Source organism: Sminthopsis crassicaudata, chromosome 2 (genome assembly GCF_048593235.1).
Source record: "Sminthopsis crassicaudata isolate SCR6 chromosome 2, ASM4859323v1, whole genome shotgun sequence".
NCBI lineage: Eukaryota > Metazoa > Chordata > Mammalia > Dasyuromorphia > Dasyuridae > Sminthopsis > Sminthopsis crassicaudata.
The window spans coordinates 156,771,550-156,843,638 of record NC_133618.1 but is presented as its reverse complement, the minus strand read 5'-3'; the positions used below and the strand labels follow the sequence as shown (position 1 = coordinate 156,843,638).

At 37.0% G+C, this 72,089-nt stretch overlaps 1 protein-coding gene and 1 pseudogene across 1 annotated transcript; one reads left to right on the top strand and one right to left on the bottom strand.

The window, feature by feature from the left end:
- The first annotated feature begins 25,052 nt into the window (after positions 1–25,052).
- Positions 25,053–38,109, top strand: PAX1 (paired box 1). Its single transcript, XM_074287737.1, has 5 exons — positions 25,053–25,475; positions 26,203–26,832; positions 28,612–28,754; positions 29,384–29,603; positions 36,848–38,109. Exons 1-5 carry the CDS (start codon positions 25,193–25,195, stop codon positions 36,937–36,939), a joined length of 1,368 nt encoding a protein of 455 aa, XP_074143838.1. The 5' UTR covers positions 25,053–25,192; the 3' UTR covers positions 36,940–38,109.
- A 28,564-nt stretch (positions 38,110–66,673) lies between these two features.
- LOC141553295 (cell death regulator Aven pseudogene) lies at positions 66,674–68,067 on the bottom strand (annotated as a pseudogene).
- Positions 68,068–72,089: the final 4,022 nt, after the last annotated feature.

Sequence of the window (72,089 nt, the reverse complement as noted above, 5' to 3'; positions counted from 1 at the left end):
CTGCCCATTTTCTACCATAGTCCCCTTAACTTTGCCTCTGAGAAGCTGCAATTTTTAAAGGTCCAGTAGTATTTCAAGGGTTCCTCTTCACTTATATGGTTTTACTATCTGGTTGTAAACCTCTCCTCACCTCTATAGCTCAGCCTTGAAATGGTTTCTATTTGTACAGATGTTAGGAATGTTTCCTCTGAGCAATTTTTAAATTAAAAACACCCAATGTACATTTTATTTTGTTAAAATTATAGGGCTCCCTTTTAAACTTCTGAAATGCAGAACACAAATATGTTATTTTTCGTAGATTTAAGTGCTGATATATTATAATACAGATTGCTCCCATTTGAAAATATTAAGTGTATATTAATTTTTCTTCATAACAAAACTTCTTTGCCATATAACTCTGTTTTACAACGTTAGATTGTCTCCCCCTCCTTAGCCAATGATTTTGCGATGAGTACTGTTTTTCACACAGGGAACAGGCTTGGAGTAGTCCATCACCACCAGAGTTTGTGAATTGCTTCACAAACTCTTCCTGCTGATTGTGGAAAGGTTCTTAAGTTACTGGCAGCAAAGCAAAGAACTCATTATTAGTGATTTGCTGTTTTTCATGACCCAAGCCAGAGAGCTTCCTAGAAGCTTGTGTTGGAGCATGCACTTGGATCAAGTTAAGGATTCTAAGTGTAAACAGGAGTGGATTACTAAGATTGAGGAGCTTCAGGATCAGGATGACTCCCATACTGCCTCTGTCCTCTTACTTCCTTAAACAGTATGTAAGTCATGCATCCCCATATTCATATTATACTTCACCCCACCCTAATAATTGCCTATAACTTATATTTACCTAGAATGTTATGGTTTCAAAGCACTTTATATAACCCAATCATATTTTATCCTTACTGAAATCCTACTAGGTTGGGAGTACAAATATTATTATTATGATCCTTTATTTTACAAATCCTTTTCTGAGATATAAAAGATTGTCACAAGTCCAAGGTCATAGAGCTTTTGGGCCCCATGACACTAAATCTTTCTTCCAAGCATAGCACTCTACAAAACATTGGAAGACCTGAAATGCTAACCACATTTCAATGGTTTTCTCCATTTTTCCTTCCACTATTGGGGCAGCCCTATGAAACAAGGAGAAACTTCAAAGATTGCACATGACTTGCAATGATGTCCTTGAAGATATTAGCACTGATTACAGAGTTTCTAGACCAATCTGATCATTTCATAGATGAAGGATTGAGGACCCAAAAGGTGAAGCAGTTTGCATATGATCACCTAGATGACTAAGTGACATAGTCAGGAATTGAATTGTTTTCTCTGACTCAAAGCCTGATGTCCTTTCCATTGGGCTATGCTGAATTTCTCCAGGTTCCCTGAAAAACCTATTGAGATCACTCACATCTTGATTAATTCCCCAGACATCCCTCTCCCCAATTCCCTTACCATCCTAGAGGAACCCCTATCCTGAATTCTTACTTTCTTGATTAGTGACTCCCTCCATTTCAGAAAAGCCCACAGGCATTAATTTACTTCACTTGTCACTGGACTCCTGGCTTTCCCCCCTCATTGCCACCCCTTCAAAAACTTCTTTGTGCCTTGAGGTAGCTAAGTAGTATGAAGTGTAGAGCTCTGAATCTAGACTTAGCAATCTCTAAGATCAAATTTGAACTCAGATACTTACTTGCTGGACAAGTTACTTAACCTCTATCTGACTCATTTTCCTCAACCATAAAATGGAGACATTAATAGCATTTTACTCCCAGGGTTGTTGTGATGATCAAATGGAGATATAATATCTGTAAAGGGGTTAGTATGGTGTCATATAGTAGGCATTTAATAAATTCTTGTTTCCTTTTTCCCTTGTGCCTAGGCAGTTACCTTTTCCCCATATTCTCTTCCTTTTCCTATTCTAATTCCTTCTTCCTTCTATGAATTCTCTTTTATGTTTTATTTTTCCTATTAAAATGTATATTGAGAATAGGGAGTCTCTCATTTGGATATATTGTATCTCCAAGGAATTAGTATGCCTGCCACATAGTAAATGCTTAATTGCTCTATAAATCTCTGTCTCTGTTTCTCTCTGTCTCTCTGTCTCTATCTCTCTGTTTTTCTGTCTCTATCTCACTCTCTTTCTCTCTTCTTACTATTTAACCAAGAGAGGAATATAAGATATCTGAAGATACAAAGCTTTCCTCAACATATCAAACATTAAAGAAATGCCATAAGTTTTTAGTATCCTCATTACCATTTTCCATAAGAACAGTGTACAACCTGCCTTTGAGGATCAGATATATCTTTCTCAACTTCATTATTAGCAAATTCTTGACATTGAATTCCTCTGGATGAACTTTGAACAAATATCATTGATTTTTGAAGAATTGAGATTTGTAATGAAACTTTTAAGTTCTAGGGTCATACAACAGTTCTTATCTTTACTGTATATGTTAGGTAGGAAAAACATAAAGAATAAATAATGATTTTTTGATATATTCAATCAACTCAAAAAACATTTGTGATTCTTGAAATGGGAGACCAATGGGATACTTATGTATCATGTATGTTAGACAAACAAAGAAGCAGGATAATATTATCATAGATATAGATAATCCTTCTAGACAAGACTATCTCAAGTCCCTAAAAATGGCAATTCTCATATCCCTTAATCCAAGATTGCATCATTTTTACTATCCTTTTTTGTTAGTAAATACTTTATTTATTGTGCTGTATTTCCAAAGAAGATAGACAATGTATCCCAAGTGTAAAGAATAAAAATGTGCTCTCCTCCAGGGTTGTTGTATTGTTGTTCTTTAATGGCAGCGAATATAAATTCTTCAGTGAGTATTTTATGGCAAATTGAACACAGAATGAAAGCTCCAGACTAGATTCCACAGTTGTCTCTTCCTGTCTTCTAATGCATTTGGTTTCTTAAGTGAGTCAGGAGTGAAGAGTTCTTATTTGGTAGGGAAACATTGCAAAAATTTAGTTATAGGACTTATCTTACCACCATAATAAAAAATATTCACTTTGCATCAGAATTATTCCTTTCATATCACACTAATTTTTTGGAAAGGAATGAATACAGTTTTTCTTCCTCAGCATTATCATCAGAAATATCTTTGTTATTGCTGAATCATTTCAATCATGTCTGATTCTTTATCTCATTTGGGCTTTTCTTGGCAAAGATACTGAAGTTCTTTGCCATTTTTTTCTCCAGCACATTTTATAGATGAGGAACTGAGAGAAATAGGGTTAAGTTACTTGTCCAAGGTCACATAGCTAGTAAGTATCTGAGGTCAGATTTAAATTCAGGTCATCTTTATTCAAGAACTAGTACTCTATATCTACTCTACCACTTAGCTGTCCCTTAGAAATACCTTTAGCCCTGCAATTATGGCTTACTGATATTTAAAGAAGTTTAACTCAAGCCCCTAGTTTATCATCACTTAAAATACAGATAAATCTTGCAATCTGAGGAATAATTAAATTGATGAAAATTTTGTTTGATATTATGAATGTTTAGTGAGCTTTATTCTCTTTATTTCTCTCAGATGTTCTTAGGCAGCTTAACTGAGAAATCCCCTAGAGAAATAATGCCATCTGATTTCATGAGAATCACCAAAGCAAGAATCTGATAAATTGACTAGTCAGGCAAGGCTACTCAGGGAAGAATGCTTACATCTTATATGGATCATACATAATAGCATCACCGGTTTTCTTGGCGTTAGATTCTGAATTCACATATAGAAATCAGAACATAGCAGTCTCAATGAATAGTTCTAAAACTATTTTCCCTCTCATTATGCTTGTTTGATCGTCTGGAACTTTGATAATCCTGAAGCAGAATCTATCCTCTGTAAGAGCACTTATCCCCAAGGCCCTTTGGTCCATTATAAGGAAGGGCTCTCAATCTCACCAAAATTTGACTTTTGGTTATGATTCATTTTAATATTGGGAGCAAATATAGGAGAAATTCACCTTCAAACTATCAAATTCTACAAGAGTTTTTTTAAACTTTTTTGGTAAAAACAAAATAAAACAACCTTCCCCACAAGTTTTAAATACATCCCATCCTTCCTGAAGTTACTGAAGTTAAAAGTTTACATTATCCTTGAATGAGCAACCATCTCTATGCTATGTATATTAGTAAATAGAAGTATAGTGCTGGGGGAAAAGTTTAAGATTTAAAATCAGAGGACGTGAATTTAAATGTTCAGGTCTGGCATTTATTAATTGTGTGATGTTGAGAAAATCATGTCATTATTTGAGTCTCATAACCTATAAATTGAGACATATTTGACATGTCCTTTAAAGTCCTTTCTAGATCTCTGAGCTTACTTCTGACAATTACAAAGCATGTTTGATCACTAAACTATTAATTAGCACAAAGTACATCACCTGAGTCAATCAATCTTCATAATGAAGGTAGGCAGGAACTTACAAGCTTTGCTTTCCTAATGTATACAATGGGAGCAAGGGGTACAGAAACACCTATGTGTATTGGCCTGGGTGGTGGGGAAAAAAGTGTATGAATTCTCTCCTTTAGCTTCATGTCTCTGAAACAGAGATTTTTAACTTGGCATCCAGAGTGCCCTCTTACCCTTACACCAGGGTGTTGTCAATGGATAGGTTTTGAGGGATGGAATCTGTAAATGAGTATGTATGGGAAATATACATCTTTATTTTAAAATAATTATTTTACATTATAATCACATGTATTTTATTTTATTCATTTAAAATACAATTCTGAGATGGGATCTGTGGGCTTTCTTTTACTGCCAAAGGGATGCATGATATATATAAAAAAATAACAGGGAAAGTTATTAGGTCTAGTAATATTCAAATTATTAAATCCATTAATACTTTCCAGGGTAGCAGAAAAAGTATTTTCAGTTATTCAAATCTCTTTTCTAATTCAATAAAGTCAATTCCAAGTCCTTAGAAAATAGTTCTCAGGCATATTCTTAGCTAAAATTTCTTGGAAGATGGCATTTTTATGCCATGAGGCTGTGTCAACATTAAGGTGGGTCTTGCAGAAAAATCCACCAACCTGTATTACAAGGCGTTCTCTTTGCCCTGCTGTGTATTGGGCACAAAGGCAAAAAAGTTGTCTAGGAGTGGCAGTTCTTTTTGTATTTCCAGAAAGTCCAACAAGAAAGACAGATCACCATGTTTCTAGCCTGTCTTCCAACCAAGTGAGCTTCCCAATAGGCCAACGCCCATGGGATGGAGCTCCTGAAGATTAAGTATGGATGAGTTTTTCATTTTTCTAACATGAACAATGGATGATTGCCTAATACTGGTATTCAGTCTGGTAAGTGGAAAGAGCCAATGTTCACCTTGTTTAAAAGGAAAAAATATGGGAAAAATAATTCTATTTTTGACCCTGCTAACTCTCCTTGGTAAAGTCACTTAGATTCAATCTACAATAACAGTAACTATGTTTGCACTTTAGCACTTTATATATGTAAAACACTTTGCATTTGTCCAGCACTTTATACTTCTCAAAGCACTTTCATATTCATTAGGGTAGGAAACTCCTGGATTATTGTCCCTGTTTTGCAGATGAAAAACAAAAGCATAGATAGAGATTGGGCGACTTACCTTAGGCTGAACCCTAAAAGGTAACAGAGCTGAGACCACAAGCAATGGTTCTTGATTCCTTTTTAGTTGATTTTCTCCTATAATGCTCCAATGCAACATTTGAGTGAACTGACTTTGTGAAAAACAAAGTGGATTATCTGACTATATCATAGACTCTCTTTCATATACATAGAATTTATAAGCTTTGGTTTCCTAATTTATACAGCGAGAGCAAGGGTGCAGAAGCATATATGTGTATTGGTAAGGTAGAGCTGAGAATTTAGAAAAAGACAATGGTAGAAAAGAAATTATAAGGATTCTCTCCTCTAGTTTCATGTCTCTGAAACAGATTTTTAATTTGGCATTCAGAGTGCCCTCTTACTTAACTTATTGTTAATGGATAGATTTTGAGGGATGGAGTCTATAAACTTGGGGGGATGTACATCTTTACTTTAATATAATTATTTTACTTTATAATCATAAGTATTTTATTCATTTAAAAACATGATTCTGAGAAGGGATCTGTGGGCTTCCCTTAACTGATTTCTAAAGGGGTGCATGATACATAAAACAAATAAAAAACCCAATCCCCAAACCAAAACAAACAAAAAAACAACCAAAACAAACAAAAAAACAACCTAAGAAATCTTGGAGTAAACAAACTAGGTTTGACCATGTAACACAAGGCCATATCTGAGTTGGTCTAAGGGGGGGAGGGGGAAAGAAGAGGGAGAGGGGGAAGGGGTTCTTAATCTGGAGTCCACAGACTTCAAAGGGGATCAATTTTAGGAAGTCCATAAAATTTTTTGGGAAAAATTCATCTTTATTTTCTCTGACCTCTACCTGAAATACAGCATTTTCCTCTTTTAAAAATATTATGAGAAGGGCCCCATAGACTTCAATAAAACTTCCAAAAGAGTTCATGAAACAAAGTTCAAAAACCATAAATGTAAGGCTTAAATTGGACAGGATCTCAAAATATCTCATATTTTGCTAAATGGCATTTTCAGTACTCACTATTCTATTCTCTCAGGTAAACTTCAGCCCAGGCAAAAGGAGCCAGGAAAAGTCACCACTGACTAACAGAGCAACAACACATTCCAGTATCATTCCTTTTCCTTATTCCTAAGACCCCCATGGATAATCATCTGTGTTGCCAAATTTTAAGTTCAAATTCTTGCTTGTTCAGACCCAAATGTTTGTATTTCAGATGGAGTTGGACTGAAGTCCTAACCTGCTGTCTGAACATTGCATGGAAGAGACCCTTAATTCCTGAGGAGTATGCCAGCAGAGGGCATGCTTTGGCAGGTTCTATCCAAATTTGAAAGGTTTAAAGTACTGGCGTCAGGACAAAGGCCATTCCTGTCATCTAAGACTCAATCTAGGTACATTCTGAGAGATTTTTCAGTGGTTGGCCACATAGTGATGAATATCTCAGCAGCAGGAATTCTCAAAACCCATTTCCTAAGTTAGAGGTTGTGATCTAAACTGGTAGAAGAAGTATGGATATTAGTAAAATTGAATATTTTTAAAGTAACAGAATATTAAAATAAAATAAAGCAGGACAAAAGATCCCTATTAGATTAATGACAATAAAAAAATCAGTTCTGTTTGAGACAACTCCCTAACATAGTAAAATGATTCAAACTTACCCACACATTCAGCCAGTCAATAGCATTTATTAAGTATCTGCTAAATTCCAGGTTCTGTACTAAGCACCAAGAAAAAGACAAATTGCTCTCTAGAAGCTAGAGAAGGCAGAGAAATATTACACATAAAACATATGGTATAAAAAAGCATAAAAAAAATGTGAAGGATATCAAAGGAACGACAAATGGACCAGTCAGGATAAAGTAGAAAATTTATGTAAAAGAGTCTTAGAAGATTTGACTTAAAAAACTGATAATAGTAGTGTAGATTTCACTAATAACGTAAGGTTTGTGAGTCTCTTTAAGTATGTTGTTGCTGTTTGCCCTTCATTCTCCAAGACGACTATGACATCAGGGAGGTGATGTCATGACATGTAAGTAAATTGGATTTAAGTGAGAGAGGACTGAGCAAGGTCTTCTGCCTCACTTTCCCTTCCAGAGGGAAACAGGTTCAGGGAAATAAAGAGATTTACTCAGGTTCACCCAACTAATGAGTTTGAGGCAAATTTTGACCATAGGTTTTTCTGAGAACAAATTCAGCACTCTGTCTGCTATGCAATACTTCCTTTCAAATGTAGAGGTAAGATTAAAAAAAAATCTTTTTGTGCCAGACTAAAGAGTTTGGAATTAACTATGGAAGTTTGTTTGTTTGTTTTTTAATCTAGAGGGAAGTGTATACTTAAATAACTGCTGGAAGATTAATTGGGTTGTGCTGAGAAGGACAGATTTCAGGAAATCTGATTCAGAAATCAAAGGCAGAGGATCTGTTAGGAGGATAAAGCAGTAGTATAGATGTTAATTGTAGTCCTGGGAGATGTCTCTCTGTAAAAAAGACTACAGCTCTGAATTTATGTGGACCAACAAGAATCCTGGGGTACTTGACCCCAAAAGAAGAGATTTATACTTTCTGTTACAAGGCATAGGCCATTATATCCCAAACTCAGAGCAGAACTCTGGGGAAGATATATTTCAGAAAGCTTAGATATGGCTCATATCTGGTGACCCCCAAAAGGTATTAAAAGATTCCCTTCTACAAAAGTAATAAATATCAAATATGGAACAGCTATTTATATTACTACAAAAGAAAATTTGAAAACACCCAGAAAGTCGTAAGCGTACTTTCATACTACTTGACACATAATATATTATTGATAACTTGTATTATCATCTCCCCAAAAGTAAAAACCTTCACTTTCTGTTCTATTTGAGCATCAACTCAAGTTCCCTATGTTCCATAGAACTAAATAGCCATGGCTTATCCTTCTGGAGATGATTTTTTTAAAAGGTTCATTGTAGAGACCCAGATCGTAGGGACATGTACCTTACACCTGATTTAATTACTAGAGTCCTTTCCAGTTCATGAGGAAGCTGACAGCTAAAAACATCCATCTCTTAAGATTTCTGTTCAGACCAATGAAGCATTTATTAAATAGTTATTAAGTGCCAGGCATAATTCTAAGTACTGGCAACATAAATATAAGCAAGCAAGACATTCTTTGCCCTCAAGAAGGTTATATTCTAATAAGATAAGACAATATGTAAAAGGGGAATGAGAAAGAAGTGAGTATAATATGGTATAGGTCAGGAAGTGTCATGGAGACCTGTGGTCCAGCAAGGTAAGTGAAGAGCTCACTTATTAGATTTGTGGAATCCAGAACCATAATGTAGGTTACTGATAATAAGGAGATGACGGTGATGGTCCCAATAGAGAAGGCATCTATAGCATAATAAAGAGAGGAAGTATTCAGATTCCATCTCTATTCTTGACTCCTATCCCACAGTGAGATAGTTTAAGTTTTTAGATATTAAGATACCCAAAAGATGGAGCACAAGGAATGCACAAAAAAGGATGGAAAACTGCAACAGAAAGATGTTTGTATGCAGATAAGATTGCATGATCCTACTCACTAGGATATAGATGAGTCATTTTCTTATTTAAGAAGTGGAAGATATAGTAAGTGTATACTATGCAACAATACCAGGAACATGTGAGGGTTAGGGAAAGAAGGTAAACAAGAAGTTTGGTCTTGGCTCTATTTGAGTAATAATAGCTCATTATTTTTGAAGATAGGAGGACAGACAGGTATAGAAGATCAAACTTCTAATTCTATACATGAAGGGAACTCCTAATGTGGGAAGCTCTCTTCCTTCACCAAAGCAAATTAGCAATTATTAAATTTTGTATAGTCTTATAGAGTTTTCTGAGACTCTAAGAACTTAAGTGTTTTGTCTGTGATCACATAAATAAAATGTCAGAAGTAGGATCAAAAATCCAGGTTTTTCTGCTTCTAAGCTCAGAACTCTGTCTACTAAGTCATATCATCTCAACTCATATTTATATGTATTTAAAAGTTTTATAATTACATAGCAAATCAACCAGCTAAAGCTTGTCTTTGTATTATAATGCGTTAGTTGGGGAAGAAGAAATGGTGAGCAGATGACTTCAGCTTGGTTTTTAAAATCCTTACTAAAGACTTGAAGTTTGAAATTGTATCTGATCAGAAAAGTATAGACATCAACAAATCAATAGGGGTAACTTTGGAGGACAGTCGAATAAGGAGAGAGGCATTATGAAAGAGAATCTTGATTTCAGGATTTAGGAAGTTCTTATGAAATATTGATAATCTGCCTTAAGAAGTCATATTGTATGAGTGACTCAAGAGATGCAACCACAGTATTGAGAAGAGATTTGCAGATTACACTTAGTATTGATTTTTAAATATATATACTGTGATTTTTAAAATATCCATTTAGAGTTGTATGTGTTTTCTCCAGACAGACTATAAGTTTCTTGAGGGCAGAACTATTTAATTTTTGTCTTTTTATCCCTAATGACGGCTACCGGCTATATAATAAGTATTTTTATTTACCGATGATGGATTGATGGTAAAACATACACACAGATGTGACTTCATATAATGCTTTAGAACAGGTGATTTTTACCATTTTGTGTTATAGACAAATTTGGCTGTGTGATAAAACTTTTGGATCCCTTCTCAGAATAATGTTTATATACATTCCTAATTGCAGAAAATGCTAAATTTCAATCAAAAGTTAGTGAAAATAAAGATGTAATTTTTTCCCCATTCTATTTCATGGATCCTTTAAAATCATTCCATGATTTTTTGGAATTCTGTGGATTCCAGTTAAGAAATCCTGCTTTAGTATAATGGTAAAGTTGAAATTTAAAATTAAATACATACATATATGCATAAATTTAATTGGTAACTATTACATATCAACTATTTAAATTTTTTCTGCACAGTGGTTCAATTCTAAGGAAGTTGTTCATCCTTCTGGAAGGGTATGAAAGTACCAAAGTCATCAATCTCACACTCTCCTCCAGAGTCCAGGTGTCAGACATAAGTTAGGGTGATTAGCAATGTCCCTGGATTCAGTGGAAGACCCAGGTCTCAGTTTGTCTGAGGCAATACCCCTCAATAATGAGAGACAAGGTAAGAGGTAAGAAATGTTGGCCTAATTTTTATTTTTTGGCTGAGGCAATTGGTATTAAGTGACTTGCCCAGGGTCACACAGCTAGAAAGTGTTGAGTGTCTGAGGTAAAATTTGAAGTCAGGTCCTCCTGACTTCAGGGCTGGTGCTCTATCCACTGCACCACTGAGCTGCCCCATGTTGGTCTAATTTACCTTTCCAAAGAATCAATCTGGGAGAGGAAGGCTCTCAAAACAATTGTTATTTATTCAGATTCTGACCCATCAAGACCCAAACAATGTGTAAAGCTTAGGCCAAACACAGTGACAAACAGAGTGATTGGAGTTTAAGGACATAGTCAAGGGACTATTTCAATCACAATGGGCTTTATCAAAGTCTATTTTTCTAGAACTATATTTCAAGAAATTATAAATGAGAAACTACAAAAGATAGCTGCCAAAGTGGTTTTCCCCAAGTTTAGGTCTAACCATATCACTTTCCTACTCAATAAACTCTAATGGTTCCCTATTACCTGTAGAATTCAAATACAAGCTCTTTTGTAGTTAAACCTTTTACAACCTGGTTCCTAACTAGCTTTTCTAACCTTATCCTACATTATTCTCCTCTTGGTATTCTACACAACCTAGCCAAATTGGTTCTCTAACCCCCAGCTATTCCTCATACATGCTACTCTTTCACCTACATTCATTTTTTTTTCCTATTAGCAATATCTCTCATGTCTAGAATGTAACCTTGCCTCATACTCACTTTTTAGAATACTTAGTTTTTGTCAAAAGTCTACTCAGGTAATGCCTTCTACAGAAAGCATTTCTCAATTTCCTCTGGTTCTTTCCCTAATAAATATATTTCTCCCCCTCCTAACAAATATATTGATTATATGTTATCAGACTACACATACAGTGATGTAAAAATATATTTAAAAGAAGGAGGCATCTAGATCCCTTCTCTCACCTGCATAAAAAAACTCACAGTCCCCTTAGGAAATGCTAAATTCAAAAAGATTATTAAAGAAACATATCTAATTAAACTAATTCAAACTAAGGTATAATAATAATAACTGACATTTGTATACACTTTAAATTTTTTACAGTGTTTTAAATATATTATCTCATTTGGAATACTACTAAAAACCCCATGATATGGATAATATAAATGTTTACAGGGGAGGAAAATTGAGGTCTGAGAAGTTGTGATTTGCTTTTGGTCACACAGCTAGTAAGTATTAGGCACTGGATTTGAATCCAGCCTTTCCTGATTCTAATGCCATAAAGCCTAATCATCTTAAATATTTTGTATGTTCAATTTCCTCTTGCCTTCTTCTCCTCCTTCTGGTCCCTGAGCTATCACAAAACTCATCTGGTATGACTGGGTCTTGGGGAGATTGTTCATCTTCAGGAATATATCCCTCCTTGATGCTTGATTGGTCACATAGTTTGGATGAGGTGACTCTTTGGCCTTGCTATCTACCCCAATGATGTACCCTTAGAATTTCCAAGGCCTTTTTAACCCTATGGTTAAATTTTTAAAAATGTGTTTGATGAATTAAAGTATAAGCTCCTTGAGAGCAGAAATTTTCTATTTGTATCTATTAGCATTTAATAAATGCTTTTTAATTTATCTATACAATTTCAGATTTGGGTGTAATGCAGCTTTTCTTTTCTTTTTTACCAATGGGAAAATTTTTTAAATTATTTTTTTAATTTTTAAAGCTTTTTATTTTCAAAACATATGCATAGATAATTTTTCAGTATTGACCCTTACATAGTCTTATGTTTTAGATTTTCCCCTCTTTTCCCCCATTCTCTCCCCTAGATGGCAAGCAAGTAATGTAGCTTTTCAGGATCTGTTGAGAAACCTTTTAAATCTTACATTTCAGCTGTAATTTAAAATCATAGACTCAGACAAATATTAGCAGGTACCATCTACTCCAAAATCAGTCTCAGTCCTCTGTAATACTTCTCTTGACAGCTTCTCTAGGCCTCCATTCTCCAGGTGATGTGACTATTCCTTCAAAGAAATGAAAGGTCTTGTTCTCCCAAGAAAAATGAGTAAGAAACACAAACAAGTAGGGGGTGGGGAAGCACAAAGGAGATGTGGGTAGGAAGCAAACACATAGAGGAAGGATCTTCTTACTTGCTACAGAGGAACTGCCCAACCCTTCTTTGGAGAAAGGACAAACATTGAAGTTCTCTATTTTCCTGTTTGCCACTGACATCTGAAGAAGTTGCCTCATTAAGAATGGGACTACTCATGTATCATCTTTAAAAGCCATTGTAACAGCCCATTTCTGGGTCTGTATTTCTTTCTTTCTTCCCATATCAGTCTTTTCTTGACTTAGAAAATTTTTCAGATGTCATTTGACACTCTTCTCTGCTCACTGTATCAATGTCAGGAACTCTGTCCTCAGTTCCCGAATTTAGGACATGTGTCCCTTTAATAAGGACTTGTTTCTCTTTCAAACTTCAGTCACACAATGATCATCCTCACTCTACCCTGCCATGGCTGTGTTTCTTACCTGTGAATTAAGGTCTTCCATGTAGAGCTCTGGAAAGAATATCGCAAAACAAACAGTTTATAAGTCTTGAAAATACAGCTTCCCCACGAGACTATTTCATAGAATTTGATGTCTGCCTGGAATATTTATTATGACATTTAGTAAAAATATTCGTATTAGCAAATCACCCCTAACAGGCCTAACAGATGACAATTCAAAAAATAAACATACAAAAGGAAAAAATATATATTCATAGAATTTTGAGCAGAGAAAAACTTTAGAGATCATTAAGTTTATCCACCTTTCTTTTACAGAAAGAAAACTGAGGATCCAAGAAGTGTACTGATGTGAAGCAGTATAGTGTGATAGAAAAAGTTTCAGATTTGGAGTCATAATAGGCACAAATTCACATCATATTTCTTACATCTATTAATTGTGTGATCTTGGACAAGTCACTTTTATTAATTAATTTCTGTTTCTTTTTATGCAAAATGGAAAAGAGTTTACAGCAAGAACAGTTTTGTTCTTTTCTCACAGGATTGTGATGAGGAAATGAGATAAAGCATGTAAAGTACTTTTTAAACCTCAAAGTACTATCTTTTATCACCATCATTATTAGTCATCCAGATGACCCACTAGTGAGTAGGCCTAGAACTGAAAGTGGATCTTTTAACTCCGACTCCAATGCTTCCTCCTCTACATCACTGCTTTACCTTACACAGATAACTGTTCTGACCACACATAACTAATTTGTTGTTGTTCAGTCATATCCAACTCTTCATGATCCTATTTGAGGTTTTCTTTGCAAAAATACTGGAATGGTTTGACATTTCCTTTTCAAGCTCTTTTTCATTTTTTAGTTTTATTTATAGTTTTACAAATGAAGAAACTAAGCCAAATAGGATTAAGTGATTTTCCCAGGGTGATATGGTTAGTATGTTTCTGAGGCTGGATTTGAACTTTCATCCTGACTCCAGGAATGGTGCTGTATTGAGTGTGCCACCTAGATACCCATAACTAATCACTTAGAGCTTATTTATCTAAGTAAAACAATCTATTTTTTTTTATTTCATTTTTTTTTGCTGAGGCAGTTCGAGTTAAGTGACTTAACCAGGGTCACATAGCCAGGAAGTGTTAAGTATCTGAGGTCACATTTGAACTCAGGTCCTCCTGACTTCAGGGCTGGTGCTCTATCTACCATAACAGCAATCTACTTTTTATGAGAATTGTTTATTAAACAAGAGTTGTATGCCATAGATAATGATGTAAATGCTAATAGGTACTCTTTAAACAATGAATGTGCTCAGATCTATATACATCGTTGTCTAGCCATATCATATGTGCACAATGGGTGGAATAGTTCTAAACTTATTTGTTCATAAATATATCTTCATTCTTCCCAAATATTAAAAATTTGGAGATTGAAAGAAGAGGTCAGAACTCATAATTAAAACCAAAATTACTCTGACCTATTCACTCTAATTGAGGCAGTGAAGGGCCAAAATTAGTTGAGTCTGAAATGGTAAAAGTAGCTTAAATCCTAAATCCAGTCAATCACCAAATTTCAGGGACTGTATGCATTTGAATTAAAGTTCCACTGGCTCTATGAGGTTCCCATTAATTCCAGTGTGATTCTACAGAAGTTACCTATCCCCTTATTTAAAGAAAAATGAATACTATATCCTCAGGTTTGATTTGATCCCATTCCGATGGCTAATCTAGAATATGGGAACATGTGAGCTGCATGTTGCAGCCACCAGCTCAGTTAAAAAGACCCAACTTACATTTTGTGTAACAATTACAGAAGAAAAATTAAACCAAGCAGACTAAGTGGTTGCTGCATTTACTTTTACCTAAACCAGAAGTATTATTAAGAAAAATGAAATGGACAGCATCTCCAGTGGTATTAGATTTTAGGGAAGTGAGCCTTTGGCTTCTTGGTCTGTTGAGAGGTAATCTTCAGAATGAGTATTTTCCAGCTTGACAGGATATTAATTCAGTTATCCACTTTGCCAATTTCTAAATGCTTGGGAAAACTGTCAAAACTAATTTCTCCAGCATATCCTCTCATGAAGTATGTAGTTCCATAGCAGTGTGGGCATCTGCTGCTCACTTGAGTTACAGCTCCCTCACTCTTGGGCTTCTGGTTACTTCTAAGGAATATTACCTTGTTTTGCTGGCTAGAAAGGCAATTTCTCCTATGATTGCTTATGACTTTTTTTTGCCTTTTAGTTATTATTGCAAAAGTTAAAGGATCTAACTTTCTGGGCTCATATTAAATTAATTAAATGCTATCTGAATTTGCATGGTACATAGGCATGCATTTATGCACAATCGCATACGCACACGCGCACACACACACACCTTTTAGAATTCATATAAATTTACAAAAGAATAAAAAAATCTGGAGTGCAAAGACATGTACACATATGATGGACTCTGCTTTAAGGCTCAAGTAAAAAAGAAATCCAAGTAATGTTAAAATACACTAAAAGGGACAAGTTTAAAAAAATTGTTCATGAAATACTCAGACATGATTTTTAAAATTAAAAACAATTAAATTCATAAGCATAATTAGTCAGCCTGTCTTATTTTTATTTTTTAATAAGAATGGTTGATGTCTTTTTTATATACCAAAAAGCTTTGTTTCCTGCATAATGTCCTCCCTCATTGAACCCTTCTTAAGCAAAATTAACCAAAAAAACTGATAGCTTATAACTTGTTCTTTATCTTTAGTCCCCCCATATCTCTATCCCCAGTGAGGAAGTAGGCATCATCATCTGTTCTCTGGGTTCAAGAATGTAATCAGTGACCTTTTAGTACTGTTTTCCTTTATGGCTTACCTGATTTTAACAGACTTATACAATTTTAGAGACAAAAAGGTATCATAGACATCTACTTCACCCCTCTCATTTCTCATTTTCAGAAATGAAATGAAGTGATTTTAGTACATTTTTGGAGTATACATAAAGTTATAATAAATAAAAAAAATCTTGAGTTCAATATATACAAACATGATGTACTCTGCTTTGATACTTTCTAATTAATGGTTAAAACTTTAGGGAAACCAAATGAAGGAAAATTTTCTCCTTGCTCTCAAAATATTGTTTTTTCATTGGCTCCAGTTCTAATATTGCTACAGACAATTTTGGAAGTTTTCATTTTGATATGTAGGTTTAGATCAATGAGTTGTACAACAACCCTCAGAATTAAAATAGAATACTAAAACATCTCATTCGAGACACTTTATGACCTGGGCTATCTTTTTGCTAAGGTACAGGGAAGTTTCTGAATAATGCTTATCTTAGCATGTCTAGGAGAACTGGTTTAAAACTGTAAAATAAGTATGAACATCCATTTTTAGACAAGTTATTGATACTTCCTTCTAGTCTGGGAGCTTTTTATGATTCATACTAAATGGTCCTTAAGCTGATCTTATGTCAGCTCAAGGAACGTTGTCCAATTTTAACTCCATCAGAGTTCCCAACCTCCTCTACAGATTGCTCTCATTCCTACACATGTTTGCACTTAACCATTCAACTCTGATCACCTGTGTGATTGAAGGGAGACAGAGCTTTCTTGTTTTTAATGGACAGTGGAAAATAGGGGATATATTATTCTTTTGTCTCATTCTTATTTTCTGCTTTACTTTTTGAAAAAGGAAAATATTGATCCACTAGAAATTCATGCAAAGACTGAATTCATGCTCAAAGGCCATATAATCTAGCACATCTCTCCCCCATTTAACAGATAAGGAAACAGATTCTAAGAAGTTAATTGTTCAAATTAACACAATAAAGCACAGTGGCATTATTTGAACTCAGGTCTTCTGACTTCAAACCCAGAAATCATTCCACTACAGTGTTTCTGCTCTTAAGCTTAGCCATCACTCTAGTATTGTAATACTGTTATATGAGGCAAACCAGTCATGCAAACTACTAATTCAGAATCTCTTTAGCAAAACAAAAAGTATTCCTTTGCAGCTTTTCTTCCATACTTTGTTTCCTCTAAGAAGCTCATTGCTTAAGAAAGACCCACTTAACAGTTTTCTAAGCAGCAATAGGAACCTAATTTGATACAAAAGTGCAGATTGGTACTGTGTGTCTACACAATCAATATTATTACAGTTTTTAGAATGTTTGCTCACTCTGAAATACTTATACAAGCTCTTTCAATGCTTACAATCTACAGACCCTGTCTAATATTTTCCATACTGGGCAATGAGATCACAAACTCCAAAACATTAAATCAAAACCTTAGGCATAACGGGTCTTCAATAAAACTCCATGGCTCATAGAGAAGGGGTGGGGGGAAGAAAATTAAAACCATCTCAAGGTAGAAAACACATATAAGAATAAGGCATTTAGACATCGACAACTTCAGACAAAAAAAGAAATGCTATGTCTAAATACACCTGGAGTGATTACCAATTCTCATTAGGTTGCAGGGACAAAAACTGGTTAACAATAAAATATAACTTGATAAGAAAAAGAATCCAGTTGGTTTCATGAAGAAAATTGACCATAGGAATTATTTTGCAGAATCTCTTTCAAAATGATTTCAGTAACAACTTTAAAGATAGATAATACAGGTGGATATGGTATGTGCTATATAGGAAAAAAGTGACAAAGATGTAGGATTAAAGAGAAAACATCCAAACTGATCCTGAATAATCACTTCTTTTAATTAAAGTATATCAAAAATAGTTATGTTTCTGGAAGATCCCTGGATAAAATTATAGGAGATAGAAAATTGTAAAAAGCAAAATGATATTAAGATTACAATTTCTGTGTAAAACTGGATGAAACTGTGATTTTAGGGAAAAAATACAGAACGAGGTTCATTGTCCATTTGAAGTTCAGGGAATCTGGAAACCATCGGTTTGCAGGTTTCAGTATTCTTCTATGGCGGAAGTTTTATTAAACAATCATTCATGCAACGTCACTAACTTCATGCCATTTTTAGGACTTGAAGTATACATTATGTGCTAAAGATTTTAGAAAGTGAGTTTTAATAAGAGATCATAGATATCCAGGTAAGTGAAAGACTAGTCTGAAAACTCTCTTTAATCAAGGGAAAGGTTCTATTATGTTTTCTTTTTGGTTAATTCATTCTTCATTTACTGTTTGTCAGTGCAGACTAAGAAGCTTCTAAAAACAGCAACCCTAAGATCCTAGAGCAGCTCATTTCAAGATGGTTCCAATTAGATTCTGCTCATGTAGATGTCTCACATGTGTAAATATTTGCAATAGAGCAAACATAATCCACAAGGGCATCCTCTAGTCAGCGGCACCATCGCCACACTTCTCTGTCTTTGCAAGTAATCGAGTCCTTAGGCTCTCTCTCTCTCTCTCTCTCTCTCTCTCTCTCTCTCTCTCTCTCTCTCTCTCTCTCTCTCTCTCTCTCTCTCTCTCTCTCTCTCTCTCTCCTCAACAAATGCCACTACTCGTTGTGTTCCCACTTCTGATCCTTTTTATTCATTCTAGTACCTTTAAACCATTACCTTTTCTCTGTTAAAAATTCTTAATTTTCTGCAAGCTAGAAGCTATTTGGTAATATTTTAAGTCTTCCCTTAATACTATTTAAAAATATTGCTACTTGATTAATTAGCATAAACCATTAAAAAAAAAGGGAAGAGTTTAAGCAAAATCCAATGCCTGACACTTTCCAACAATTTATAAATGAAAAGTGAATATATCAAGAAGTGACCACACACACACACACACACACACACACACATCTCAAAAGACATTCCTTCCCCTTTTTAAGGGAGTTTAATAATGATAAAATCCAAAGGAATGAAATGTAATTAATTTTTTCTGTCCCTATTACATTTTATATATGGTGGCAATAGCACATTTCCCCAGAAAATCATGAAAGCGCCTCAAAGTAAGGAGAATTAGTTCTTTGCATATTTACACAGATCTACATCTGGAAATACATGAACACAAAAGAGTCTTATCTTGCTGGCTATTTACTGTATCATCTATCCATATATATGTATACATATACTACAATGCACTTTACTCATAGACAAACTACTGGTTTTGTCTTTTTGTATGTTTCCTACTTTATTTCGGAAGCCCCAAATACAAGCTCCTTTCCCTTCTACTCAAAATAAAACAGTGTAGTTTACATCTAGTATCCACATTCCTGCATCTTTATAGTAGAACTTTTCAGCTTTTGTTTGTACACAGCCTAGTTTAGCCCAATAAAGTTAGGGTTAGGGTTATATAATAAAATAAAAGTTAGGAGGGTAGGATTCTATAACGAAATATTTTGATTACTTCTTTGTTTCCCTTTCCACTAAAATGGATTTTAAAACTGGTCTCCAAACATTTATCTCACACCTTCCAACTTTGCTATACACATCTTGACTGGTCAATTTCTTTGTTCTTTTCAAGTGATACTTCTGACATTCGGTTTTCCTTATCTCAGTAACCATTTCTCGAGCATACTCCTGGAATGTCAGCAGCCAATATAGAAGGAAAAGACACTCCATCATCCTTCTAGCTGCTGACTTTTACCACTTTCGATAATAAACATTTTGAGCCTAGCAAATAAAATGAGATGCTTGTCAAAGATCAGACTTAGTCCCTGCCTATATAACATTAGGTCGAGTTAAAATAAGCTACATGGATGGGTCTACGGTAAAGAGAGAATGACTGTTTATTGATCTTAGAAATATTATTTAATACTAATTGGCACGATCTTCAGCACCTTCCACTTACAATATGATGTGTTTGTGTGTTCAACTTTTCAGCGGCAGGTGCTGTATGGAACATCCACAGCCAGGATATAAACACGGTGGTAGAGAAGGAGGTAGTAATGTCTGCGGGGCACCACGGGCGGTCTGCTCTAGCACACAGAGTCCGATTCAGCGGCCCTAGCTCACTAGCCCTTGTGAGTGTGCACATGCCCTGTAAGAAAGCAGCGCCAACTAGGCGGAGGATTGAGCAGCAGCCTTTCGTTAAGGCGAATTCCCTTCCTTTTCATACTTTTCGTTTGTTGCCAAATCGCCCTCGGTTCACGCTATTCCGGGTTGTTGAAAGGCCTGGGTTTGGAGAGGACCTCTTCTTCTTCATTCTTAATCTCCTCTTTTCTAATATTTCTTCAGGCACTCACTTTTAAACGAAAAGTTTCTTTTGTACACTGAGGGCGAGACGCAGCAAACCTTAGTCTCGGACTTGTCTCAGCAGCATTGCGTCTCCACTCTCCTCCCCCTTCTAAAGGACAGGTTTATAAGAGGTCCAGAAATTTTTTTTTTAATTTAGATTTTTTGGACTCTGTACATAATATCAGTCTCAATGAAATGTCTTAAAATTAGATTAGAGTTTTGCCATATTGCCACTTTCCAATCTGAGCGGAAAAAGACATGGTTAAATTTGCTGGAGATCTCAATATTGATGACCAGGTAAAGGGCCCTGCCTGAGGTCCCACCCAATCTGCCAAGGAGGACAGGTTACTGCCTAGAGCCAAGTGTCTATCTAACAGTACAACTTGCCACTGAAGGCAGAATTGGCAGTACGTTTTGGAGGGTTGGATGGTACTTCGTAGTTTGAAAATTTTCATTTGATCCCATTCCTTGAGATGAACTGAAGTTTAGGGACTATTCAGGAACAGGAGAGAGCCATTAAAATTCTCTTGGGTCTCAGTTTTCTCATTTGTAAAATGAGGAGGTCGGATTACATGAATCCCAAGGTATGCTGACATTCTAAATTTCTAGAATTATGTAACCCAGTCACAGAACCAATTCACTCATTTTCCATTTTCTTCCCTCAAAGCTCATTGATAAGCGCATTTAATTTGCATTTCACAGTGGAATCAGAAGACCTTGTTTCTTCTGTGTTCGTCCAAAAATCTTTCAGGGTTTTGGGGCACTAAGATATCTCTCCAGATAAAGGCACTTCAAACCGAAATAGGGCCAGGGTTAACTCGAAAGTTCTGCAAGCAGTCGAAGATACTACGCAAATACATCATGCCTTTTTGTTTCCTTTTACTTAGAGCCATCAAAAATTCGTGCTTTGTTAGATCAAAACATTAGCTCACAAACACTTTGCATTCGTTCCGGCCAGTGTGTATTGGAGCGGAGGGCGAGTTTGCGGAAAAGCCCTAGGAATGACGGCGGTGCCAGAGGCCAAACGTAATAGCTAGGGCCCAGTGATGACTGGCAGAGGAGTTAGCTCTTTGGAGTATTATTGAGCCTCTTTTCTTTCAAATTCTGACATCCTTCCCGTTCCCGCTCCGCTTTGCTCTCCTTTACTTTTAAGTCGGCCATCCACAGTGGCTATTCCTATTCTCTAAGATCATTGGAATTAACTGAAATGCCAAGAGAAGTAATTATCGATTTACAGGGACTGCTTTTACATCCTCGAATTTGTGTTCCTTCTTCCCTGTCGGGCCATATGCGACTGCGGGCTGTGAATTACTCCTGAGACCACAGAGCCGCATCTGGTTAGACATTCCCAGCAGCCTGAGGCCAAAGCGGGTTCTTCACATCAGTGGCTCCCGCAACGGCCCAGTCCTTCCAAGTACTAGCTGCTTCTTTAACCAGACTTTGAGCTGCAGCAAGATCAAAGGCGTTCCCGGACTGTGGCGATCTTTATTAGCTCAACAATCGGGGTAAAATCCTTAAAAGTGAAAATTAAAAAAAAAACAAAAAAATCAAAAAACTCCAAAAAAACAAAAAAAAAGTCAGTTACCTGCGGCGCTCGCACCCTGGGGGCACCTTGGAGATCTACATCCTTTGGGAGAAATTCGGGGAAGGACAGGACAGCGGGCTGGACAAGAGGAGAAATTAATCTGGCCTTTTTACGTTTTGGTGCTTAAAATTACCCTCCAGGTAAATCCCTTAACAAAAGCAGAGGCGCAATACAGCAAGTAACCTGTTTACCGACAGGGGGCGACAGACTGTTAGCTTTTCCTGCAGCCGCGGCCGCGAGCAAGTTTTTGTGTGGTCCAAACTTCGCTAAACCGGCTGCTGCGGCACTAGCTGTGGCTGATGCACAGCAGCCTCCTCTACCCCAGCAGCAGCCGCAGCAGGAGCCGCCTCAAGCCAGACCCCATAAGAGTTTCTATTGTCCTTATTGCTATTAATGTTTTTTCTTTTACACCTTTGCTCCAATAATTTGAGGGTTGCTTTCAAAGGGGTCTTCCTTAAATGGATTGCCTTCTAGCCAAAGGGAGAAGTTAAAGTTAAACATTTTACCTGTCAAAACTATTAGGGGGTAAAAATAACTCCTTAAGCCAACTGCTAGATCTGGCGAGTTTTTGTACATGTATATTAAATAAACATCAATGCATACTAATAAGAATAGTGTTTATTACTGCCAGTTAGGTTTACAAAGCTCTTTCTTCACAAATGAACTCAAAATCTCTTGGGGATCCCGTGAAAAGACTGATTGTGACGTTTAAATGACTGGCTGGTGTTCTATTAAGAGAGTGTCTTGGAATTCTCCTGGGAGCTCCATGAAAGCTCCTACAAGGACAAACAGGAGATCAACCTATGTGACCAACTAGCCCTAGTAACCGTACAAGGTTATTAGACAAGGTGATTAGAAGGTTGGGTCTAGAGCTCCTCATACTCAATCTCAAGATGCCAAATTCTAAAATTCATGAACGAAAACCGGGAAAAGGGTAGTATGGCAGGGAGAGTAACAGAGGTGTCCCATTCTCTGGCAAAATTAATTGAGCTTCAATCAGTCTTTTTGTTCTGTTGCCCCCCTTCCTTTTGTGTGTGTGTGTTCTTTTGAAAACATTGTCTTTAGAGTTTTTAAAGCAACACCCACCTCCTACCTCCTCAACAATCTTTCTACAGGATTTGCTGGCTCAAACTTCCCTGTAGATACCCGGTTGATGCAGATCAAAGCTAATCCAAAACCAGCGTTCCCTCTAATTGTTAACTGGCCCCTAAATTCTATCGTATGTCCCGCAGGAAGAAAGGCTTTCTTTAAAGGAAAAGAAAACCCGAATCTTTCTCCCCGCTTCCCCATTCCCGTCTGCGGCCTTGCTTTATATTTTCTCTTTGCATCCTCTCCATACTCAACCACCGCCATCCCTGGTACTTTCGAAAGGCTCCCCAAAGCTAGTGTTTAGGCTCTTTCTTTGTCCATCACACAACAGAGTTTGCTCTCCATCATCCCAAGCGACAGTTCTAGCCACTCATTTAAAATCGTCATTCTTAGAAAAAAGTAAAATATTGTCCTTGACTTTTCTCCTAGAGACTTTCCCACTCCATTCCCGCCTTCTTAACTCCGGATCAATACGGAGATTTCCTTCCCCCAGCTTCTGTCCTCCCGGCTCTTTGAAAAGCTCCAGCCCGAGCAGAGCGGGGGATTTATGGCCCTACTCCTTTTAATTGACATATTCATATATGCTGTTTAGGAGCTAACGATTCTCTTTGGTCAAGCAGTCAAAGTAAAAGGGTCAGGGCTAGTCTGTTATCTGGGCCCACGCTGATCTTTTCCATCTGTGAGTCTTTGCGGGAGAAATTACTGCGGCTCAGATTGGCAACCAGTATGCGGTCCTGACAAATTACACACAGGCGAGCTCTTGGGTTTCTCGGCCTAAGTATTGGTCTTTGGGTCTGACTTTCTTGAGAGTCGGAAACACAGAAGCAGACTTTGGGACCTGAACTAGAAGACCGACACCGGGAAGGGGTTTAGTTTTCTTTGTCCCGGGTTATTCCGTGTTCTTTCCACTCACCCTTCTTTTTCCTTCTCTCCCCCTGAGCCCCTCTTCTTCTAGGCAATTTGTACTGTGACACTTTCTATTACAAGCTATCTTCTCCAGTTCCGAGCGGCACCAAACCAGTTCGGAGTTTGGAACTGGGGTTTCTCATAGATTTGTGGCTCCTGACTTCATTTGTAGTCAAGAAAGGAGAATTCCCACGGGGACAATCCATAATTGGCCATGGATTTCAAAGGGTAGAGATAACTGTCAATATGTGATAGAAATAGATCACTGAACTCACTGGTAAGAGATTCTCTCGGTCTCTGAGAATCTATGATCTCTGAGAGAGATTCCCACTTCTCTATACTCTCTTCCGAGGTTTTACTAGTCCTCAAGCTAACTCAGTCCACGTATAGTCAGTCTGGCCATCTTAGGAAAAGATTTTCTGAATTTGGGTGTCTGAAAATCAGAAGCCGACAGTGAAAAATGTGTTTGGGATGATAGTGTCCCACATTATAGAAAAAGACTGGAAATGGTTGGATTATTTGCAAATCATTTCCTACTTATTAGAGCAAATTTGAGGGGAAATGGGGAAAGGTACATTGCTACCTTTAGCCTGGACGATCTTTAAAGATCCACTCTTTCCTTTCAGGCACCTCCCCCCAAAAAGGAATCTGAGGGGTCAGAGTTTCAGCCCCGGTACCCTTTTCAGTCAATGAAATAATCCTGGCATCCGGAGTCAACTTCCCCTTAAAGAAATCAAATTTGAATGTTGTGTTAACAATAAGAACGTCTGTGGTAGCAGCGAAAGATAAGCAGTGAAAACTAGACCTCACTGAGACCCTAAATTGAGGGCACAAACTGGTACACACATATTGGTAGCCTCAAAGACTGCAACCAACCTGTAATTATTCCCCAAGTACTTAACAAGTGAGCCCTGGGAAAGGGAGAAAATGAGAGAAGAGATTTGAGGGGTTCGAGGCTGCGGTCAGAGCTGAACACCAGGCTGGAGGTGCCTGCCTGGGTTTGGGTTTCGGTCTGGGATGAGTGAGACATTGGGTTGGGGCGGAGTGGGGTGGGGGTGAGGGTGAGAGAGGAGGAATAACTTGCTTGGGGGTGGGGGTGGAGAAGAGGAGGGTGTAGAGGTGGGTGGGAGGAGGGAGGTAGAGTTACACACCAGAAGGGAAGCCTAGCCCGAACTGCTGCCGGAGAGAAATGACGGGAACCAATGAGATGCCAATGAACGCGTCTCCGGCGTGACCGCCGAGATTGACGTGGAGGACACGTCAAATTGATCCGAATACACTGAAGCCTCCTGGTCAGACGAATTTATCCCAATCGGATGAAGATCACCTTGGGGTTTAAGGGCTGCCGGAGTTGGAAAGTGTCCTGGGAGAGGGCCACCGAGAGGCTGCAGGGAGGCAGCGCCGCCGCTCTCCGGCTCCCGCTGCGGCTCCCGCTCCCCAGCCGGAGCGTCTCCAGTTCGAAGAGGGGCCGTGGCTCGCCGCTCTCGCTCTCCCTCCCTCTATGTATCTCCGCCCGAAGCAGAGCACACCCGGACTGCGCCCGGCCCAACCCCAGCAGCCGCTCGGGCGCCAGGCAGCCGGCCCTGCGCGCTGCTATGGGTAAGGGAAACAGCGGACGCCTGCGAGCAAACTGACTTGGGGCTCTTCTCTTTTCCATTATTCTCGTTCTTTCTCTCTGCTCTCCCGCCCCCTGCGTTCGGGGGCCTGCCTTCTCTGGCTGACTGCGAAGCCGCGTCTGCCGGCTCACCCCCAGCGGAGGGGCAGAGCAAGACGCACGAGAGAGAGAGAGAGAGAGAGAGAGAGAGAGAGAGAGAGAGAGAGAGAGAGAGAGAGAGAGAGAGAGAGAGAGAGAGTTAGAGTTAGAGTTAGAGTTTTTTGGGGGGTAATCAAAGAGAAGTTCTCTGTCCAAACTGACAAGAGTCCGAGCTGAGTGAGTCTCGATTCCCCGTGCTTTTCTCTTCCTTTCTCTCATCCCCGCCCCGTCCTCTTATCCAACACAATGGAACCCACTTTGGGGACCCGGTGTTAGGTCACCCTGCTTTGACTACTCAGATCTAATAGAGTGACTGAGCTGTCAGTTTAAGAACATCCACTTCGTCTCTTTTCTTCGGAAGTTTATTATTTGGGATCTCTCGATTTGCAGGATCAACAATGGTCCAGTAGGGAGCAGGAAGAGAACTTTCTTTTCTTTTCCTTTAAAGTAGTTTGAGTCTTTGTGGGATAGGCAGGATTTTCTCTATAATTCTCAATACTGAGTATTCATCCCGTGTTTTCTTCTCGATTTCTCTCTATGCCCCCATTCGTTCCCCACCCCATCCCTTTATAGAGCAGACTTACGGAGAAGTGAACCAACTGGGCGGTGTTTTCGTCAATGGGAGACCTTTGCCCAATGCGATCCGACTTCGGATTGTGGAACTGGCCCAGCTCGGCATCCGACCTTGCGATATCAGCAGACAGCTCCGAGTGTCTCACGGCTGTGTGAGTAAAATCCTGGCGAGGTACAACGAGACCGGCTCTATCCTCCCGGGAGCGATCGGAGGGAGCAAGCCCCGAGTCACCACTCCGAACGTGGTGAAGCACATCAGGGACTACAAACAAGGGGATCCGGGCATCTTCGCCTGGGAAATTAGGGACAGACTCCTGGCCGATGGGGTCTGCGACAAATACAACGTGCCTTCGGTCAGTTCCATCAGCAGGATCTTGAGGAATAAAATTGGGAATCTGTCCCAGCCCAATCCTTATGAAGCCACCAAGCAACCTCCCCCACAACCGGCACTGCCTTACAATCACATTTACCAGTACCCTTACCCCAATCCCATGTCACCCACTGGGACCAAGATGGGGAACCATCCCGGAGTTCCTGTGTCTGCGGGACACGTCAGTATCCCAAGATCCTGGCCCTCCGCTCACTCTGTCAGCAACATCCTGGGCATTCGAACTTTTATGGAGCAAACAGGTTAGTAAACTGAGTCCAATACGTGCCTTTACCTGTTCACCCAGAACGGGAAGCGCTCTCTCTGTCCCTCTCTGCTTTTCCCCCCTCCTCTCTCTTTCTCGGAGTGGTGGGGTTCACTTGTGTGCTCCTGAAAGCAATGTCAAGGACTAAGTGTTGGGGTGATATTTGGTCTCTTTCTTCCACTACCTCCAACCCCTCCTGCCAAGAAAGCTGGGGAAGACCGGGGAGATTTCGGGTCCCAACCCTCTGTAGGAACGCTTGGACATCTTGAACTTTTTAGGGAAAATGTGGAAAATATTTTCTTGGGGATGATAGATTGTCGACCACAAATTCGGAGTCTTGAAATTTCGCTTTTTCAGTCTTGCAAAAAGAATGTGAGCGCAGCGAATTCATATCGCAATCTCTTTCTGGCAGATCTAAACAAAACAAATTATCTCCATTAATTTACTTGCTCCTTTCCTGCAGGTTTCAGTTTCTTCTCCACTACTACCACCTCGTTCCATAGATCACCTACCCTCCATAATTAAAAAAAAAAAAAAAGCTTGTCTTTAAATTTATCATTATCTCTATTATTTTAAAAATAGGTTTGTTCTCGGGCCTGTGGAATTTGGGAATTGGAAGCTATATCAGTGGTTTCTGCAGAGAGGCTTGGGAATAATTTACATTTAAGGACTTTTAGAGTTTCTCTTTTGAGTTAACTTTACATTCAAGTTGTTGGTCATTCATTTTCTTTGGGCTCACTGACTTTGGGGAGTGTCGACTTCATTGCCTTGCTTAGGAAGTATAAAAACTTTGACCAAGTAAAGTTTGTCGTTGAAATTATTTCCTTTTTTGTCCTGTGCACATGACCTCTGCTTTTCTGTGGTTTGCCATAAGTGGGTAGGCATTAGGTCCCTTCAGTGAGACTTGAGGGAATCAGAGATTTCTGTGGTTAAAAAAAAAAAAATGAGGGGGATGTAAAAGAAGTCCAGTGATGGGAAGTACGGTTCAGAACTCTAAAAGTTTGCAAAGGATTTTGCTTTTGGAATTTTTTTTTTTTGAATTGATTTTCAAAACCCAAATATTGCTCAGAGACTTTTGACTAATACCAATTCCATCTGGCTAGTCAATGTTCCCCACTAGAAACCTCAGATATGTGTCGTAAAACTTTCATGATAAAAGAATATAAAATCATAATGCCTCTAGAGAATAATCATTGTGTATTATGTAAACACAAATATTAACACAAATTATCTTCTTGTTTACTTCCTCCCCCAGAATGTCCTTCATTCTTGGTTTGCATTGATTTAAAAAATAATATAAAAGGGAGGAAATTATTGAGAATACCCTAACCAGTGTCCCCTTACCTCTCAGTCTCTCAAAAATGAGAAAAAAAAAAAGTTTTCTTGCAAAGTTATTATGTAGGGTGGTAAGGCCCATTCTCAGACAACAAATACTGCCCAGCAACAATTCTCCAAATTTGTACCCGAAGGCCTCTGTTTTGCAGAGAAAGGAGTAAAGAGCTGAAATTAGGTTGTAACCAAAGAGAGCTTTGGGCAAGACCCTGCAGACAGTGAGTGAAAGCGAAACAAACTTAGGTGGATCGACTTCTTGCCTACTTTTGATTTCTTTAAGAGTGTCGGGTATCCCGAGGCTCTCCCAAAGTTATTCGACTACAGTCCCGAATGGGGTGAATGTGGGTCACTGTAAATGACTCCCTTCTTTAAGGCTCAGGTGATAGGGCTAAGGGGGCTCTTCACCACAGCAGCTGTCTCCTCATAATCTCTCTTTCCAATCTAGGGGCCCTGTCGGGGACCGAGGGCTCTGCCTACTCCCCCAAAATGGAAGACTGGGCCGGTGTGAATAGGACGGGGTTCCCGGCCACACAGGCAGTGAACGGAATTGATAAAGCGGTTATGGAAGCTGACATCAAATACCCACAGGTAACTAGGACCAGCGAAATTTGGAGAATGCTGTAGCAACAGTTAAGAGCATCCCATATCAATTTTCCAATAGTCCCAGCAAAAAAGGGGGGGGGGTCAGTAAGTAGACATTTTAAAAAATTAACGATTCAAAACATTTAAAACAGCTCTGCTTACCAGCACTTCGTTAGCATTTAAAAGTTGGTTTTGCAGAGAGTTATTTATGTTTTAACTCGATACTTTTGAATAGAGGGTTATATCTCAGGGCGCAGATCTGGTGCTTGTTCAGCCGCCCTCATCCTGTGAACTCTATGGTGCGGCTGTTTGGATTCCCCCGCTTTCTTGTTTGCCTTCGCGGTCCCTTTTACTCCTAGTCCTACCCTGGACCCTACCCTGGGTCAATTAAAATGGCCTTGTTTTCAGTCAAGCTAACTAATGCAATTAGAATAAGAGACACGCTTCAGGATTAATAACTGATGGCCAGTCTTTTCTCCTTCTCTCCCACTCCATCCCCAGCAATAAAGAGAATATAGAGGCGAGATCTACCATAGAGTTTTCAAAAGCACCTGGCTTCTGATCTGGGGAAAGCTGGGTGCAATGGTGGTGGACTGGGTGGTAATGCTCTCACTTTCTCGTCCCTACCTTTTTAGCCCACTCCGAGTCTTTCTACTGTGGGCAGCTTCCTTCCCGCCTGTGCCTATCCCTCCTCCAACCAGCACGGAGTTTACGGCGGGCCCGGAGGCGGCTATCTCACTCCGGGCCATCCCTGGCCAGCGCAGGGCAGTCCCTTGGCTCACCACGGACCCAGTGTGACCGTGCACGGGGGAGATCTCGCCACAGCCATGGCGTTCAAACACCCCAGCAGAGAAGGTAAGACAGATGAGAGCTGTTGTGTGGGAAAGGGATCCATCCGACTGTCCAGAGAAAGTCTCTAAATAGAAGGAGGAAGGTGGGAATTTAAATTCAGGACCACATCGCAGCTGAAGTAGGTGAAGTAGAATGAGGGTAGGGATGGTGGCTGTATAGTGTGAAACTAGAGAGATATGAACTTTTCTTTCCATAAGGTTTCATTTTTTTTTTTTTAATTTGGACGTATATGCATATAAGGCAATTATTCCATAAATGCCTTTTAGTATGTATGTAGGCGGATATTACTTTGTTATGGCACACCTTTAGAAACAATTATGCTTTTACTTCGTTTGAATTGTTTCAAAAGGCTTTTTTTTTTCTTTCTTTTTTTTTTTTTAACAAATGAAGATCACTTTATTCTTACAACTGCTGCTTAAGTTGTAAATAGGCACATATTTTTTTGTGTTCAGACTTCTGATTCAATTATTATGGAAGAGCATAGATTAGATGACCTCTAAAATGATTCTTATCTCTAAATCTAAAATCCTATGGTTCCCTTAAATTCCTTGCATGGAAATGCTGTCTGATTTTGTAGATTTGGATTTGCAGATCATCTGTAATTTACAATCTTAGAGAATTATTTTAAGCATTAAAAGGTGACTTGCCTAAGTTCACACAGTTTTGGGAAAGGTAAGCCTTGAACTGAAATCTTGCTGACCCCAAGGTCTGCCCTCTATTCCCCCAAACTGCCTTATTTTGTACTGAGGCCAACAGAGGTTGTGGTAACAAGATAAATAGCAGATTTTTTTTTAAAAGCTGGATCTGTGATTTAATAGATATAGGAACTCTACCAATGCAGGTAGAAAAAAGCTCTCTAATTTTTAGTATTTAAAAAAAAAAAAGTTTCCCCAGGTCACTGAGAGGGTAAGGGACTTGCCTAGTTAGAGTGAATATGTCTTCATAGATATTTGAACCATTTTGATTCCAGACTTTTCCTCTTTTGAATCTTGATTCTATTCATGACTTTGGCCTGTTATTTGTCCTTTCTGGGCCTGCTCTCTATCTGGAAAATGAGGGAGTTATTGAGACATGTCTAAAGCTCTTCCAGCTCTAAATCCCATAGCCTAGGCTGAAAAAAACTTTCTCCTGCAAGGAGCACATCATGCAACATTTTCTTAGCTATCTTTATTGGGTTTAGTGAGGAAGAAATACGGAAGAGATCACTTTTTAATGGTCTCTTATCCTCAATATAGTCTAGGACTTTCTGTTATTAGACCAATAACCAAATTATTTTTCCTGAGCTGGGAAATCTGTCCTGTGGTAAGTCCTATTGTCCAATCCCTTCTTGAAATATAATCCTATGAGATTAAACAGAACTCTCTTCTTGATTTAAACAAACCCCAGGAAATCTGGCCCTTTTCCCTTTCCCTCTACCCCCCACTGCAACCTACTTCCCAGATTCATAGGGGCTGTCTAGCACATATAACTTTTCTGATTCCTAGTCAGTTGTCTACAGCTTCTTGCTTTCCAAAATTAGAGGAAACTGATCATTTTTAGGATAATTTGAACTCTGCCTTTGTCATTCCCTTGTTATATAATATCAGCATAATGGAAGGTTCAAAGGACTTAGTAAGGAGACAGGTTAGATTTGGGGTCTATCTTTAGCAATTTGTGATCCTGGACAAGTCACTTCTAAGAAAATATCCTTAGTTTTTATGGTTTCATTTGCTTTGAGTAGATAGTGTTAGAAAGGGCATTGGTTCTGTGATTGTGAAGGGATTGATTTTTATTTTCTCCTTAGCCTCATTTTCTTCACTTGTAAAATAGAAATTATGATGGTCCCACTACTACGGCACAGTGTTGTGCAGGCTTTGTAAATCACAAAACAATTAAAAAAATTTGAGATATTCATATCTGTCACAAACGAATTACAACTAAAACAGTTGAAATACAATGGATAAACAAGTCACCACTCTGTGGGCTGACACTAAGAAAGAGAATTTCCCAGGAAGGAAATTGGTTTCAATATGGTAACTGGGGTTACAGTATAGGTCAGGTGGACTCATCCTTAGTAAGGCACATGTCTACCATATTTTAAGGAAGATGTTGCAAGCTGTGAATTAGTTCACATTTCGAGAAAGGTATAGAAATCAGATGAAAAACAACCATTTGAAGCAGGTACTCCTTCCTAACTCCAAATCCTAAGCTATTTGGAGATGACTGACATAGTAGTTTGAAGAGCCATTACTTGGAAGCTGGTGAATTTTTAGGTAAGATCTAATTAAAGCAATTTTAAAATGAGACAGCTTCTTCTCTGTTTAATTCCCCTTTCAATGGTCTGGTGTCAATCTTTTTTTTCCCTGGGAAAAATAAGAGATCTGGAGAATAAATAGCTCAGAGATTGACTTACTCAGGCCTTCAAGCTGTGCTCTAATTTTTTTTCAGACTATGTTGTGTTAAGTGGAAAGGAATTGTCATCTATGTGATTCAAAGAAATAGCAAATGACTCTATAGCATATAAAATTTAACTTAACAGATGCAGAAAAAAATGCAGGGTGAATATTTCCATCAATGAGGATTTCCCCCCCCCCATATGTATAATTCCATCCTGTATCTTTAAAAAAAGGTAATAGGAATAGCAATCTCTTAAAATATTATTTTATCCTATGACAATAAAATCTTTTATAGTAAACAAACCAAGAAATGTTAATAAATTATAAAGGCAGTTATATTTCAATTTTAGGATACCAATTTCTCTTTCAGACTTTAAAAGATAATTTCATCAATTGATTTGGATTCCCAAATTTATCAATTTATGATTTAACCACCTGGTAATTAGCCTCCATGGAATTTTCTTAGACAATTGGTCCTCTGACAACAGAAATATAGTCCTTCAAAAGCCCCTTTAACAAACTTTCTAATTATGAGTTTCTTTTTCCCTCTTTCTGAAAATTAGTTTTAAATGGTTGTGTGGTAATTTGAGAAGTACAGAAGTGTATGTAAAACTTTTGAATGTTTTACTTAATTGCCTTTATATTTCCAACTAGTGTCCTTTTCTTCATTATAGGAGCATATGTACACACATTTCCAAATATTACTCCCACAGTAATTAGACTAATAGCTAAATTAATGATTTCTTGGTCTATATATTTAAAAAAAATCAAGTCTTTGGTTCAGAACTATGGGACATTAAGCATCCCAATTAAAATGACTTATACTAAAATATTCAGGAAATAATTTCTGCTGGCAAGAATCAGATTATGCCAAGATAGAATACAAAACCACAGTAATGTAAATACATTTCATTTGAAGGGTAGGGGTTATTAAATGAGATACTTTAATTGGACTTTCTATGCAGTTACAGAGATATTAATTAATTAATCTTACTTTAAGCAGCCCACTTTGAATTCTAAATGTAGAAGTAGTTTTTTTTTTTATCATTTATGACTTTTGAGGCATCATTCTTTAAGGAAATTGATCATTTAAAGAGATATAAATTCTCATTGCATCTTCAACTTACATACATTTCTGGGAATATCATTTAGAACTAAAAATGACTAATTTTCTTATTTAGGAAGTGAAAATAGTATACCATCAGAAAAAACAAGGGAATTTGGAAATCTAGTGTCAGACTTTTGAACTGGTAAATACATCAAGTCACATGGTAGTGTAAATGGAGTTGGCCTGAGATTCAGATTCTGGTTTGTGATTTTTTTTTTTTTTTAAAGAAAGTTATTTAACTTCTCTGGTCCTCAATTTTCACATGTGGAAACTGAGAGTTTGGGACTCCATATCCTCTGGTGTCCATCTCTAGATGTAAGTTAGGGATAAAGAATTCCATGGTTCCATGAAGATATAGATTCATTTCTTGCCCCTGCAGTTTATTGAATATCTGACCTTAGGCAAGATAATTAATCTGTTTGTACTTCAAATAAATATTCTCTTATACCATACAAATAAGTTGTTCTTTGTGGGTGGAGGAATTTGCTTCACTGGAAGTTCCCCATGTTAGATGAAATTGCAGATCAGAAATTACATATTTCATTATAGTGTCATACAATCTGATTCAGCGGATATAGAATAAAACTAAAAAAAAAGTTCCTTTTCTTCAAATTAGTTGAATTTTCAATTATTCTCCTCACTTCCTTTTAATAATTTCCAAAATGCATCACTTGGTCTCCTACACTCTGTTGGTTCTCATGTACTTGATTTCAGCCTATCATTACTTTGGTTGTAAGTAGTCTGAAAATTTTCATGATTTGAGAGGACAAATTAAAGGATTCTGTCATTTTGCTTCATCCACCAGATCCTGGTGGCAGAAGTCAGTCATTTATAGATTTTACCACCCACCACTCTTCTCTCAGTGTCCTGGGCAGTATCCTCTTGTTTATACAACACTGGTGATCATTTCAGTGTGGTCAGAACACCAGGACAGTTCCCCCAGGACATTTGGTATTGAAGTAGCAGTTTGGGAAAACATAGAAACTTTACTGTAAAATCGGCCTTGTCTTCGCAATCAATCACTGAGCTACAAGCTTCTGACCCCAGTCCCCCCCCCCCCAATTCAAGACTATAGGAGAGAGACTCTGAAAATCCAATTAGATTAAACAAAAGGACAAGTTTCAAAGTGAAAATTTATTTTATACTCTAGAGGCAGGAAGGCATAGTGACTAGAGAGTTGGTGTTAATGTCAAGGAGACAAGTTCTGAGACTGAAAAACTGGGCAACTCTCTTAAAGATCAGGAATTATAGTGGGGAAGTTGCCACAATGGAGGAGTTAATTCCTTATATGGGTGAAATGATTAAGTCCAGGGGAAAAAAAAGGGAAAATATTCTAGAATATTTGAAAATTCTGGAAGAATCCTTGAATTTTTACCCTGCCTCATAGAGGCTGTCTTTTCTTGGATCAGTTGTCAAGGGATATTAAAGGGAGACCTTAAAAGGAAAAAAAAAATACCCACTCTGCTCTTTTTTTTTTTTTTTTTTTTTTTTTTAACCAAGAGCAATTAACAAATGTCCCTTCCATATCAAACAAGCTGAAGTTCAGAAGAAAAAACTCAGTGACAATCAGGGATAGTCACTGGCCCTTACTCAACATCAGTAGGAATCTTTGTTAGGAAGCTAAGATCTTCAATCAACTCAATAATGGAGAGTCATTTATTAAATTTCCATTACTTATTAAACTCCACATACTCTTCTAGGTATTGGACATCCAAAAACAAAAGAGAAACTAAATTTCTGCTTTTCTAACTGAAGGAAAAAATAAATAACAATTCTTCCTGGAGTGTTCCCCTTGCTTCCCATTTCTCTCAGCCCCCAAATAGAGACAGAATGAATATATTAAGATCAGCAGAGACCAGCACAGTGAGCTTGATCAGGAGAACTCATTTGGTTCTCTTGTCGAAACTTATGGAAGAATGGGAAGGGGAGGGAGGGAGGAAGAAATCCTAATAAAAAGGGGTTAGTGTGAGGGAGAGGATGGTGTTGCCAGTAAGTAGAGATTTAGTGGAAAACTCCAAAATATGTTAAAGAGGCCTTATTTGTAAAATTTCATTTATTTGTTTTTTTCATCTCTAAACTCAAAAGGATGTTGGCTGAAGCAGCCTCAAATGTTTTCTAAACAGTATACTCTTTTTGATGTGTGCAAATTGGAAAGGAATTGAAAACAACTCGGACCTGGGCACAGAGTACAGTGTTTTGGAAAGAGAGGGGGCCGAATCAAGTCTCTTAGTCTTTTAAATATCCTGGCCAGAGAAGGCCCTGGGTTTTCAAAACAATACTTTTTTTTTTTTTTTTTTTTTAAATTGAATCAGTCCTCCATGGACGACTTGAGGGTGTGTTTATGTGTGTACTGAGAAGGCTAGGGCCAGGGCCAGGGGAACGCCTGGCGCTTCCCACCCATGCTTGGAGGGTGCACACAGGTGCGGGCTCCTTTCCTCGGGCAGCTGGAGAAGCATTTGTCTAAACAGGAGCCTTCCGGGGTTAGAGGAAGGTGAGGGATTTCAGATGATTGGAAATTCAGACGTCACTAACATTAAGGTGTCTTCTGCTTGTCCTGTAAGCGACAAATATCTGGGAAGGAAAATAAAATTAGACCTCTTTGGGAATGGAGGTGTTGTGGCTTAGCATTTCTGGGAGAAGGGGAGAAATTTCTCTCTTTCTCTCTGTGTGTGTGTGTGTGTGTGTGTGTGTGTGTGTGTTGGGGAGGGGGCGGATTGTGCAATTCTAGCGTCACTTTCTGGCTTCCAGTAGCAAAAGTTGGTTCTCTTCCCAAAACCCTAAATAATAGAGTGAAACATTAAATAACATATAACCTGGTAAATACGGTGTCACTTAATATAGCGGCAAACATTCCTCAGTACTTGTTTATGACCATCAATTAGGAGCCAGTTTATGCCCAGCAGTCAAAGACTAAGCGGACTATATAAAGTCCATCCCTCTTCCTCCTCCCTCCTTAAAGTGCAAATTACCCGCCTATTTCGGAGGAATTCAGACCGCACTGAATTTTACTTAGTATATAATCTTTGGTAAGCCCTCCCTCCCTCAGTTCTTCCAGTCGGTGGTTCCCTGGTTCTCTATTGCTGTGCACAGAACCACGGCTGTCTAACTAGGACCAGCAGCTTCTCTGGGGGTATCTGGTCTCTAGGATTGCCCAGCCGCGTGCTGTGTGAAACACTTGCGTGTGTGCCGGGTAGTCTAATCTATAGGAGACCAGCAATTTGGGAAGCTGAAAAGACGTAGGAGAAACTGGATCCTTCCATAGCTCTTTTACAATGCCCCAGGCTGGGGAAATCCAATTGCGAGAATAAAATAAGAATTCTCTGTTTTCCCTCTACAATTCAGCGCTGCGGTCTGCAGCGCCGCCCGCCGCTTAAGTGCGTCTCTTGCCCCTTCCCGGGCTGCTAGTGTCTTTAGCTTCCCGATTCCCGAGTCTGCTTGTTCTCCCATTCTGTCCATCCCAGACGCGTTCAGAATTTCCATCTGGCTCTGTGTTTCCTCTTGGGGAGTTGCCATATCTTTTGCTCCTTGGTAGAAATGTGTGGTCTTTGTTTCTTCTTCAAAACATACTCCTCAGGAACGTCGAGTTTTCTTTCCTGAATTGCCCCTCTATTAGATGCAGAGGAGCAGTTGCTCTTTAGCTCTAAATCGGGTCACAAGTGTATATATGTGTGTGGGGGTGATAGAGCAGGAATGTGGGCCGCGCATCCGAATTGGAAGACACCTATTATACCCCCCTCCCCTTTCTTTTTCTTTTTCTTTCTCAGTGGCAGATCGAAAGCCTTCCAGTCCAGTCGGCAAACCCCAAGACACCCTTAATAGCCTACATGGACTGTCTATCCCGGCTTCGTCTTCTTAGGGAGGAGCAGCCGCTTCCCGAAGCCCAAGAGAACTGAGAAACGATGGGACCTGTGAGAGGGGAGGGAAGCATGGCTGTGGAGATCAGGTGGGAAGAGGCACCTGCATAAAACTGAAAGCGCTTTTTAAGCGTTCTAGGAGAATGCTTCGATGCAGCGGGCAACTTTGGGGAGGGAGGAGGATTGGACTGGAAATGAACTGAGATCCGTTCCCTGCCCTGAGAGATCCTAGGTTATCCCGCAAAAGTCAACGCCAAACTGCCTGGGAAAGAAAACAGCAACCTGCTGTCCACCGAAAAGATTTGCTTTCCAACGCATCCCTGACTATCCCCGCTCCTTTCCCCCCCCCGCTCCCCCTCCACAAGTCAGGGAAAGAAAAGGGTGAATTTATCACTTTTTTCTTTTATTTCTTGTCCGTTTTCACTTTCTCATAGTTTCCTGGATTATTTAACTTTGCCAGATTTTTTTTTTTTCTGGATTCTACGTATTTCTCTTCCTCATTATCCTGTCCACATTTTCTTTTTATCCCTCTTCTCCCCCAATCCCCTTCTCTTTCGTATTTTGTTTCTCCTCTTTCTTTTTTTCTCCTTTTCCCCTCTTCTGCTTGTCTTTCCCCTTCTTAATTTTCTCCATCCCCATGTTTTCTCTAGATCTTACTTTTGTTTAGAGCCGAAAAAATAATCCTAGAGTTCACCTAATGATTAGATTCCAAATCCAATCTTTTCATTTTATGGATGAAGGTACCGAGGCCTAGATTCTATTCTCTTCCATCTCCCTTTTTGGATTTCCTCTTGCATTTCTCACTCTTAGTTTTCTTTCCATAAGTGGGTAAGTGTCTAAGTCCGTGGACCTTCTTTATCACGAAGCACAAGCCTTAGAAATGATGATTCAACCTATCTCTTGGATTCCTAATCTCCCACCTTCCTTTTGACTTCCCAAACACCAGCCTCTGTTTAAACTGCTTTCTCAGTCTCACTGTTGGCCAAAGAATCAGTTCCCCAGGTCTCCATTCTTCCCTGCCCTCGAAGACCAAGTGCTGCAAAAGAAAGCCTGTATTGCCAGAAGTCCCCCAAAAGAACTATGGTGATTGCCTCACTGCCTAAGGAAATGGACAAAAAAGTCACAGCATTTTATTTTATATTTTTATAACATGAATAAAAAATCCAATGAAACTGCTGCTTTTTCAACCCTGGGTATATTTTCTAGGAATCCATGTAATACTTGCCTTCCTAGAGTTTCCTATTTCTGCTCCTTATTCAATGATTTCACCTGAAAGGAGACTGAAAGGGGACCCAAAGAAAACACATCTTTTCTACTAGAACATTTTGTAGCTATAATAGCTTGAGAATATTCTTCTCTCTTGGAAATGCTGTCTTCTTGATCCACTGAATCTGACTAGTACTAAAACATATCATTATTTTGGGTATCCTGGGATTCCATCATTTGTTAATTTCAACCACTAAGTGCTGCCAACACTATGGATTATGAAAGTGTATAAGAACTTATGTCTTATGAGTAAACTGGTGGACAGTAAAACTTGAGAAAGATTTCTCTAAAGCCATAACATTTAATATAAATTTCAAGTTCAGAAGCTCTTGACCTTTCATGTGAAACCGCTGTTTAATAGTTACAAAAACCATCAGGGTGAAATTTTCTGATATTACTTGTTAAGTATGACTACACTTCAAATAAAGAAAATTATCTTCTAGGATTTCCAAACAAGCAGAAAAAAAGATAATCTTTTGTTTTGTTTTATTTTAATGCAATTTCCCATCTTTTCCCCAGCACAGAGTAATTGACAGAATTTTCAACTTCAAGGATATCAAAGTAATTTAAGTTGTCTTCTACTCTGAATTTTATAAAGTATAAATTAATTAGAGAGGCATTTCATTTGCTTTTTAGCATTTCCTTGAAATTTAGGCAAGGAATAAGAATAGGAAGTGAAATTGGGATCAATTTATTTTTTCACCTGGAAAAGCTCAGCTTAAAAAAAATTAATTTGTGAGAGCTGAAAACAAATGACTAAAATGAGTTTTGAGGATAATCTTTGGTATCTGTTAACTCCCCCCTCCCTTATCCCTAATTTACAAGAAATTATAGCCTACTACAAAAAAAGGTTAGTTCTCACCAGAATTGTCACTCTACAGATGGGAGAAAATCACATAATGGCTTGTGGAATAAAACATATTCCCAGACCACAGATTGTAGGTCAGTCATGAGATCAATTAATTTGTTGGAAAAATGCCACTGTCATATTTTATTAAAATGTAGTGAAAATAATTGAATGCAAAGAACATTTGGACAAGGAGTTAGGAGATTTTCTAGTCATTGCTCTGTTCCTAGCTAGCAATGTGACTTTGAGCAACTTACATATTTGAGGCCTGGATTTCTTGACCTGTAAAAAGGTGGGGTTGGATTCTATTTTTAACATGGCAAGATTCTAGGGATTTTATAATGTATACACATAGGTTGTTTCATACTAAAATTAATTCTTAGAGGGCTAAAGGGGAAAAAGAAAAAACAGCACATCTCATATTTTCTGAAATAGTAACCATTCTAGGTAAAATCTAAATAAAATTATTCCAGGCTATAAAACTAATCATGTCCACTAATAAATGAGTTGTACTTTGTATATGTTTGATTTTCTGTAATCAATGATTTAAAAACTCATGGGTTTATTATTAAATTATATATATATATATACATATATATATATATGTATATATATATATATATATATATATATATATATATATATATATATATATATCTTTTAAAAGGAAATATGTGACTTTGCTTTCCTAGATATGTAGCCACACATGGTATGCTGACAGAATTAAGTGATATCCATGGCCCACAACTGTTTCAAACATATTTGTTGGAAACTTCATTCCTCTTGAAATTGGCATTCATAAGAAAATGCTGAGATTGTATACAGGTTCTTTCATCCCAGATTTTCAAAGCTCATTTCACAAAAAGAAAAAAAAGTTTCCATTTTATAGACAGGAAAATTGAGGTAAAGGGATTACAATGATTTTCTAAGGAGTATAGTGCAAATCATGGGGATGTTTGGGAACAGAATACAGTTTATTGATATCTTTTTGGGGATCCATCATTCCTTTAGGCAAGACTTAAGACATCAATCTCATGATTGTTGTTGTGCATGTTTTCTAGTGTGGAAGTTCTGATTTTCCTCATTCTTATGGTTGAAGGTTATGGTTAACCAATGGACAGTAACCAATGAGGACGTTGAACTAGAAGACCTCTAAAGTCTTTTAAAGTTCTATGATATTATAATACTAAGGATCCTGGATTTGCAGTCTGAGGATACAAATCTGCTGATTACAAACTGTTTTACTATGTGGGAAGTTCCTTCAACTCTATGGGTCTCTATGAGTTTCCCAGTCCCTTTTAGTCCTGAACTTCTGAATTTCCCTTCTGAATTAAGATTACATCAATATTTCTTCTGTTTTCACATTTTTAAATCAGGGGACATGATAGAAGGGATGAGAAAAGTTAGAGAATCATAGCTTTTTGAGCTGTTTTTAATGCTACTTATAGGATAGAAATAGGGTAAAGGAAGCATGTCCTGAAACACCACTCTTCTCCCAAGTACTGTGCAACAAATAAGAACCATCCAGGCATATTATCTACATAGGTGTGGTGTTGTCAAATTGTTTTGACAATGCCCCAGTCATTAATTGTATTCCATATTGGTAGGACCAGATTCTCCAGTTGAAGAGATTCACTCTATGGGATTCTAGAGGGATTGGTAAAGAATATAGACCAATGAGACCTGGCAAGACTGCCAGCATAAGAAGAAATTCTTTGCCTTTGGGAACTTTATTTTTCAGTTAACATAGTTTTTTAAAATGCTTATTGGAGAACTTATTTTTTCTAAATTTCTCTAAAACAATGTTTTGATATTTGTCAGAGATAAAGGAATATTAATGGGAACTAAAGGAGCAGAAAGAGAAAGGGAGACAGAAGCAGAAGCAAAAGCAGCAGCAGCAAAAAAGAAGAGGAAGAAGAGGAAAAAGAAGAAGAAAAAGAAGAAATAGGAGGAAGAATAAGGAAACACAAAAAGACTGCATTTCTTCTATATTTTTAAACTAATTACATCATAATTTCTCCTACAGATATTCAGAGGGAAGCTACCAAATCTCCTGATACAAAGCTGGCGGTGTCATGGAGATGGAATTTTCAATGACAATGAAATGATTTTCTCTTGGCTAAAAACAAGAGACAAAAAACCAACCAGTGGAAAATTCTCATTTTGAAGGAGCTCTGGCTACTCATGGTATTTCAACATCCATTGCTTCTAAGTAAATCTTTTTCAGGAGCCCCAGTTTTACTTGGAAGAAATATGGAACTGTCCCCTTGAAGGGTTAGCTCATCACTTGAATGAACTGAAAGAAACACACAGATCAGAGCACTCATTGACAAATGTGTTTGCATTATTTTTTCCCTTAGCTGTTTCTTGACTCCCACTTAAGAGGATGGGATTTATTTAATTGAACTATGGCTAAGGTTAAAGTACACTGCAGACTTCCTGGCATCCACCTCCCTACAGCTAGGATTACACTGACCTCGGTTTCTTTACAAAAGAAACTTTACCTGCTTGAGGTTATGTTGGGTAATATGAAGTTTAGAATCTCTCCAAAATTTGCCAAGGAAACTCACTTGAAAGAATTGTGCATCTAGACATGCTATTTAATGAAAAACATCTGATTTCCACTTTCAAAAGTTGGGAATTATAACTTAAAATAGTATTTGGTCTTCACCTTGACCTTAATGCCTGAACTTTAGCTTCCTTCAATGAGGCAATGTCTTATGGGTGAGATATTTCTGGTTGGTTAATAGTTGGCTTCTAACTTTCTTTGGAATTTTATAAAAAGGACAAAAAAGGAATCAATCTCTCCTGCTACTACCCCCCTCCTCCATCAGCCCTTGCTTTCTGTAAAATGAGAACCACACATTTAACCCTGATCCAACTTGGGAAATTGAAACATTTTAGAACAATTCAATGTAGTCAATATTTTTCCTTGGGATTGAGTGTTATCTCTGATTCATTTTGAGGAGCTCTGTCTCAACTTTCTGTCTTTGTGTGTCTATCTTTCATTTTGTTAGTCCGTTGGTTCATTAATGTCTCTGTTGTTATCTCTGTCTTTGCATGTCTGTGTCTCTCACTCTGTTTCTGTCTGTCCTATTTTTCTATGTCTCTGTCAGTCAATCTCTGTCTCTCAAAGTGATCTCTGCTCTTCACTGGAACCACATGTGTTCCTGAGTTGGCCAAATAGAAAAGTGGAATCATAATTAGAGTTTTCATGGGTGATGGGGTTTCAGATGTATTACAATTTAACCACCTGGGTATTTTTAAATTTTTTCCCCTTGAGAAAGAAATGAATAATGCCTGGTCAAGTGTTTATTTCTGCTGTTAAATTACATTTCCATTCTGTAAAATTTTATTTTTCCCCATTTCTGGTAAAGCAGATTGGCGTGATATATTGTCCTCAATGAATTTTTCTGTGTGGGCTGCACAATTTGATATTTCTCTGAGTCTCTTAGTTACTCCTGGGTGAAGTCCTATCTTTCAAAGAAAAAAAAAATCTTTCCCAAACAATCTTTGACCAAGTGCTTTGGTTTAGTGTCAACTTTATGGATGAGAATTCAGCTTCCAAGTGAAATTCATCAGGAACTCTTCAATTCATTTGTCAAATTTCGATTTTAGCCAAATTGCAACCTAATATTTGAAACCTTAAGAGCTTCTTTGGCATTCTGGTTACCCAGACTTATTATCCTGCAATAGGAAATGGGAAACAGGACACGGTTTTTTTGCCACCAGAGGGAGCACATATTGTTCCATGAAGACAAAGGAAAAATAAACATGAAGATAAATCTGTACATAGAAGTTTTATTATTCCACTCAAGTTGTGTTCTTTCCAATTCTAAAGGAAACTGACCTAGAAACCCACTAATGGGAATGGCTTCATTATGGACTCTGCTTCTGGAGCAAAAAGAAATAGGCTTTCTTTTACTAACTACAGTTATCAGGAGGTGGGCCTATCATGAAATTATCATTAAATAACATGAAAATGAATCAACCAGAAGGCACTAAAGACTCCTTGAAGAAAAATTTTCATTAAAAGGTTTTTTATTGTATTAACACACAATTGGATATAAAATAATTAGATCTATATTTTAAAAGCTATTCATACCCAATGGCATTTTAAGAAAGCATCTGAAAACCTCTTTGGTGGTAGCTATTGTCTAATTTGGATTGGATTTTCTCTGATCACATGCAATTAATTCACTTTCATATGATGATAAGCACTCTCATTTAAATCTTGTTCATTAAATTTAGATCATAGAATGATGTTGTCAACCTAAAACTGGAAGCAATTTCAGAAGTCATCTATTCCAGTTCCTTCATTTTGCAAACTCAGAACCTAAAACTTAAAGGATAAAAATTGCTTGCAGAAGATCACACTGGAATTAGGCATAAAAAGTAAGAATTAGATCCCAATTCATTGATTGCAAATCCAGTATTTATTCTATTACACCATAATGTAATACCTCCAAATGAAGGTATTTAAGGCATTTTTTCTCACAATAACTTACTGAGATATCTGGTACAATATTATTGCCCTCATTTTATGAATAAGAAAACAGAGGCTCAGAAAAATTAAATGTTTTGTCTAGGGTTACACATAACTTGTAAGTGTCAGAGCCTGTTTTTAAATTCAGGTGTCCTGAATCCATATCCTAACTTCTATTTCCACTACACCATTGTTATTGATAACAATATAATATTGTAGTACTATAAGCACACAATTTATATTGTTGCTTTAAGACTAGCAAATCTTCATAGGGGTGCAAACATCAAAACTGAATAGTTTTCTCTTAGTCTTTTTTTTTATTTCATAGACAGAGAACAACAACAAAAACAATAAGAGTTGATGAAATGAAATAAATTTTTGCTTAGGATAGATAGAAAAATAAGAAAGAAAGAAAAATATAAAATTTTTCTTCTTTTTCATTTCCCTCCTAAACTTCAAGAGAATTAGGGGTAAAACTTTATTCTTTAACTGCTCTTTCTTTTAAATCTTAACATTTTCAGTAAGTTAAAATGTAAAGTGATAAATAGTTAACACATATTTATTTGTTGCAGATGAGATCTTAGAAAGAGACAAGCATCATTTAAGGTTTTCACTAACTGACACAATTTTATATACTCAGGTCTTTCTGGTAGCAATAAATAATTTAATGGCAGTTATTGCCCTGGGGAGTTTATCAAAATCTTATGAGTGGTCAGAAATTCTATGTTGGGTTATTTCAGAATTGTGAATACTCATGGTGATCCTATGACCAATCACCAATGGATCAAATCGAGGTTTATATAGTAGGTCAAATAAAATTTAATTTATGTTATGTGGTCATGTTTGATGCCACAAGAACAGATCAAATAAAGGATCATTTTAATACCTCAGGAAACACATTCTCCTTAGCTGAATAGACCATGTAGCATCACTGAAAATTTATTCTACTTTGAACATAGAATAGCAATTTGGGACAATGTTTTCATTCCACTGCATGGGATCCTTACCTTTTCTTTAATGAGTCCTTGTTCCTCATTATTAATATTGTACACCAAGTAGTTCTGTTTTTTTTTTTTTTTTTTTTTTTTTTTTACTGAAATAATACTACAGTTATAACAGATTGTGACTGGAAGAGACCTTGACAGAGCAGGACCAGCATCTTGAAGAGTTAAATTTAATCTATCCTCTCAAAGAGACATCTATTCTATTTTTAAGATGTCAGAGAAGGCACTTCCAAAGTAGTTTCAAGATAGTTATGTTGTGGTTGATATGTACATGTGTAACATACTCTTGTGGGTCATCTTCCCACTTTCTATTCCCAATAGTGGGCTTGGTCACAGAAGATGGCCACTACCTTTCCCTTCATGTTTCTAGGTGGGCAACCCTAAATGGTTGGGAGACCTTTCCGGTACTGTTGTTCATAAGCCCTCACTATAGTAGTGCTCCTTATTTATTATTCAGTTAATATCATTAGTCATTCAGAATTAATTATTTTTACTTAGAGGTGTTTATTATGTATAGTAAGAAGAGTTGGTACAAGATATCCCTCTCAAACTCCAGAATTCACTATTCCATAAATAATTATAGAATTCAAATGAAACTGGGCTTGAGCTCAGTGGCAAAGAAATAATTCATAGCTTCTAGTTTAGTAGAAAAAAATCATTTTTTTCCTTCTTGGAGTCCTCATAAAGTTCTGAGGTCTGTGTAGCTCTCTGCTGGGTGAAATAGATGCTAGAATCAATCCCCTTCTCTGATATAGAGTTATACAATTCTTTCAATCAGTCTTAGTAAGATTGCCATCTGATTTCATCCAAAGGCTTCTCAAATTCATTAATTGTAAAGGGCTAGAACTGAGCAATGCACTTGGATAATGAAGCATGTGAGACTAATTGCCAATTGGACAGTTCCCTATTAACTTGTTTGAAGGTTGACCCTCCCCAGCTGTTCTGTGCTGACTTGATTGGTGGGACAAAGAGGGGGAAGTGACGTATGTGGAGGAGTAGGAGAGGGAAGAGGAATCAAGATGCTGACACTGAGTCAGTCTCTCCTGGTGTTTGAGGGAGGGAGGTGTGTGTGAGATTGCTAGGCCTAATCCCCTGACCTTGACCATAAAAGATCAAGAATAAAGATGTTTAGTGATCCTGACTCTGGCTGATTTCTGGGAAGACAGAGTTCCAGCATTTTGGCGTCCAAACGTGGGGCCGGCACCCTACTTCGACCAAAGTCCTCAGGTGACCAGGAGATTAGGTGAGTATTCTAATAGAAATAAGGAACTTACCTTGTTAAGGACTAAATCAGCAATCTCTAATAGCTGAGATGGGGCAGGTGTTAGGTACAAATATTCCCGTGGCCTCAGCTGTCCCAGATACAGCCCCTGCTCCTGCTCCAGCCTCCTCTAGTAGTAATACTATAGAGGATATAATTAAGATAATTGACGAGGAGTTTACTTGTAACCAGCCCACAAATGGATAGTCTCTTAGACTCATTGAATCGCATGTCCCCTTGGTTCTTAAAGGAAGAAAAACTAAGTGTAGATAACTGGAACCTAGTGGGACTTGAAATGAAAAAAAAATTTACGTAAAAATTGGGTCTTATTCAATTTCCACAGAGGCATTTTATATATACAACGTGATTCAATTAGACTTAAGCTATTGCGCAAGTTATAGAAGAAGGAAAAGTTCTAAAAATGAGCAGAGGTGGAAGTATGAGGAACAAAAGATAGAAGATAATCAAACTCAAGACCTTGCCAGAGGGCAAGGGGAGTTGAATGAGGAATTAGGGTGTGTTGACTCTGATTGTCCTGAAGAGACTTCAACCCCGACTAGAGAGCAGATTATTGATCAGCCCACATCAACTCCACCTTCAGGGACTGAGGGAGGGGCAGTGATATCATTGGCACCTCCCCCCCCAGCAATCACCAACCCCTATAACTAGATTACAAAAAGGGCTTATTGAAGCCATTCAAAATTGAAAAGAAATAGATAATGATTTCAAACTTCAAACAGCATAATTCTGCAGGTCAAGAAAGTAGAAAATATGCTCCTTTTAATAAGGATGTCCTTAAAGGCCTGAAAAAAGCTTGCACTCTCTTTGGGGCTACATCAGATTATATTAAGATGTTAATACACAATTTGGCTTATGAAACTTTTCCAGTCACTCCCTAGTGACTGGAAAATCATTGCAAAGGTGTGCTTAGAACCTGGACAAAACTTGTTGTGGTTTTCTGAATATAGTGAGCTCTGTAGGATTCAAGCCCAACAAAATAGTCAAAGTGGAGTTAATACTCCAATCACCTGTGACCTATTAACAGGTGTAAGTTCTTATGCAGATGCTTCAGTACAGATTAATTACTCCATAACAGCATTTGAGCAAATTGCTGCTACTGCTATCAAAACATGGGCTTCTCTCCCCAGAAAAACTACAAGGGTGAGACCTACACAAAAATTGTACAAGGACCAAATGAACCCTTTGCTGATTTTGTGGCACGTTTACAGACAGCTGTCACACAGACTAATGGTGAAAATGAAGTAACAGGCACTTTGGTAAGGCAACTTGCTAGAGACCAATGAGGTTTGTAGAAGGATTATACTAGGACTAAATAGGGATGCTCCTTTAGAGGAGATCATAAGATGCTGTGCCACAGTGAGCACAAATACCTTTTATAGCCAGGCTATGGTGCAGACTTCCCAAGATCCCAACATAGGAAGACAGGGTCCCTTTTGGCAAGGGACTTCCAGAGAGACTCGTCAATGCTTTCAATGCAGTAAAGTAGGCCATCTGAAAGCTCAATGTTGGCATAGAGATAGAGTGAGAAAACAGGCTGGGAGAACAGGACCCAAAACCTCATGTCCAAAATGCAACAGAGGACTCCATTGGGCATCAGAGTGTAGACTGATTCAGGGAAACGGGATGAGGGGCCCAGTTCCAGGCCCCAGGCAAAAAACACTTGGGGCATGATGGCAGCCGATGCCACACCCAGAGAGTGCCTCCAAGTCCAATACCCAGACATTACCAGTCAGCCAGGAAGCAACATGATAGGAGAAAAGGACTACAATTAGGGAGGATAGAGTTGTATGCAGCTGGGACAACTGAGATACCCCCTGGAGAGGTGAAATCTGTTCCTCTCCAGCCTATGGATCCCTTGCCTCCAGGGACAGTAGGCTTGACCATTTCATCTCATGAAAGTACTTACAAAACAGTGTTCATTCATACACTGATGTGGGAAACTGGGGAATGTGTAGATAATATACCAGTCACTAACACAGGTAGACAATATGTGACTTATCAAACAAAAGAAGTAGTAGCATCAGGTTTATTGATACAGACCCCTAATAAACAATCCGGTGACAGTCACCCATGTTCTGACTCCAAGAAGCACAATCCAGGAATATACTGGATAGCAGCTGTGACAGCTGACCAACCTATGCTCACCATTTATATAAATGGCATACCATTAGAAGGACTGGTGGACACAGGTGCAGATCGCACAGTCATTAGAGGTGCCAACTGGCCCAGTCACTGGCCAAAGACTAAGGCAGACACCTACATGTCTGGGGTAGGAGGATCAATAGCAGCTGAAGTTAGTGCTACCCCTTTAAGATGGATATTTAAGGTGAAACAGGAGTTTTTACTCTTTTTATAGTTGAAAAAAATCCCCATTAATCTATGGGGAAGAGACATTTTACAACAATTAAGGTTAAAAATAAGTACTTCCATTTTTTTAGGCAGGGCTGCTGTTGAAGGCCTGCCACCACTTTCACCTGTTCCTATCCAATGGAAAACTGATACACCAGTGTGGCCCTTAGGTAGTGATAAAATTCAGGCCTTACTACACATAGTACAGGAACAACTTGACCAAGGACACTTACAACCTTCTCTAAGTCCTTGGAATTCCCCAGTATTTGTTGTAAAAAAGAAATCTGGAAAATGGAGGATATTGACTGATTTAAGAAAGGTAAATGAACAGATGGAAACTATGGGAACTCTTCAACCTGGACATCCATCTCCTACTCAGTTGCCTAGAGAATGGCCTCTGTGGGTTATAGACATTAAGGATTGTTTCTCTTCTATCCCTCTAGATAAGGAGGATATGAAAAGATTTGCCTTTTCAGTGCTCAGCGTTAACTTAGTTGAGCCTTATAAAAGATATGAATAGACAGTTTTGCCACAGGGAATGAAAAACAGCCCTACTATGTGTCAAATGTATGTTGCTGCTGCTCTTACTCCAGTAATAAAAGCATTTCCAAAAGTAATGTTATTACATTACATGGATGATATATTGGGATGTGCACCTAAGGAACAAATGTTCCTTGTCTACAAAAAACCATAGAAACACTAAGGAATTATAAATTGTACATAGCTTCAGAAAAGATTCAAAGACATGCTCCTTTTCAATATTTAGGATATGATATATATCCTAAGGTGCTTACAGTACAGAAACTCTCCTTAAGAACAGAGAAGCTAAACACCTTAAATGACTTCCAGAAATTGATAGGAGATATCCAATGGATGCGTTCTGTGCTAGGTTTGACTACCTGTCAATTGCAACCATTATATGACATTTTAAGGGGAGACAGTGCTTTAAATTCACCATGCCAGTTTACAAAAGAAGCTCAAGAGGCTTTGAGACAAGTTGAACTGGCTTTATCCAATGTGGTTGAAAGAGTCACTCAAAAACCCTTGGAAATATCAGTTTTTGCTACACAAGAGGCACCCACAGCAGTCCTTCATCAAGGAGACAGTGTGATAAAGTGGGTGAACCTCCCAGCACAACCAGAACAAAGCCTTATTCCTTACCTAGTGCTTGTGGCTAGAATTTTATTAAAGACCATTAAACGAGTAGTACACCTTTTATACTAATGCACAAGTTAATGTGTGCTGTGAAACCATCCCAGAGTGGCAAATTTTATTAGCCATGGCTCCAGATTTTACACACAGGTCTCCATTAAAGATAACCAGACTGTTACATAATTGGCGATGGATTCTTGAAGAAAAGGTTTCTAAAGTTCCTCTTAAAGGACCAACTATCTTTACAGATGCATCCAAACATAATATTTGTGCTGTATACTCCTGTGACTTAACTATAAAGAGAGTAATCAGAACTTTTCAGTCCACTCAGCAGAATGAATTATATGCAATCATTGTAGCTCTTGCTTATTATCTAGGAGACATAAATATAATATCTGATTCGGCCTATTCAGTAGGTGTGGTACAAAGAATTGCCATAGCCCAAATAAAATTTGTAGCCTCCAATATATATCAGTTCTTTAAGGAACTTCAAGAGTGAGTGAGAAAGCATCCAGGTAAGATTTATATTTTGCATGTCCACTCCCATAGTAGACTTCCAGGTCCTATTTTTGATGGTAATTCAAAGGCAGATAGCCTTCTAACCATGTTGGCCAGTACTCCTTTATTTCAAGAAGCACAAGAATCTCATTCTAAATATCATCAGGCTGCCCGAGTTTTATGTTTACAATTTGGAATAACAAGAGAAGAAGCTAGGAGCATAGTAAAAGCCGTACAGCTTGCCTTCCTTTCCATGCTCCTACACTCCCTCCAGGAAAGAACACTCTTTGTTTGAGACCTAATGAAATTTGGCAAATGGATGTGACCCCATTATAAATCTTTTGGTCGTCTATCTTTTATCCACGTTGTGGTAGACACCTTTTCAGGATTCACATTTGCAATGCCAGCAGCAGAAGACACAGCCTGAGTGGTCATTGAATTCCTTATACAAGCATTTGCAATTATAGGTGTGCCACAAGCAATAAAAACAGACAATGGACCTGCATATACATCTAAACATTTTGCACACTTTTGTGCACAATATAAGATTTTACATACCACGGGCATACCCTTTAATTCTCAAGGGCAGTTAACTGCTTGGGGGAGAGGGTTTGCTTGTATCTCCACAGATGGAGAATCAATCAGATGGGTGCCAAAGAGCCGTATTTGCCTTGTCTATTGGAGAGAGACAGAGCAGACCCTTGAAATGAAGAAGAAGACCCAAGAAACATTGGGTGGTTCCGTTGATGACTGTGCCCACCACTGAAAGAACCTGGCAGTTATGGCGTTTGACTCACGGACATCAAAAACTGTTGGACTTGAAAATCCTCAGAAATCATTGGATTCTCTGAGATGTGATAAGACTATTGTAGGACTGAAAGTACTCAGGAATCATTGGATTCTCTGAGGCATCATAAGACTATTCTAGGACTGAAAATCCTCAGGAATCATTAGATTCTCTGAGGCATCATAAGACTGTTGCTGGACTTCAAAAACTTGTGGGGATCATTGGATTCCCTAACACATGAAGCAATGGACAATAGCTTGATTTTGGACTATCTCTTGGTTGCTGAAGAAGGCATATGTGTGACTGATGTTTGCATACCCTCCTTCTCTAGGAATTCTGGAAATCTTTTACAAAACCATGTTGATTTATATTGTTTGTTATATCACTACTTGCATGTACAATTCCTGTTTTATTACAACACATTGGGTCTGCACTGACTGTGGGGAGAGTCATCACTAATAGCCTCTGCGTTATTGCTATTTGCTTGTGTAATAACTCCCATGCTGATGGGTTTGTGCATTCTTGTCTCTAGTAAGGCCCTTTAACCCAGAAACCCTCTAGCAATCCCCACTTCTCTTTGGTGCTTTTCATCTCCCTTCCTGAGATGTCAGGGAGGGCATGATTATCTCCTTTTTAGTGCTTTCATCTCCCCTCCTGAGAAGTTGGGGGTGGGGCGTGATCACCTCCTTTTTGGGGTTCTCACTTCCCTGAAAAGTCAGGGACCTGTGGTCTAAAACAAAAGAAAGCAGGAGATGTAAAGGGCTAGAACTGAGCAATGCACTTGGATAATGAAGCATGTGAGACTAATTGCCAATTGGACAGTTCCCTACTAATTTGTTTGAAGGTTGACCCTCCCCTGCTATTCTGTGCTGACTTGATTGGTGGGACAAAGAGGGGGGAAGTGACATGTGTGGGAGGAGTAGGAGGAGGAAGAGGAATTGAGATGCTGACACTGAGTCAGTCTCTCCTGGTGTTTGAGGGAGGGAGGTGTGTGTGAGATTGCTAGGCCTAATCCCCTGACCTTGACCATAAAAGATCAAGAATAAAGATGTTTAGTGATCCTGACTCTGGCTGATTTCTGGGAAGACAGAGTTCCAGCAATTAACTAGGTTAGATGAAATTAATTTATTCCTTGATTGATTATTATACTGGTACCTAAGAATTGTTCACCCTTATTTTATTTCTATTTATTTATATATTTTTGCTGAGGCAATTGAGGTTAAGTGACTTGCCCAGAGTCACACAGCTAGGAAGTGTCTGAGGCCCGATTTGAATTCAGGTCTTCCTGATTTCAAGCTGGTTTTCTGTCCATTGTGCCACTTAGCTGCCCCTCACGCTTACTTTATAGCTTTGATTGATTGAATCATTTCCCAACTATAAGAAAGAGATCTTTTCACATGATAAAGGTATAAGGGCATATGTTACCTTGTTGTTTATATTAATTAAAGTTGGTGGCCAGGACAGTCTTCTTAGAGATAAAATTTGAACCAATTTCTGAGATTACAGTAAGGAACTTCCACTAAAATCTCACAATGATTTTGTTATGTTGCAGAGATGTCACAGTTCTTGAAAGCTTTTCTGTGAGATTGCAAGAAGGAAGGACTTTGAAGTAGACTTTTTGGTGGAACAAATATCCTTTGAAAAGCAGCCTACTGATATTTTTAGAGGCTCATTGGTGGACTAGTAGCATGGTGATGAATTTTTTTTTTTTTTTTTTTTTTTTTTTTACTATTACAACCCTAAATAGCTTAATTATAGAGGAGTTGTGACTTTCATCAATGGGGATGGGAAGAACATATTCAAAATTGGAAGGAACTTCTAAGACCATCTAGTTCGCCTTAAATAATTTCCTGTATAAAATTCATGATGTCATTTGCTTATTACTTAATTACTTAATTAAAGGAAACATTTCCTACTGAGTCAAATTTGAACAATTCTAATCGGTGGGATTTTTTGTTGTCTCAACAAGCTTTTCATTTGGAAACATCTATCTACTGTTCCAATATATGTCTTCTGGGACCAAGAATAATAAATTAGATCTCTTTTCCATGTGACAAATATTTTCAAATACTTGAAAGGAGCTTTCAAGGAGTTGTTATCTTATGAACCTATGATCCTTCTTAAATCTTCTCTTGCCAGTTCTTTCAGATTATCTAAACATGACATGAAATTTTGAATTCATTAAATTATAAAACTTTGAAGAAAAATTTCAAATCTTCAAAAATATCAGTTTTTCACAATAAAAGAGCAATTTCAGAAGTTAAAATTTTAAATGATATTTTAAAATATATATTCATTAAAGAATAATGTCCTTTGTTCTTTGTGTAAAAATAAGGCATACTACATTAATTTACTTATTTTTTGAACACTCAGATCTCTTTCATCCATATGAAAGAATATTAATTAGATTTGACAATGGATTTCCAAACCCAGATTTTTTGCATTTCACAAACATAACTCTCCCCAAAGACATTAATAGCCTTAGGAAGAAACTCAAATGGTTTCTCAGATATCAATCAATATGCAAGTGTTATATTTTGAAGAAATTAAATGGATTATAAATATAAATATTATCCAAATATAGGAATGGATTTTCTCATATAAAACATAAGCATTGAAAATAAGAGGAAAGATGTGTTGAGTCATAAATTGATTTTGATTTTCATTCATACTCTGAAAAAAAGTTGGAGATATCAGAAATACTCAGACATTAACATAATCTTTTATTTGTCTCATCCAAGATACTTGTATAAATTTTTTCTGTAGTGGGAAAGAATTGAAAATTCAGGGAATGCATATCAATTGGGAAAATGGCTCAACAATTTGTGGCAATATAATGGAATACCATTGTGCTATAAGAAATAATGAGTAAGTAGATTTCAGAAAAAAACCTGGAAAGATTTACATGAACTGATGGTGAATAAGGGGAGCAGAACCAGAAGAACATTGCATATAGTAACAGTAACATTGTATGATAATCAGCTATATTGACTTAGCTCCTCTAAGCAATACGATGATCTAAGACAATTCCAAGAAGACTCATGATGGAAAATGATATCCCCATGCAGAGAAAGAATTGTAGAGTCTGAATGCTTATCAAAGCATATTGTTTTCACTTTTTGTTTTTTTGTTTTTCTTTGTGGCTTTTCCCTTTTGTTCTGTTTCTTCTTTCCCAAACATGACTAATGTGAAAATATGTTTCCATGATTGCACATATATAATCTACATCAGATTGCTTATTGTCTTGGGGAGGAAGAAGGGGGAAAGAGAGAGAAAAAATTTAGAACTCAAAATGTTGTAAACATATTGAAAACTATCTTTATATGTAATTGGAAAAAATAAAATACTATTTAAAAAATCAAGATACTTGAATCATTTATGTTTTCCAAAGATGTTGCTTTCTTAAGAGCCAGCTTCAAAATGCCACTTGCAATTTTGGTTTCTATTTTAAAATGCATCCCACAGTTTATGGTAAGGCTCTTTTCTTCCTGTTTAAACTTCCCAGGTTGCTCTGCTTAACAGACTGAAGTTTCAATTTCTTTTAAATTTGGATAACAGGATAGTCAATTCAAACAGTTGTGGTCTTCAAGATAATATTTACACTAAGGCAGAGGAGGCCCATGAAAGAAAAAAAGGGCAAAGAAAAATAATGTTCAGATCATTATGGTCATGTGGAAATGATTCTATAAAGGAAGTAGAATAATGTAAATGTCTTAGATAGTGTCTCATTGAGGTTGAGAGGTCCAGCCAATTCAGCCAACTACCTTTGTGGTGTCATGAAAACATAACCTGAGAAAGTCATCCACATTAGGATAAATTCAGAGCCCCAAAAAACTTGGAGTATAGGACAACCAAATAAATATATAAGTAAGAAGAAAAATTGTTTTCAATTTTTTTTTCTTATGTTGGCTTATACCAGCAGGCAAGGCCTGATAGAAATTTTCTGGGCTGGTATTCATTCAAAAATGCCTAATCTAAATTTGAAAATAAATAAAAAGCAAAACAAAGATTATAACATGATTTTACCATTTAGAATTTCATTGATAACTATTTTTTGATCAGTCTGTAGTTTAACTAATATAATAATAGTGCTTTAAGATTTGCAAAGGGTTTTACACAAGATATTTTGATCCTCACAACCACTTTGTGAGAAAAATGCTTTCCTTATCTCCATTTCACAGAAGAAGCTGAGAGAGGTTAATTTTTAACAAGACTCACAGCTAAATATTTGAGGAGAGATTTGAATTCAAGTTTTCTTCCAAATATTTTACCTACTAGATCACCTCAAGAGATGAAACTCCTATCAAAGAAGATCAAAATCCCCTCTATGAGTTACACTCTCACAGAATTGTCTAAGGTAATCAAGAGGTTATGATTTGTTAATAGTGATCCAGAGAGTATATATCAGAATTGAGACTTTAGCCCAGGTCCTTCTGACTCTCTATACTGATTTTTCTATAATTATATAAAAACAATAATAACAATAATGTTAGTAACTAATATGTTATGTTGCACTTTAAGGATTATAAAGCATGTTATATTCTTTATCTCATTATCCTTATGACAACTCATTCAGATAGTTGCTCTTATTATAGTGTCTAAGGAATCTAGTGCCTAAAATGTTTTAGTGATTTGACCAGCATCAGGTAATTAGTGTAAGAGGCAAAATTCAAATTGAGACCTTCCAGACTCTAAGCCCAAACTTCTCTCTACTTCTCTTAGACAAGATTAAGAGATCAAATAAAATGAAGATACTGGGATCCCATATTCTATTCTGATCTCTACCTCAAGAAGGCTATAAATAACAAGACAGTTTCCATATACAAAATATTTATAGTGGCACTTTTTTGTGATGGAAAATAATTGGAAATAAAGCAGATGCCCATAAACTGGGGAGACAAACTATGGTATATAAAGGAGATGAGATATTACTGTGCTGTAAGAAATAATAATATGACAAGTACAGAAAATGATAGAAACATTTACTTGAACCCGTGGAGGGTGAAGTAAGTATAGCCAAGAATACTGTATACACAATGACCACAACAGTGTAAATAGAAAAAAATAATCATTCACACAAAATAAAAAAGTGAATGTTGTAAAATTATAAAGAGCAAGCTTGGCTCAAAAAAAGGAAGATATGAGAAGATTTTCCTCTCCCATCACTTTATAGAGATGAGCAATCCACATGTGCTGCACATTGCACATATTTTCAGATTTTTCCTATATAATTATTAGTTACTCTGATTTCTTTTCTTTCTGTCTTATATACTGTTATATTTGATGACTCTTTGGAAAAGAGAGAAAGAGGCATAATGGGAGAAATGATGATGATATTAAAAAAAGACTGATAAAAATTTACTGAAATATACTGGGGTCAGCAGCAGGAATGGAAATATACCATTAAAAAGGAATTTAAAAACTAGTAATACTAAATGATTATAGAAAGAGACTGTAACATTTCACTCTCCTTTGGAAATTTTCAAATCTTATTTTTAGGAAACCAATAATCCCTCTTCTAGGGATTTGTTAAATATTTTATACGGTGCTTAAAATATTAATTGCTTTATTTTAAAGAATAAATTATCAGTTATCTATGTGTTTAGTAAAGAGTTGCCATGTTTGATATTTAATCATCAATTTTCAAGATACTCGGAGTAAAATAAAATACATATAACCTCAAAACTATATGGAGCATGATTTAATTGTTTTTTGATGATTGAGAGTACATTTTCATATCTTGAAATACTCATAGTTATTATTTAGAAGTGAAGAAACAGCCAATGTATATTTTCCATTTTGATGATACAACTGAAAACTTGTTCTTTGATAGGTTCCAGCATATTTCCCTGGTCCCAAGATCTTATTAGCTAGTTGAATGGCTCTAAAAGTTAGTAGCCACAGAACTGCACCTTCATTCTTGTTCTAAACTTTTTGCTCTGGTTATATAACTTTGGGCACCAACCTGGGGCTATGGGTTAAAGCTGTAACTCAGCCTCAGCCTAGTTCCTGTTCTGGAAAGTTCTGATTAAGCTTTCCTGTCCATCTCCTTATAAAAAATGACTCACTATGCCTTTTTTCTTTATTTCATTATTGTCACTCTGTATGATACTCTTCCTTGATTTTTTGTTGGATAGTAGTATGAGAAAGCTCAATGTACTGCTTCCTTCTACTTCATTATTTTTTTTCCAGTTGATTTTTCCTAATAGTTTCATTTTAGTCTAAGTCAATTAAATACTTTGATTTGGCAGTAAGTACTTCAGTGCAATACAGTTATACATATATGGGAACAACAATCAGTTTAGGCTGGGTTGCTGGCAATTAGAGTAATGATCAAAGTTTTGCTGGATGGCCCTTTTAGTTAATCTTCCTGAAGGTGTGAATTTGAGGAAGGAATTAGGAAATGTTGATATCTCTGCTAATATACTGATCCTAATAGTTACACAGAAACATTTCTGCTCTTTTCTCCAATTACTTAGTATTTAGCAAGACAGTTTACACATTTTTTCATGGTATTTTCACAGTCACAATGGAGAGATGAGATATAAATATATAGTGAGGTTCATTGTAACTGATTGAATGTTACAATGCACAGTGGAAAGCCCCAAGGAACTGTTTCTGTTCTGTTTAACAATTTTTATCGATGAGAGACAGTGTATCTTAGTGGATAGAAAGTTTGTTTTGAAACCAGGAAGACTTGAGTTTAAGTATCTTCTCTGATGAATACTGGTTGTGTAATTATGGGTTTAACTTTTCAGTAGGGCAGAAAACTCAAATTTTAAGTTATAGAGAAGTTTGCTTTAATAGAATAAGTTTCTTCTCCCAGGATTTATGTATACTAATTAAATTACAAGCCTATTATTGATAATTTAGATAAAAATCATACATTGCGTGCTTATCAAATTTGCACATGATAAAAGCTGATATGGACAGATAACAGTGGATGACTGAATCAGGAATCAACAAAATAATTTAGTCAGTTAGAACACTGGAATGAATTTATTAAGATGCATTTTAATTGGGATAAACGTAAAAAGTCTTATAATTAGATTAAAATATTAACTTCACAAGTACATATGGGAAATATAGTTAGTTATTAAAATCTATTATGTGCCTACTTTTTATCAGGTATTATTCTGGGCAACATGAACAGAAAGAGAAACAAATAAAATAGTCTTTACATCCAAGGAGCTTATATTCTACTGGACATTGTAAGCATATATGGAATGTGGCCTTTCCCACTGACAATTTATTGAAAGGACACAGGTTAAACTGAAACAAATATGGGGGGGGTATATTCTGAGATCATTATCAATGAATAATGTAATTCAACAGTCAAAAAAATCAGTTTCCACTAAAAGAAGCATTGATTTAAAAACCAGAAGGGTGATAATGCTATTATTCTACTTGTCCCTGGTCAGATCCTATTGGGAACATTGCATTTGATTTTTAGAAAGGACATAAATCAGTTCAAGAATAATGAGAATTAGGCAGTTAGGTGTGTATGAGAGAGAGAGAGAGAGAGAGAGAGAGAGAGAGAGAGAGAGAGAGAGAGAGAGAGAGAGAGAGAGAGAGAGAGAGAGAGAATCACTAGCAGCTAGGATAAGGCATGTATTAGAAAAGATCCCCTATAGGGGCTGGCACTTGAACTGAAACAAAAAATAGACACCTATAAATCATCTTTTTGGAGTGCTTCAGGGAGATGATTATATCAGAACTAGAGGTATGCTTGAAGAAACTCCTTTCTTGGACCTCTGTTTAAGATTTCATATAAATTGATTGAGAAGGTAATATTTGAAATATTTAAAAGTTTAGGTGGTATCATTTCTATTGTCTAGGACTTTAGACTTACAGTCATCAAAGTGGGAAATTTAGGAAAACCTCCAGATAAACTAAGTTAAACCTCTCATCCTGGTTTCAGTTAACAGAGCCTTTGCTCTGTGTGAGGAGACACCATTAGTACATTAGTGACAATAGGCAGTGCCACAAAAACGTCATTTATGCAATATTTCTAGTAGGATCAAACGAAGAGTGAGAATCTGGTGTAAAATCCTGTAATTAGAAGCCTTTTGATCCTGTTTAGTTAAACCAAGGACTCTGGTTTATGCAAGACTTAAATATGTACCTGATATTCTGGTTATTTAGACAGATATTATTCTAATTCTCATTTTTTTTTTTTTTGAGACTCATCCCCTGAATGCTTAGTGTTTTATGTAAGAATGTTTATTTTCCTATTGTGGCTTGGCAGGCAGTTAAGAACAAGGAAACAACAGACTATTTATATAGAGGACAGAAAAGACCCTCCCTTTAGAAGAAAAACAGAATAATCATATCTCCTTGGCCCCGAAAGGCTGGATTTTCTATCTCCTTAGGCAAGGTATTTAACATCTTCAAGCCTCATTTTCTCTATCTTTAAAATGAGGAGGTTGTACTAGTAGATCTGTAATATTTCTCCTAGCTTTAGTTATATGATCCTATGAGTTAAGGTAAAAAATATGTCAAGAAGCTATAATTTTTTTTGCTAAAATTCATTGAATTTTAATAGAGTTAATATTAAAAGATTCCCAAGTAACTTTAGCATTATGATCTCCATTTATATGGGTAGGTAGAGATTATAATTTCTATTATTTAATTTCAAGATTATGCTTTAAACATATTTAGAAGGACAGAGGACCCTCTTAAATCTGCATTCAGTAACTAATTTTGTTTTAAGAAGATGGACCAAATGAACTCATCCAATTCCTTTGATTCTAGAATTGTCTACCTTGTGATAAGAGAACTGGAAGATTCAGTCAATTTAATAGAAATTAGTCAGATCCTTTAAGCAGATAGTTAATTTAGGAGAAAGTTAATTAAATGAACTTTACGGGCCTGATTGGTAAATATATTTATAACAGTTTATCTGGAAGTTTCATGTAGTCACAATCTCAATGATATCATCATGACTTAGGTACATTTGTTTTTATTTTTAAAGAGAAAGATTAATGACATAGTGAGGACAAATTTGTTTCTAGCATGATACTTAGTGGGGGAAGAACATAGGAATGTAGTTTCAGATTTAGAAGGGACTCACCCATTCATTTTACATTTGAGGAGACAGAATTTGAGAAGGGTTAAATGATTTATTCAAAGTTACACAGGTAGTAAATATTAGAAGTAAGAGTTAGTTTTATCTAACCTTTGTTTCTTCTCCAGTGTGTAGCTTAGAAGTCTGCACACAACAGATGTTTGATACATTTGTCAATTTGAAGAAGATCCAGAAAATAAGATGATTTTCCAGGACCTTGTATTTTGGGAGATCCTAGAGGTAAGTAGTAATTAGATGGACACAATTCTTTTTACTTCAACATGTAAAATATTTTCATATTATTCTGGGAACTGCCCTTTTATAACAACTCCTATATTAATGCTGAAGATTTAAGTACTGACATTCATTTCTCAGATTTAACATCCAGTTCCACTGATTAAGTTGATGTTAATATTAACTAAGTTGTATCTCAAATTTTTTTAAAAAAAGATTTATGAAGAATGGGTTGCTATTTTTTCATCTTTTTTTAAACACCAATATTCTCATAATGATGGCATATGACTGGGACTTATAATTACAGATGCCTTTGAGAGCAAAAGAGATGAATGATAAGGCTCAGAAGGTTGCAGCATATATATCCAACAGTGACTGGCCTAAAAAAGTGGGAAAGATCAAAAAAGGACATGTATGGCAAGAAATGAAGGGGAATGGGCCATGTAGAGAAAGGGAAGGAAAATAGGTGGTCAAAGTATTACCTGGGCAATCATAAAAATGTTAAAAGAACCAAAAGATTCCACAGCATTGGATTTCTGAAAGACCTGGACAAGGATTACAAATGAAGAGAAGGTTGTAATCTTTACCTGGGGAAGGGAGCACCTGAAATGTCTCAGGCCTATGGAACAATCCACATTAACAGATCTTATATAATGATAAATGTATCTAGAATAGTAGGTGAAATATGTATTCTTTCAGACTGGGTCAGATATGCTATCACTTGGGTCATTGACAAGAATGAGCAGTATTGCAAACTTTATTTTTGGTTTAATTGCTTTGAACATAAGGCATTTGAACAGTTTATTTCTAATATTGTAATCTTTTAAAAAGACCTTTTAATTTAAAAAGGAAATTGCTTTGGTCTCTCTGCTCCCTGATATTAAAGGCATTGAATCATTTTGTTAAATGGATATAACAGATCAACAGTATGAATGAAAAAATGAGGTGGAAATCACAGTGGAAACAAAAATATATAATCTCAGCAAATATATGAGAAGTGCAATATTTAAGAGTAACTAATCTCTATGAAGCATTCTGAACTCCTTAGAGAAAGGTGCTACCTAAAACATAAATAATATAGAGATATTTTCTCCACATTTCTCATATCCTTTTCTGGACATAGTTTCAAAATGTATAGGGCTTCAAATTTCCATCTCACCAAAATTATATTAGGGAAGGCCTCAAAAAAGGTTCCTTTTGGGAACATAGTTTGAACCCACTCATACCTACCAAGACCACATTGTTTTTCCATCATCTTCAATGCCTGAATCTTTTCTTTAGGAAGTGAGATCTCCAGATTTTTCTTGAATAGGGTCTTGAAAGATAATTCTCATCTCTATTGATATTTCTTATTCAGGGAAATGATTTGAAATATTTCTTTTATTATCCCAGGGAACACAAAACCAACAAAGACAATGAAAATTATTTATTGTTGAAAACTGGATTAATTTATTTTATAGATTACTAGTGGAGTTGGGGATAAGTGGGATTGAGTGGTCCCAGAATTCATTCTCATGAGTTTCATTGCCGGATGCTTCTTTTGAATACATAACCAGTGTTCTTTAATGTGGCTTACAGAGCGCACAAAGTTTCTGTGTAAGCATCATAGGGAAGAAGAAAGTCCATAGGTTACATGATGAGGGTGTTTCTATTACAACGAGAAAGAGAGCACCCTTGGCAAATTTTATTTTCCCTAATGTAAACTTTTGTGATTATCTATGCAATGAACCAAAGTGGGCAATTATTTCTCAACACTATCCTCTCTCTTGAGATTTTCTCAAGAGAAGGAAGAATATTTTATTTTCTTCAGTTTGCTGAGAAATAGCTCTAAGGGCCACTAAGTAAGATTTATGAGGCCTACATTTTTCAAACTATTCTATTGTTTCAGAGTATTGTGGGGAAGAGGGAGGGAAGGAAGGGGAAAAAAGAGGGACAGAGAGAGAAAAAAGAGAGAGATGGACAGATGGACAGAACAGGAAGAAAGAAGGAAGGAAAGAAGAAAAGGAGAGAGAGGAAAGATTTAGGGGAAGAAAAAGAAGGGATAGAAAAAGAAAGAAAAGTTTTAAATGAGGTAACTGGACTCCTATTGTTAAGAATTTGTCAAAAACAATTTCACAAAGTATTGTAAATAGCCTTCTGTTTACATTTACCAGTCACAAATCTTTTTTTTTTTTCCTAGCATTTTTGGCCTTCATTGCATTCTTCATGTAATGAGATTCAGAGAAGAGAAACATTTACCTGTAGTAAAATGCTGGTAAGTATGGATTTTTAGAGTGTGTGTGTGTGTTTGTGTTTGTGTTTGTGCGTGTGTGTGTGTATGTGTGTGTGTGTGAGAGAGAGAGAGAGAGAGAGAGAGTGTGTGTGTGTGTGTGTGTGTGTGTGTGTGTGAGAGAGAGAGAGAGAGAGAGAGAGAGAGAGAGAGAGAGAGAGAGAGTGTGTGTGTGTGTGTGTGTGTGTGTGTGTGTGTGTGTGTGTGTGAGAGAGAGAGAGAGAGAGAGAGAGAGAGAGAGAGAGAGAGAGAGAGAGAGAGAGAGAGAGAGAGAGAGAGAGAGAGGGGGGGGGGGGGGGGGAAGGAACCCAAAGGAGAAGCAGAAGCTATTTCTTTAAGCTCACAGCTTGGTTTTGATTAGCTCTGCTCTGGTTTCTCTCAGGTCTTAGGCCCTCAGGCCAGTGCTTCTTTGCATTGCTGTATTAGGCACCATTTTTTTTTTTTTCCAGAAAGCACATTTTCTTAAAAGACATGAGATCCAGCCATTCATTGTTTGGTCTGCCATCTGTCTTCAGTGGGGCATCCTGCCAGGTAGTCCCTTACTGGCTAGACAACATAGGAGGCTCCTGAAAGCAAAGTTATTTTAGCAAAGGTCAGTGATCACTTTCCCTCAATAAATTGTCTCCAGATCTATGCTGCATCAGAGGATAGCAAACAAAAATGTGTGTCTTGCTAAATCAATTCAGGTTTGGCTGGACTATGTCTCTCCCTCCCTCTACCCACTCTCCATTCCTCCAAACCGCCCTAGGATCTCAGCCAACAGAAATCACTAATGCAGAGATGAAGTCCTTCTGCTGGAGACTGATAGAATGCAAATATATTCATCCTTAAAAGTGATATCTACTATATTACAAATCTACAGGCAGATTATAAATATTTTGTTGTTCAGTTTTCCAGTTACTCTTTGTGGTCCCATTTGAGTTTTCTCCCAGATACTGGTATAGTTAGCTAGTTTTCAGAAAAGGAATTTGAGGTAAACAGAGATTCAATGATTTGCTCAGGTTTTGCTCAACAAGTAAGTTTCTGTGATCTAATCTAAATTCTGGTCTTCCTGACTTTAGGCCCTATAAATAAGAAAAGCTTATATATAAGAGAACTACAAATGCAGTGCCCATAAGAAGGCAAAAATCTCCATTGTATATTGTTATAGGCAAAGGGTAAAAGTCTGAAAGATAACAATACATATCTACACGCAACATCTAGTCCATTGATTGTATAGAAACTCTAAAAGCTTTAGTTAATGGGACCAGGATGACCCTAAACCGAAAATGTGCTGCATTTGAAGTTAGGAGAAACATGACGTCAAAACCCACCTCTCATTTTTATTAGCTGTCCAGTGGGCCACTTAACTTTTATGATCCTCAATTTCCTCCTCTGAATAACGTGTGTATGCATGTGTATATCTTTCTCTATCTATAGTAGCTCTTGGGATTGTTATAAGGATTGAATGAGAAAATGAATTTGAAAAGAGTTTTGAAAATCTTAACAAGCTACATAAATCCAGTTATGATTGTAGACAGAGTTGGCTTTCATTTTTCAGGGGTCTGCAACAGAAATATCAAACTCAAAAACTGGGGCAGGCCACAAGTAGCTCACAAAACTCCAGAGTAAAGCCTGATAAGATTAAAATGTAATTGAGAAATGCTTAATAAAAATAAATAAAAATACAAATCAACAACATAGATATTATTGATTTGTATTTTTCTAAGTTAGTATGTGGGGATTCATTTCTACCTAAATTTGATAGGATTTCTCAGGAGCATACTTTCTGATTAATCAGAATTCACAATTGTGAGTCCCTCCCTCCCTCCCTCCCTTCCTTCCTTCCTTCCTTCCTTCCTTCCTTCCTTCCTTCCTTCCTTCCTTCCTTCCTTCCTTCCTTCCTTCCTTCCTTCCTTCCTTTCTTCTTTCATTTTTTCTTTTTTTTTCACCTTTGCAATCTCATCCATTCATATAAGTTCAAGCATCATCTCTAAACAGAGATTAATAAAATCTCTATTTTAGTTGTAATCTCTTAACTTAATAGCTTAGTCTTATGTTGTCAGCTTCTTGGACAACATTTTTCTCACTGAAATATCAAACTCACCATATCCAAAAAAGAACTCATCATATCTCTCCCTAAACTTGATCTTATTTCAGACTTCCATATTTTAGTTGAGGCCACAGACATCATTATAATCACTTTGATTCTTAACGTAGGTGTCATCCTTGGTATCTTTCCTTTACCTACTCCTATGTCATATTTATCAATTGACAGATTTTGTTGATTCTACTTCCAAGACACTCCCTCTCCAATTACACTATCACTCTTTTATATATTATAGCCTGAAGTATTATCTTTCTAATTGTTCTCCTTGCCTCAATTCTCTTTGCTCTCCAGTTATCCTCCACATGTTTGACAACATAATGAATACCTTCCCTCTTCCCTTACTCCCTACTCAAAAATCTTTTCTGGCTTACTTATGCTTTTAAAATTAAATGCAAAATCCTCAGCTTAAAAAAAACACTCTAGAATATAGTACAAATGATGCTATATTTGAATCCAGAAGAGAAGAGATTCTTCTAATCTTGCCTCTGATACTTACTGGCTATTTGACCATAAAAATGAATAAACTCTCAGCCTCAGTTTCATCATTTGTAAAATGAAAATAGTACTACCTCTAGGAATTACCTCACAATATTGTTATGAGGCTCAAGCATGATAATGTGTATAAAAGATTTAGTAAATTTAAGTCACCAAATAAATATTGCTTACTATTATTATTATCCTAAAGCTCAATGCTCATTTTGATATCAGTTATTATAATTATGACAATAAAATAATGAGGTTGAGCCAACTAATCAAATCACCCCATCTTTCTTAAATAACTAACAAGACACTATATAAATGTTTCCTATTATTGTCACTGAATACATTTTCATTGAAGGGTTATTTTTAGTTCAAGTAACTTCTTTACTTACCTTCTAAAGCAGCTGTCAATACATTTCTTTCAATGATATTGTTTCCACATTTATCATACAGCAAAAGAAAAATCAGATCAAAAGGAAAGAAATGAGAAAGAAAAAAAGCAAGCAAACAACAATAACAACAACGACAACAAAACATGTTGTGATCTACATTCAGTTCCCACAATCATCTTTTTGGATGCTGATGCTCTCCATATCATGTCTACTGGAATTGGCATGAAACATCTCATTGTTGAAAAGAGCCAAGTCCACAATTGTCAATGCTTTAAAATTACCCATGCATATATCTGGTAAATAAAAAGCCATAATAAAAAAAATCAGAAGTTAGCCAAGAAAAAAATAACCTAATATAATAAAAATTAGAAGAAAAACATAATTGGGGGGGAGGGAAATCTTCACAACAGGTTCTTTTGATAAAAGTTTGATTCCCAAGATAAATAAAGAATTGATTAAAAAAGAAAGAAAGAAAGAAAAGAGCCAAGTCCATTACAGTTGATCATTATATAATCTTCTGGTTGCTGTGCTCAATGTTCTCTTGGTTCTACTCACTTCACTTAGTATCAATTCATATAAATCTCTCCAGGCCTTTGTGAAATCATCTTGCTGATTATTTCTTATAAAATGATAATATTCCATAACATTCATATACAATAATTTATTCAGCCATTTCCCAACTGTGGGCATCTACTCAGTTTTCAGTTCCTTGTCACTACAAAAAGGGGTGTCATAAACATTTTTACACATGTGGGTCCTTTTCCCATTTTTTTTTTTAATGATCTCATTGGGATACAGACCCAGTAGAAACACTGCTAGATCAAAGAATATGCAGTTTGATAGTTCTTCGGGCATAGTTCCAAATTGTTCTCCAGAATGGTTGGATCAGTTCACAACTCCACCAACAATATATTAGTGTCCCAGTTTTTTCATGTCCCCTCCACAATTTATTATCTTTTCTTGTCATCTTAGACAATCTGAGAGGTGCGTGGTGGTTCTAAGAGTCATTTGACAATAATTTGAAAAAATTGAGTGTTAAATTATTTTCTCTCTCCTTCCTACTCCTCCACCACTATTGAGAAGTAAGCAAACATCTGAAATAGTGCAAAATATAGTTCCATATAAGTCATATTGCAGAAAAAATAAAATTATGTGATTATTGATAGTTTTTATTTATTCTTCTGAAAACTTTCTGTTCAGATCCATTGACCATTTATCAATTGGGGAATTGCTCTTATTTTTTACAAATTCAACATAGTTTCCTATAAATTATTATTATTATTATTATTTTTAGTTTTACCAGCATTTATAATTTATTTTTCCCAAATGCATATAGGCACCAATCATACCTTGTTCCATATTATGTTATTCAGCAGCACCTAATTTGCTTAAACAAATATTGGGGGCTAGGTGGAACCTGGATTTTACTATCAGCAGATGGGAAGCCCATGGGATGGGCGACAGCATTCCACTTGCTTAAGGAAGTTAGAGTATTAGAATTCTACGCCAGAAAGAATAATTGGAATGAGCCTCTGTAATTTATTATGTCAACTGTTATCTGAAATACAAGTGGGAGTCATACTACCATAACCATGCTGGAACACTGATTTGGGGTATGCTATAAATAATAGCTCTTCCTCAAGGATTGCCTCATTCATGCCTTCCTTTAATCCACCCATTGGTAACAGGGCAGCTCCAACTCTGCAAGAATTTTTTTTTTTTTTCCTCTAAGAAATCATGCTGTCCAGCCAATCTTCAAGCTCTTTCTCAGTAACATTTTTGGATGTACATGGTGGTTGCTCAGATTCCAGACTCTTTTCTTCATTCACAGAGAGTTCTTTAGGAACATTTTCCTCTTGGACCATCTTTCCATCCTTCTTGGCTCTGGGATCTTGATATGTCTGAGCTGTTAGAGTGTTATCTTCCTCTTTGACTGGAGCATCTAAATTTAGCAGCAAATCAAGTTCTTCATCTAGGTGGTCGACAATCTGCTGAAGTGGTGGAGTGATTTTCTGAAAAGCTTCCGAAGAGCACGGCCTGGGTCGGTCTTTCCCTGTGGGCCCCGGGAGATTGGCAGCATCAGAGATCACATCAGAGCCTGGCCCCAAGGGCCATCTCAACTGCATACCCAGCCCTTTGCCATCTTCCATTTTCTTTGGTTTCATCCTGGGAAGCTCTAAAGTAGCTGTACCCTGGACTAACTCAGCAGCCACGTTCAGACGGAGGGAGAGAGGCAGTTCTTGAAGGGCTCAGACCAGTGACTCACAGTCCACATAAAGGGCTGAGATCTGTTTAGGAGATGAAGCTTCAGTATCCCATTCTTTTTCTTCTGCAAAACAACTATGAGAAGGAGTCACCTGCAGAGCTAAGCAGGACACTGAAATCAGTCCCCCTTAGATTTTCCACTTTCATTTTCTGCCTCTTTCTCAAAATCTTGATATCGATCCCAGTTAGAGACAATCTTTCTTTTGGAATAATTTCCCCATTCATTGTTCTCTTCTTCATAGGTGTCAGCATCATCATGTTCCACCAGGTCACTGGGCCCCGCGCCCCGGCCTCGCTGCTCCCTGTGGCCGCCCCGCTGGGCCCCGTGGGCGGCGCTTTTGCCACCGCCTTCCCGGCCTCCGTGGCCCCCGCGGCCGCCTAAGCCTAGGCCTCGGTTTCGATCCCATACTTCTCGGCCTCCGCCGCCGCCGCCTCTAACAGCAGCGCCGAGCCCTAATTCAGGCCCCTGACCCGGGCGGTCCCGGTCCCGCTCTGGACGCCGCCGCCCCCGGCCTCCCCGGGCTCCGCATTCCTCCTGCATCTTCCTCCGCTGCCGCGGCAGCCCAGGCCTGGGGACAGAGGGAGGTGGGGAAAGAGAGGAGCCGGCGGCCTGGCCCTTTCCGCTCCCGGCGCCGCCGCCCTCAGTTTCCTATAAATTTGAAAAATGAGGCCTTTATCAGAGAAACATGTACTAAAATCTTCCCTTTCCCATTTTCCTACTTTCCTTTTAACTTAGGCTGCATTGATTTTTATTTGTGCAAAAATATTAATTTCATGTAATCAAAATAATATATTTTATTTCCTGTAATTCTTTTTATCTCTTGTTTGCTTATAAACTTTCCCCTTATCTATAGATCCAACAAGTAATTGTATGTCTGTCTGTCTGCCTGTATTTATTTATTTATTGTATCACTATGTCTTCTCAATGGGTGAGAGAGACAGGAGAAAATTTGGAACCAACTTTTTTATATGTTAAAAATAAACAATTAAAAAAAAAACACAAAAAAACCCCAAAGTGCCAGGTAGGACAATAAAACTAGAAAAGAAATTGAAGGAATAAAAAATAAGCAGTAAGAAAATAAAAACTTTTTAAAAATATATGATATGATGGTTAGAACTCTTGGTTTCCTAGGGAATCAACTAAAACACTGGTTGAAACAATTAACAACTTATTTTATATCCTACAATAAGTCACAAAAGTTATAAACATTTCCACATATTACCAACAAAATCTAACCAAAATACATAAAAAGTTCAATTTAAAAGAACTGGAAATAATATAAAATATTTGAATGTTTACCTGTCAAGACAATTTGAAAATAATTATCAATTATACACATGAAATCACACAAAACATATTTTCATATTAGCCATATCCCCAAAAGTAAGAAAGTTAAAAAGTGGAAAAAAATATACTTCAATTTACACTCAGAGTTTTTCAGTTCAATTTCTGGAAGTAGAGGATCCTTTAGACTTGTCTTGGATCACTGTATTGATTAGAGTGCTAGTTCTTTTATAGTTGATGATTATTGCTATTAATGTGTCAATGATCTAGTTCTTCTCATTTCACTTTGCATCAGTTCATTTAGGTCTTCTCAGGTTTTCCTGAAACATTCCCCTCATCATTTGTTATAGAAAATAGTCTCCTACTGCAATCATATACCACAACTTGGTTAGCAGTTCTTAATTTGATAGTCATATCCCTCAATTTCCAAATCTTATCCATCACAAAAGAAACTGCTTTTAGTATTTTTGAATATATGGGTCCCTTATTTTTGATCTTTTGGAGATAGGGGGACAAAAAGTATTCCTGTTTTATAGATTCTTGGGATAGTTCCAAATTGTTTTCTAGTTTACAACTCCAGTAACAAAGTATGAGCATTCCTATTTTCCCCACATTTCCTCCAGCATTTGTTTTTACTGTCATGTTAGTTAGGTATTTTAGTTTTTATATGAATTTCTCCAATCAATAGTGATTTAGAGAATGTTTTCATATGACTGTAGATTAATTTCTTCTGAAAACTGTTTCTTTATATTCTTTGATCCACATATAATTGAGAAATGGCTTATATGTCTCTAAATTTGTCTCACTTCCCTATATATTTGAGAGATGAAATCTTCATCTCTCAGAGAAATGAAAATTTGATGAAAAATTTTTTTAATATTACTTCATTGTATGATACTTAATAAAGCAAAATATACTTTCTCTGATTATCTATTTTAATTAGGTCTATTTAAAATTTTTGCTTTGGTTGATATCTTGGAAGATACCCCTACCTTTCTCACTTCAGCTGAAGCACAATAAATTCTGCTTCAGCTCCTTATTATGACTTTTTGTGTATGTCTTTCTATTTCAAATGTGTCTCTTGTGAACAAGATATTGTTGGCTTCTGGTCTGTAATCCATTCTGGTATTTGTTTCCATTCACTTTCAAAGTTATGATTATCAATTGATTTACCTCCATCCTATTTTGCTATGTTCCTCTTCTCTCTCCCCCTCCATCCTGTCTTTCCTCCTCCTCCTCCTCCTCCTCCCTCCTCCTCCTCCTCCCTCCTCCTCCTCCTCCTCCTCCTCCTCCTCCTCCTCCTCCTCCTCCTCCTCCTCCTCCTCCTCCTCCTCCTCCTCCTCCTCCTCCTCCTCCTCCTCCTCCTTCTTCTTCTTCTTCTTCTTCTTCTTCTTCTTCTTCTTCTTCTTCTTCTTCTTCTTCTTCTTCTTCTTCTTCTTCTTCTTCTTCTTCTTCTTCTTCTTCTTCTTCTTCTTCTCTCTCTCTCTCTCTCTCTCTCTCTCTCTCTCTCTTCTCCTCTCTCCTCTCTCTCTCTCTCTCTCTCTCTCTCTCTCTCTCTTTTCCTTAATAGTCTGTTTTGCTTCTGATGCACTGCCTCCATTAATCCACTCTCCCTTTTTATTATTCTATTCATTTCTCTTATCTCCTTTTTCTCCTATGAGTAAAATATATTTCTCTATCCAATTGAGTAGGAATATATATATATATATATATGTATATATATATATTTCTCTATCCAAATGAGTATGAACATATATATATACATATACATACATATATACACACATATATATATACATATACATACGTATACACACACACACACACACACATATATATATATATATATATAATTTTTTTCTTCCTTTTTTGAACCAATTCAGGTGAGTTCTGGTTCAACTATGGCCTGCCACCTCACCCTTTATTTTCTCCTCTACTATAAAAGGTCTTTATTGGATGCCTCTTTTATGACAGATAAATTCCCCCCCCCCAGCCCTTTTCTTCTCTTCCCTTCTCCTACAACATTTCTCTTTTTCACCTGTTCATTTTTAAAAACACATTCTGACATAACTTATTCCCATGCCTTCTTTTATGTAGAATCCTTCTAGATGGTTTAATAATGACAGAGCCCATATTGAAAGATAGAACAGTTTAACCCTACTGAGTTTTCTTTTGATTTTTCTTTCACATTTACCTTTTTTATGTTTCATTTGAATCTTGTGTTTGAATGGCAGATTTTCTATTTAATTCTAGTATTTTCATCAGGAATGCTTGAAACTTTTCTATTTCATTAAATATCTATTTTTTCCCCTGAATTATTATAACTAAATTTTGCTGAGTAGATTAGTATTTATTGTAATCCTAGCTCTTTTGCTTCCAGGATACTATCTTTCAACATGGCAGCTGCTAAATTTTGTTGTGATCTGGACTGTGGCACAATATTTGAAAGGATTCTTTCTTGCTTCTTGCAGTATTTTCTACTTGATGTGAGAACTCTGGAATTTGGCTAAAATATTTCTAGAAATTTTGATTTGGGATCTCTTTTAGGACATGATTAGAAGATTATTTAAATTTATTTTTTTTCTTCTGGTTTAAACTATGATGTCTAAGTATTTTTTTTTCTAATCATGCCTTTCAGGTAGTCTAATAATTCTTAGATTATCTCTTGGTTTATTTTCCAGCCCAGTTTTTTTTCCCAATGAGATAGTTTACATTTTCTTCTAATTTTTCATTTTAAAATTTTATTTTTATATCTTATAGAATAATTAGCTCTGGTTACTCAATTCTAATTTTTAAGGAATTATTTTCTTTCATGAGCTTTTGTACCACGCCATCTCCTAATTTGTTTTGATCTTTAAGAGTTATTTTCATCAGTGAAGTTTTGTACCTGCTTTCTCATTTGATCATTTTTTGGTTCTATTTTCTTAAACTTTTTATGTATATTTTACCAAACAGTTAATTGTCTTTTCAAAAATTTCTTGCATTGCTCTCACTCTTCTCCCCATTTTACTTCTATTACTCATTTCATTAAAAATAACTCTTCCAGGAATTCTTTCCAGGCTTGTGTAGTGTTCACAGTTTTCTTGAGTCTTTGTTGGTGTAGATATTTTCTTGTTTCTTTCTAGTCTGGTTCCTAGTCATCATAGTAGATTGGTTTAGTCATCTCTATCTCTCTGTCTGTCTCTCTTTCTCTCTAATTTTCCAAACCTATTTCTTGACTTTGAATTTTATGTTAAAATTAAGTTGTGCTCCGAAGGTGGGGATAGAGTGGGATTCTGAAGGCTCACTATTCCAAACTTCAGCTTCTTTGAACTAATGCTTTCAGAACTGGGAGTTTGGATGTTTTTGGTACTTCCAAGATAGTGTAATCCAGGGATAGGTGTGGGGCACTGCTCTCCTG

Excerpts from the sequence above, each read along its gene's own strand:
- PAX1 (XM_074287737.1), top strand. The coding sequence starts at position 25,193 with ATGAAGATCACCTTGGGGTTTAAGGGCTGCCGGAGTTGGAAAGTGTCC. Across the intron at positions 28,755-29,383 it reads CTGACATCAAATACCCACAG|CCCACTCCGAGTCTTTCTAC; the intron begins GTAACTAGGACC and ends CTACCTTTTTAG. Across the intron at positions 29,604-36,847 it reads CAAACACCCCAGCAGAGAAG|TGGCAGATCGAAAGCCTTCC; the intron begins GTAAGACAGATG and ends TTTCTTTCTCAG.